Here is a 72,089-nt window from a genome sequence, read left to right as displayed (position 1 = left end):
GACTTCATCCACTTCAAATTTATGTTAAAAACCTATAACTCTGCCCTTCACCTCGCCGAACAGACCTACTACGCCACCCTGATCTCCTCACTATCCAACAACCCCAAGAAACTTTTTGACACCTTTCACTCCCTCCTCAGGCCAAAAGCACAAGCCCCTATCCCAGACATTTGTGCTGATGACCTGGCCTCCCACTTTATAGAGAAAATAGATAAATCCGTCAGGAAATCCGCTCCCAACCACCAAGTTCAGTGACTCCCATCCCTCCCTGCATTTCCTCTGGCTCACTCTCCACAATTGATCCCATCACAGAAGTCTGTAGGCTCTTCTCTTCACTACTGACCCCTTTCCCTCTCATCTCCTCTAGTCTCTCTCTCCAGTCGTCACAACTCACCGAACTACAATCTATAATCTCTCCCTCTCCACAGCCATTTTCCCATCCTCCATCAAACACTCTATCATTACTGCATTATTAAAGAAACACGTTCTCGACCCATCCTGCACAAATAACTACAGAGTAGTCTCCAATCTCCCCTTCATCTCTAAACTCTTGGAGCGCCTAGTCTACTCCCCCCCCCCCTTACCTGTAACCTCTCCACTCATTCCCTCCTAGACCCTTCACAGTCCAGCTTCCGCCTCCTACATTCGACAGAAACTGCACTAATCAAAGTGACCAATGACCTTCTGACAGCAAAATGTAACGGTGACCACTCTCTGCTCATTCTTCTCGACCTTTCTGCAGCTTTCAACACTGTTGACCACCATCTCCTACTTTCTAGGCTCCAGTCATTAGGCATTAAGGACACTGTCCTCTCCTGGTTCTCTTCCTATCTTTCTGACCGCTCCTTCAGTGTTCTGTTTGCTGGCTCCACTTCATCTCCTCTTTCTCTCGCTGTCGGGGTACCTCAGAGCTCAGTCCTTGGCCCCTTCTCCTCTCTCTACAAGGCCCCAAATGGACAGACCATCAGCAGATTTGGCTTTCAGTACCATCTTTACTCAGATGACACACAACTATACATGTCATCCCCTGACCTTACCCTAGCAGTACTACAGAAGGCCAGTGACTGTCTGTCCGCAGTCTCCAACATCATGTCCGTTCTCTATCTGAAACTCAACCTCTCCAAAACTGAACTACTTCTGCTCCCGCCATCTACTAACCTCCCTAAATCTGACATTTCCCTCTCCATGGGCGGCACCATAATAACACCCAGGCAGGAACCCTGATGAAGGAATCCACAGTAATTCCGAAACGCGTAGGTTATTGGTTCCCACTACGCCCTGTACCTTCCCAGAGAAGCATCACGTGACTGACGATCACGTGACCCGGATACTGAAGGTCCTCCTGAAGGTCCTTCTCAATTCTCAGTGAAGACTTCTAGCTACGCACATGCCTGTCACCGGCCGGGACAGCGCGTGCTGAAGACTCCGGAAGACCCAGTGCATACGGCCACCGTAAAGGAAAAAGCAGGAACCCGCCAGCTAAGTAGCTTTGCCTTGTACATTATCGTTTTGCTGACTGTCGTCTCAGCCCTGTCTGGGACTCCTGCATTCCACATCAACCTATGTGGCTGCAGCATATAGCTATCAAGCAGCGCATGATCTGAGGACTTTGTACCAGCGCATATTAGGAACAGGTATTCAGGAACCTTTTACTCTGTAATTGTGAGAGACTGTGACACTAATTAAGGAATATATATAGGTTTTTGTTTTTTTTTCTTTCAGATCGATATCCTGAGTGCATTAGTCTACATTACAGACACCTTAAGTACGAGCGATCCAGCTCTTGATTATAGATCAACGCCATCAATGTGTGTATATATTCATGCACTCAGACAGACCATTTTTACATATAACTAACTAAATACCCTTACTTTTCTTTTATAGTAAATACATTTATATTATCTTTGATTTGACCTGTGCCACTATCAAAACCGCTCATCTCACTCTATCAAGCAGGTAAATTTCACATTAGTAGTGATATTACTTAAATACAACATAGGAAGTAGCGCGGGTGTGTGTACACTTTGTGTGTACATATTTCTACCTTTTTGGTTTGAAGGGAACCCATAAGGGCTCAGTGTGGAAAGAAGGGCGAGCATGGGGGGCTAAGTATTGAGAAAAGGGCAGCGAGTGACATGGCCGTCTTAACATTAATATTTATTTTATTGGCACTTCAACAAAACTGGTGTTAAAACATTGAAAGCCTGCTGTACAGCAGCAACTAATCAGCATAATAAACATTTGAACAATACACATGGCTCGACAAACACAGTTGTGATGCCGCAGGGTCCTGGTCTTCACAGTGGCATTGCTTTCCTCACGGGGAGAGTGATGTCATGCTTGGAAGCGATGAAGGATAACACTCACCAGGTAACACAAATGTGCAACATGTTCACACTCCAGGCCACAAGAGGGAGCTTTTGATCCTATTTCTAGGTGACTCCCCTACATAGAGAGATATATTGTGCTTTGGAGGGAAAGTTATTCAGATAGGGCTGGAGAGCAGACTGGAGCAGTCTGAGGCAGGAAGAACGCATGATGAGCCGTGCAGCCACGAGAAAGTGCTGCAGCTCCTGGACAGAGATAATACCGGAAAGCTGAACAGATTGTAGTGAGCGTGTGGGAGAGCGAAGCACAGGAGAAGGAACACCAGTGGAGCAGAGCAGTGAATTAGCTACCTCCCTGGCAGGTGCAGATTACCGGTAGCCGGAACACAGAGGTTTTGAGGGACTCTAAGACTGACAGCAGAAACCATCAGGATTACACATCACCTGTCCGCCTTAATACCCAGGAGGCACAGTGACACATAGAGCCCAGGTCATGATAGAGATCCTGTAAAAAGGCTCGAGTCACCCGCCATACGGGTTTATGTCCCACTGTTATAAACTTAGTGCTAAGTGCAGTGGAGATCAGTATCATGGGTCAGAAAAGAGGCCGAGAGACAACAGGTTAAGAGTTAAAGAATATTTATGATGGTATGCAGGTAAACAGCTATGACACAGCAGGTTAGTAGCAGACAGAGCTGGATAAGCAGTAAGCACATGTACAGACCGTGGAAGTCCAGGTATGTCAGGTCCAGAGACCTGGAGACCAGGCCAGGCCTCCTAGCAGGGAACAGTCCAGCAGCAGAGACGAGTGCAGAGCAGATCCAGGGGAACAAGTCTTATGATGAAGAGACGTAGATCCGGAGACAGGTGGGGTATCCCAAGGTAACGAAGAAACCAGCAAGATAGCAGTTCTTCCAGCTTGATCACAAGTCCAGGAACAAGATACTCAAGCAATGAGTAATATACAGAGCTCCCTTATATACACCACAGACAGGAACAGGGAAAGTCTGACAGGAAACAAGATGGCCCCCGTGAGGCCAGTGACTCCATCTTAGGTAAGGGCAAAAGTAACCGAACTGAGGGCAAAAGCAGACAGGAAGAGATGTACAGTCCAAATCCTTACACCCACCTTTATGGAGGACAGAGAGAATTGTGAGGACCTTATCAGAAGCCATAGGCAGTAAGGGACTACAATTCCACCGCATTAAGAGGTATTCTTATTATAATAGGCATCTGTGGTGTTTCTTTTTGAAGAATTGCTTCATTATTGGTTTGAAGTCAATGGTCTTCAGTGTGTCATTTTCCATGCACATGAGTGCAAGCCAGTTCAAACGATGCTGCTCCATTGTGCTACGAAGCAGATTTTTTATAAGTTTCAGTTTTTAAAAAGATGTTTTCAGGTATAGTTGGTCGCCATCATGCACATGAACAATCTGAGTGCAATTTAAACATTTGAGAATACAGATTTCAAATTATCCGAAATTATTTTTCTTTACATTGTAGGGAGACTGTCAGAATTATCATCAAGAGCCACATAGTGCTTGGGATTAGTGATGAGCGAATTTGTTCATAAGACGATCGTCAAACATAAATTCAGCACAAATATGGCACATTCTGATTCGTGATTGGAAACATGAGAAAAATTTTATAAAATCAGAAAAAAAATCGGTAAAATTCGGTAAAAAGTGCAGGAAAATATTTTGCATTGCCAAAAAAGTATTTTCAGCACTTTAGCAACAATAATGGTCGTGTATCATGAGTGTTTGGCGTACAGCTCTGGCAAAAATTAAGAGACCACTGCAAAATGTTCAGTTTGTCTGATTTTTCTCTTTATAGCTATATTTTTGAGTAAAATGCAATTTTTCTTTTATTCTATAAACTATTGACAACATGTCTCCGAATTTCCAAGCGCTAAATTTTGTAGCTTTTCAGAAAAGGAGAAATGGTCAAAATTACAAAAAAAAACAGTGCTTTCAGGCCTCAAATAATGCAAAGAAAACAAGTTTATAATCATTTAGAAACAACAATACTAATGTTTTATCTCAGGAAGAGTTCAGAAATCAATATTTTGTGGAATAACCATGATTTTTAATCACTTTCATGCGTCTTGGCATGCTTTCCACCACTCTTTCACACTGCTCCTGGCGCAAAAATGTAAGCAGTTCTTCTTTGTTTGATGGCTTGTGACTATCCATCATCCTCTTGATTACATACCAGAGGTTTTCAATGGGGTTCAGGTCTGGAGATTGGGCTGCCCATGGGTTTTGATGTGGTGGACTCTTAATTTTTGCCAGATCTGTATGTTTGATGAGGTGAGGGGGTTTGCAGAGCTCAGAGGTGCGGCATTCTTGTAAACAGTAATATTTTTTTCCCTAACTTTATGTGTGCACATTGTGGCTAGCCAATATCAGGATCCTGTCAGCACCAGCGAACTGCGATGGCTGAGCAGGGTGACTTACCCACACTGCGGGAGAGCCCGGGGTCAGATGCCGCGGGGGAAACTCAGACAGACGGGACCTAAGCAGCGTGGTGAGAGGAGACACTGAGAAAAGGTGAGAGAATAGCAGAAAACACAAGGACCTGCGATCATGTGACCACAGGGGGCGGGGCTTAGCTTCCTGCTACTGGAGATGAGTGCAGGATGCTACAGAGACCCTGGAACAGAGGAAAGGGGAACTCAGGTCAGACAAGCGAGGGTCATACACGGAGAGGGCGGCGTGGTACAGAAGGGGCAAGCAGAGAATAGTCAGAACGTAGGCAAGGAGTAATACATGGAGACAGCAGCGCAGCACAGGAGGGACAGGCAGAACTCTAAACGGGGACAGAACCAGATTAGAACCAGACATGCATAAAGTAGCACAGGCACAAAGCACAGGCACAACAGGGTCACACACACTTAGCCAAGGGACAAAGTATAAGCGACAGGGAATGGAGCCACAATGAGGCTATAAGAATCCTCCCAGAATCCCAGAGCGAGGCCGTCCAGATTAACCTCTGAACTACCTAATTCCACAAACTAAGCAGATCATGACAGCTAATAAGGGTGCAGGAAACACCCACAATGTCCTGGCACAACGGCTTGTGTCATTGGCCACTGAAGTCACATGTTCCTCTCCATATAAAGACCAGACATCTTACTTTAGCGTCATTTTGACACTGTAACAGCGCAGAGAGGCTGCTCCTGATGCTGGCACTGTTATCAGCAAGATTTTAGTTAGTTAGCTAGGCAATTGTATATCAGTCAGATAGAGTAGCTAACTCATGTCCAGTGTGGCTGTTAAATTTACCTTCCAGCATTTTTTTTGCCACTACTGAGGTCTACAGACAAAGCCAGCAGGGCACATGTCATACAAGTGTGTTGTGCACTGCTTCTATTGTGCTCCATCACGAGTGTAGCATTCTAAATCTTATTTTTTCACTAGCTAAATGTGAAACAGCCTGGTGTACCCCACCTTGTCATTTAGTGCTGTTGTGATATGAACTTGTCTGCAGACCTAACCTGCATTAAAAAAATTTAAAAAATTTCTGTTGCTGAATATGATACAGCCCGTCGCATCCCACATTGTCATTTTGTGGCAGCACTATGAACATTTCTGCAGACCTAACGTGCATTAAAAAAATCATGATTTTTTTCTGTTACTTAATGTGATACAGCCCGCCGTATCCCACGTTGTCATTTTATAGCGGTGATATGATGCTGTCTGCAGACCTCAAGCACATTAAAATATTTTTGTTGTTGTTGATAAACATGATACAGCCTGCTATATCCAACCTTTTCATTTAGTGGTGTTGAAATAGTTCTGTGTGCAGAGCTGTTGTACATTAAATTTAATTTAATTTTTTTACAAACATGATACAGCAGCCGAGATCTGAGTTTAAAATTGTTTTGAGCCTATCTTCTAGATTATGTGCATATTTGGCATCCAATTTCTCGCGGCCATCTTTTATGCCTAGCTTGAGACACGCATCTGTTACACCTATCTTCTGATGAGCATCAATCACTCTCTGGTAATTGGTGTTGTGTAAATGAGTAATCGTTGTAGGTTGGATCCTGGATCTCGTACCTCCCATAGCCACCCTGTTATTGGTCCTGTTGTCCAATCCCATTCCCGCCGTCATCATGGCCCTTTTCCTGATCAGTTAATGTGACGACAGCTCGGCCATATTTCTGCTGGAAACCTGCACCTTACCAGCAGCAACTGTAGGAGAGAGGGCGTTCCAAGGCCTCGGATAATCTTGTAAATTATACAGGCCTCATGCACACTAAAAAAAAATTTTTTATGTTAATAACATGATACAGAAGGAGAGATCTGAGTTTGAAATTGTTTTGAACCTATCTTCTAGATTATGTGCATCTCTGGCATCCAATATCTCAAGGCCATCTTTTATGCCTAGCTTGAGACGTTTATCTGTTACGCGTATCTTCTAATGAGCATCAAGCACTCTCTGGTAATTGGTTTTGGGTAAATGAGTAATCAATCATTATAGGCTGGATCCTGGATCTCGTACCTTCCATAGCCACTCTGTTATTGATCCTGTTGCCCGATCCCATTCCCGCCACCGTCATGGCTCTTTTCCTGATCAGCTCATGTATCGACACGTCAGCCATATTTCTGCGGCAAACCTGCACCTTACCAGCAGCAACTGTTGGAAAGATGGCGTTCCAACGCCATAGACAATCTTCTAGATTAGATAGGCCTCATCCACACTAAAATTATATTTTTTTACGGTACTAACATGATTCAGAAGGGGAGATCTGATTGAAATAGTTTTGAGCATCTAGTCTATATTATACAGGCCTCATCGACAGGCCCAAAACAAATATTCTGTTACTAACGTAATGCAGTGAGTGACATCTCACGTACAAATTGTATGGAACATGTAGTCAAGGTTATACAGGCCTCATCCACACAAAAAAAAACCAAAAAGGAAATCTATTACTAATGTCGTAGAGTAGGGGACATCTCACTTTGAAATTTTTTGGAGCTGATCTTGTTTGTCTTCCCAGCCTCATCCACACTTTTGTGAGTAACGTGATTCATCACACCATACTTAAACTTCTAATTTTCTGCTGCTGAAATTCAGCTGTGTGCAGAGGTTGTGCAGAGTAAAAAAATCGAATTTTTAGTTGCTAATAGTGAGCTCCTAGCACACTATCTGAGCAACATGACTGGGAAAAAGCGAGGTCGTGGTGGAAGGGGGATTAGGCTTGGTGTTCGAGGTGTATGTGGAGTAGGTGTTAATGTTTTGAAAGCACAAGTAAACCACTAACTTGATGTCCTATCCAAAGCCAATTGACAACTTCTGTTACTGGATGTTGTAGTTTTTAATGTGCTGTATTGTTCTTGCATAATTGCAGTCTCTGATATCTTTAGTGGGGCTTATGTGCCTGATGTTGCTGCTGATGCTAACACTAATTTGTGGAAATGTGATCTTGGGTGTCCATCTGCTGGGTTGGTGTAGTGGAAGATCTGTGGGTCCCTATTATAATATTTCTACCGTGTTAAAATTGATGCCACTTTCTTGGTGTCTGCCACTAATTTATTTAAATGTGAACACTCCTGGTTGGGAGTCTATCTGCTTGGTTGGGTGTAGTGGAAGACCTGTCGGTCCCTATTATACTATTTCTACTGTGGTGAAATTGATGTCACTTTGTTGGTGTGTGCAAATGCATTTTTGTAAATGTGTAGATTGCGCATTGGGTTTCCTTCATGTGTGTTGCCTGTAGCAGTAGGACTCCGATACAATCCTCCACTGTCTTTGAGTCAACTACCAGTGTTACTATCTTTACATTTTTCTGACATTAGTAACCTACGAAACAGATATGTGTGCCACCTGAGTGTGGCTGTGCATCACTTATATAGAGCCAATAATTCAACATTCGCTTTACAGACATTTACGGACATTATTGGCACTGTCACCATTGAGACTCACAATCTAAATTTTACGTATGTCTTTGTAGCGTGGGTAGAAAAATAATTACTGGGAGTAAACCCTCGCAAACACGGGCAGAACATACAAACTCTGCAAGGCTGTTAAGGTTTTTGCGTTGACAACTGAATGTTTCTGTGGTTGGAAGGCTATCGCTGTGATGCAGACTGTGTGCCTCACTGCTGTCTTGGGGAAAATCACTGTCAAGATTATCTTCCAGCATGTTTTAATACTGCAGCATGGGCGCATCCCTTGTGAAATCGTCCGATTATCGCGCAAAGTCTGGGATCGACCGAAACACGAAACCCAATGTAAGTCAATGGGGAGCAAAGTCTATCTCTCTCTCCCTCCCTCTCTCCCTCTCTCTCTCTCCCTCTCTCTCTCTCTCTCCCCTCCGTCGTCCTTTCTCTCTCTCTCCCCTCCGTCGTCTGTTGTGAATTCTGTTCTTGAACTCCCCCCTGTGGTTGTGAATGGTACTTCGGCGAGTTCTGTCCATGGACTCCCTCTGGTGGCTGTGAGTGGAGCTGCTGGTTCTGAGGTTCCTTCCCCAGCTGACCTCGTTTAGGCCTTGGCTGGCTGCTCTATTTAACTCCACTCAGATCGTTACTTGATGCCAGCTGTCAATGTCCTAGTACTGGTTCAGTTCTCTTGGATCTTTCAGATGACCTGTCTACTTCAGCAAAAGCTAAGTCCTTGCTAGCTTATTTGTTACCTCTGTTTTTTGCCAGCTTTCTATCATGATTTTGTCCTGTTAGCTGGAAGCTCTGGGATGCAGAGTGGCACCACCGCGCCGTGAGTCTTCTTTTGCACACTCTGCGTGGTTTTTGTTAGTTTTTTATGCTGACCGCAAAGATACCTTTTCTATCCTCAGTCTGTCTAGTTAAGGCTGGCCTCCTTTGCTGAAACCTGTTTCATTCCTGTGTTTGTGACTTCCATCTTAACTCACAGTCAATATGTGTGGGGGGCTGCCTATTTCTTTGGGGAATTTCTCTGAGGCAAGGTAGGCTGTATTTTCTATCTTTAGGGGTAGTTAGCTCTTAGGCTGTGAAGAGGCGTCTAGGCAGAGTCAGGAACGCTCCACGGCTATTTCTAGTTGTTGTGATAGGATTAGGGGTTGCAGTCAGCAGAGCTCCCACTTCCCAGAGCTCGTCCTGTATTACTAGTTTGCTCATCTGGTCATTTCTAGTGCTCCTAACCACCAGCTCATCATAACAGTACAGCTGGCCAATAAAGTGTTAATGCATCTCAATAGAGGGATAAGAGAAGTTCTGAGACCATTTTTTTTTTCTGCAGTGTGTTTTGCTGTTCTTTTCCCCTAAATCTCTGGGTGGTTCAGGACACAGGTGTAGATATGGACATTCAAGGTCTGTCCTCTTGTGTGGATCAACTCACTGCAAGGGTACAAGGCATTCAAGATTATGTAGTTCAGAACCCGATGTTAGAACCCAGAATTCCAATTCCTGATTTGTTTTCTGGGGATAGATCTAAGTTCCTGAATTTCAAAAATAATTGTAGACTGTTTTTTGCTTTGAAACCCCGTTCCTCTGGTGACCCCATTCAGCAAGTAAAAATCATTATTTCTTTGCTACGTGGCGACCCTCAAGACTGGGCATTTTCCCTTGCGCCAGGAGATCCTGCATTGCGTAATGTAGATGCGTTTTTTCTGGCGCTTGGATTGCTTTATGATGAACCAGATTCAGTGGATCAGGCAGAGAAAATTTTGCTGGCTTTGTGTCAGGGTCAGGATGAAGCGGAGGTATATTGTCAGAAGTTTAGAAAGTGGTCTGTGCTTACTCAGTGGAATGAGTGTGCCCTGGCGGCAATTTTCAGAAAGGGTCTTTCTGAAGCCCTTAAGGATGTTATGGTGGGATTCCCCATGCCTGCTGGTCTGAATGAGTCGATGTCCTTGGCCATTCAGATCGATCAACGCTTACGTGAGCGCAAAAATGTGCACCATTTGGCGGTGTTTTCTGAGCAGAGGCCTGAGCCTATGCAATGTGACAGGACCTTGACCAGGGCTGAACGGCAAGAGTACAGACGTCAGAATGGGCTGTGTTTTTACTGTGGTGACTCCACTCATGCTATCTCTGATTGTCCTAAGCGCACTAAACGGTTCGCTAGGTCTGTCACCATTGGTACGGTACAGCCAAAATTTCTTTTGTCCGTTACTTTGATTTGCTCTTTGTTGTCCTATTCTGTTATGGCATTTGTGGATTCAGGCGCTGCCCTGAATTTGATGGACTTGGAGTTTGCCAGGCGCTGTGGTTTTTTCTTGGAGCCCTTACAGTATCCTATTCCATTGAAAGGAATTGATGCTACACCTTTGGCCAAGAATAAGCCTCAGTACTGGACTCAATTGACCATGTGCATGGCTCCTGCACATCAGGAGGATATTCGCTTTTTGGTGTTGCATAATCTGCATGATGTGGTCGTTTTGGGTTTGCCATGGCTACAGGTCCATAATCCAGTATTGGATTGGAAATCAATGTCTGTATCCAGTTGGGGTTGTCAAGGGGTACATGGGGATGTCCCATTGTTGTCTATTTCGTCTTCCTATCCTTCTGAAGTCCCTGAGTTCTTGTCAGATTACCGGGATGTATTTGATGAGCCCAAATCCAGTGCCCTACCTCCTCATAGGGATTGTGATTGTGCTATTAATTTGATTCCTGGTAGTAAGTTTCCGAAGGGCCGACTGTTCAATTTATCTGTGCCAGAACACGCTGCAATGCGGAGTTATATAAAGGAGTCCTTGGAGAAAGGGCATATTCGCCCGTCGTCGTCACCGTTGGGAGCAGGGTTCTTTTTTGTGGCCAAGAAGGATGGTTCTCTGAGACTTTGTATAGATTACCGCCTTCTCAATAAAATCACCGTCAAATTTCAGTACCCTTTGCCGCTACTGTCTGATTTGTTTGCTCGGATTAAGGGGGCTAGCTGGTTCACCAAGATAGATCTTCGTGGGGCGTATAATCTTGTGCGTATTAAACGGGGCGACGAATGGAAAACAGCATTTAATACGCCCGAGGGCCATTTTGAGTACTTGGTGATGCCATTCGGGCTTTCTAATGCTCCATCTGTGTTTCAGTCCTTAATGCATGACATCTTCCGAAAGTACCTGGATAGATTCATGATTGTATATTTGGATGATATTTTGGTCTTTTCGGACGATTGGGAGTCTCATGTGAAGCAGGTCAGAATGGTGTTCCAGGTCCTTCGTGCTAATTCCTTGTTTGTGAAGGGGTCTAAATGTCTCTTTGGAGTTCAGAAGGTTTCATTTTTGGGCTTCATTTTTTCCCCTTCTACTATCGAGATGGACCCTGTTAAAGTTCAGGCTATTTATGATTGGACTCAGCCTACTTCTGTGAAGAGCCTTCAGAAATTCCTGGGCTTTGCTAATTTTTACCGTCGCTTCATCGCTAATTTTTCTAGTGTTGTTAAACCATTGACTGATTTAACCAAGAAAGGTGCGGATGTGGTCAATTGGTCCTCTGCGGCCGTTGAGGCTTTTCAGGAGCTGAAGCGTCGTTTTTCTTATGCCCCTGTGTTGTGTCAGCCAGATGTTTCGCTCCTGTTTCAGGTCGAGGTGGATGCTTCTGAGATTGGAGCAGGGGCTGTTTTGTCTCAAAGAGGTTCTGATGGCTCTGTGATGAAGCCATGTGCTTTCTTTTCTAGAAAGTTTTCGCCTGCTGAGCGCAATTGTGATGTGGGCAATCGAGAGTTGTTGGCTATGAAGTGGGCGTTTGAGGAGTGGCGACATTGGCTTGAAGGAGCCAAGCATCGCGTGGTGGTCTTAACGGATCACAAGAATCTGACTTATCTCGAATCGGCCAAGCGATTGAATCCTAGACAGGCTCGATGGTCGCTGTTTTTCTCCCGTTTCAATTTTGTGGTTTCGTACCTTCCGGGTTCTAAGAATGTGAAGGCTGATGCCCTTTCAAGGAGTTTTGTGCCTGATTCTCCGGGAGTTCCTGAGCCGGCTGGTATTCTCAAAGAGGGGGTAATTTTGTCTGCCATCTCCCCTGATTTGCGGCGGGTGCTGCAGGAGTTTCAGGCTGATAGACCTGACCATTGCCCAGCGGAGAAGCTGTTTGTCCCTGATAGATGGACTAGTAGAGTTATCTCTGAGGTTCATTGTTCGGTGTTGGCTGGTCATCCTGGAATCTTTGGTACCAGAGATTTGGTGGCTAGATCCTTTTGGTGGCCTTCCTTGTCACGAGATGTGCGTTCTTTTGTGCAGTCCTGTGGGACGTGCTCGGGCCAAGCCCTGCTGTTCTCGTGCCAGTGGGTTACTTTTGCCCTTGCCAGTCCCAAAAAGGCCTTGGACGCATGTTTCCATGGATTTTATTTCAGATCTCCCTGTCTCTCAAAGGATGTCGGTCATCTGGGTGGTTTGTGATCGCTTCTCTAAGATGGTCCATTTGGTACCTTTGCCTAAATTGCCTTCTTCCTCTGATTTGGTTCCATTGTTTTTCCAGCATGTGGTTCATTTACATGGCATTCCGGAGAACATCGTGTCGGACAGAGGTTCCCAGTTTGTTTCAAGATTTTGGCGGTCCTTTTGTGCTAAGATGGGCATTGATTTGTCTTTTTCTTCAGCTTTCCATCCTCAGACAAATGGCCAAACCGAACAAACCAATCAGACTTTGGAAACATATCTGAGATGCTTTGTTTCTGCTGATCAGGATGATTGGGTGTCCTTCTTGCCTTTGGCTGAGTTCGCCCTTAATAATTGGGACAGCTCGGCCACGTTGGTTTCGCCTTTTTTCTGTAATTCTGGTTTCCACCCTCGTTTTTCTTCAGGGCAGGTTGAGCCTTCGGACTGTCCTGGTGTGGATTCTGTGGTGGACAGGTTGCAGCAAATTTGGACTCACGTAGTGGACAATTTGACATTGTCCCAGGAGAAGGCTCAACGTTTCGCTAACCGCCGTCGCTGTGTTGGTCCCCGACTTCGTGTTGGGGATTTGGTTTGGTTGTCGTCTCGTTATGTTCCTATGAAGGTTTCGTCTCCTAAGTTTAAGCCTCGTTTCATTGGTCCTTATAAGATTTCTGAAATTCTTAATCCTGTGTCATTTCGTTTGGACCTTCCAGCTTCTTTCGCCATCCATGATGTGTTCCATAGGTCGTTGTTGCGGAGATATGCGGCTCCTATGGTTCCCTCCGTTGATCCTCCTGCCCCGGTGTTGATTGAGGGGAAGTTGGAGTATGTGGTGGAGAAGATTTTGGATTCTCGTATTTCGAGACGGAAACTTCAGAACCTAGTCAAGTGGAAAGGTTATGGTCAGGAGGATAATTCCTGGGTGGTTGCCTCTGATGCTCATGCTGCCGATCTTGTTCGTGCCTTTCATTTGGCCCGTCCGGATCGGCCTGGAGGCTCTGGTGAGGGTTCGGTGACCCCTCCTCAAGGGGGGGGGTACTGTTGTGAATTCTGTTCTTGAACTCCCCCCTGTGGTTGTGAATGGTACTTCGGCGAGTTCTGTCCATGGACTCCCTCTGGTGGCTGTGAGTGGAGCTGCTGGTTCTGAGGTTCCTTCCCCAGCTGACCTCGTTTAGGCCTTGGCTGGCTGCTCTATTTAACTCTACTCAGATCGTTACTTGATGCCAGCTGTCAATGTCCTAGTACTGGTTCAGTTCTCTTGGATCTTTCAGATGACCTGTCTACTTCAGCAAAAGCTAAGTCCTTGCTAGCTTATTTGTTACCTCTGTTTTTTGTCCAGCTTTCTATCATGATTTTGTCCTGTTAGCTGGAAGCTCTGGGATGCAGAGTGGCACCACCGCGCCGTGAGTCGGTGCGGTGGTTTCTTTTGCACACTCTGCGTGGTTTTTGTTAGTTTTTTATGCTGACCGCAAAGATACCTTTTCTATCCTCAGTCTGTCTAGTTAAGGCTGGCCTCCTTTGCTGAAACCTGTTTCATTCCTGTGTTTGTGACTTCCATCTTAACTCACAGTCAATATGTGTGGGGGGCTGCCTATTTCTTTGGGGAATTTCTCTGAGGCAAGGTAGGCTGTATTTTCTATCTTTAGGGGTAGTTAGCTCTTAGGCTGTGAAGAGGCGTCTAGGCAAAGTCAGGAACACTCCACGGCTATTTCTAGTTGTTGTGATAGGATTAGGGGTTGCGGTCAGCAGAGCTCCCACTTCCCAGAGCTCGTCCTGTATTACTAGTTTGCTCATCTGGTCATTTCTAGTGCTCCTAACCACCAGCTCATCATAACAGTCGTCCCTGCAAAGCAAAGGTTGTGTTGGACTGTGGAAATCGCTACATCCCAAACGGTAATATGGCGGTTTTACCCCCTGTGACGCCGCAGAAAGCAAGCCGGAACCTATGTCATCACGCTGCCTGTTATGGTTCTCAATGGCAAGAGAACATAGCCCAGCAAACATAAGAACTAGCTCTTGGAAGGATGGAAACTAAACTGACCATGAACTAAACCTGCCGCACAACTAACAGTAGCCGGGTAGCGTAGCCTGCGTTTTATCCCTAGACGCCCAGCGCCGGCCGGAGGACTAACTAATCCTGGCAAAGGAAAATATAGTCCTGGCTCACCTCTAGAGAAATTTCCCCGAAAGGCAGACAGAGGCCCCCACAAATATTGGCGGTGATTTTAGATGAAATGACAAACGTAGTATGAAAATAGGTTTAGCAAAATTGAGGTCCGCTTACTAGATAGCAGGAAGACAGAAAGGGCACTTTCATGGTCAGCTGAAAACCCTATCAAAATACCATCCTGAAATTACTTTAAGACTCTAGTATTAACTCATAACATCAGAGTGGCAATTTCAGATCACAAGAGCTTTCCAGACACAGAAACGAAACTACAGCTGTGAACTGGAACAAAATGCAAAAACAAACAAGGACTAAGTCCAACTTAGCTGGGAGTTGTCTAGCAGCAGGAACATGCACAGAAAGGCTTCTGATTACAATGTTGACCGGCATGGAAGTGACAGAGGAGCAAGGCTAAATAGCGACTCCCACATCCTGATGGAAACAGGTGAACAGAGAGGATGATGCACACCAGTTCAATTCCACCAGTGGCCACCGGGGGAGCCCAAAATCCAATTTCACAACAGTACCCCCCCTCAAGGAGGGGGCACCGAACCCTCACCAGAACCACCAGGGCGATCAGGATGAGCCCTATAAAAGGCACGGACCAAATCGGAGGCATGAACATCAGAGGCAGTCACCCAAGAATTATCCTCCTGACCGTATCCCTTCCATTTGACCAGATACTGGAGTTTCCGTCTGGAAACACGGGAGTCCAAGATTTTTTCCACAACGTACTCCAACTCGCCCTCAACCAACACCGGAGCAGGAGGCTCAACGGAAGGCACAACCGGTACCTCATACCTGCGCAATAATGACCGATGAAAAACATTATGAATAGAAAAAGATGCAGGGAGGTCCAAACGGAAGGACACAGGGTTAAGAATCTCCAATATCTTGTACGGGCCGATGAACCGAGGCTTAAACTTGGGAGAAGAAACCCTCATAGGGACAAAATGAGAAGACAACCACACCAAGTCCCCAACACAAAGCCGAGGACCAACCCGACGCCGGCGGTTGGCAAAAAGCTGAGTCTTCTCCTGGGACAACTTCAAATTGTCCACTACCTGCCCCCAAATCTGATGCAACCTCTCCACCACAGCATCCACTCCAGGACAATCCGAAGATTCCACCTGACCAGAAGAAAATCGAGGATGAAACCCCGAATTACAGAAAAAGGGAGACACCAAGGTGGCAGAGCTGGCCCGATTATTGAGGGCAAACTCCGCTAAAGGCAAAAAAGCAACCCAATCATCCTGATCTGCAGACACAAAACACCTCAAATATGTCTCCAAGGTCTGATTCGTCCGCTCGGTCTGGCCATTAGTCTGAGGATGGAAAGCAGACGAGAAAGACAAATCTATGCCCATCCTAGCACAGAATGCTCGCCAAAATCTAGACACAAATTGGGTACCTCTGTCAGAAACGATATTCTCCAGAATACCATGCAAACGGACCACATTTTGAAAAAAACAGAGGAACCAACTCGGAAGAAGAAGGCAACTTAGGCAGGGGAACCAAATGGGCCATCTTAGAGAAACGATCACACACCACCCAGATGACAGACATCTTCTGAGAAACAGGAAGATCCGAAATAAAATCCATCGAGATGTGCGTCCAGGGCCTCTTCGGGATAGGCAAGGGCAACAATAATCCACTAGCCCGAGAACAACAAGGCTTGGCCCGAGCACAAACGTCACAAGACTGCACGAAGCCTCGCACATCTCGAGACAGGGAAGGCCACCAGAAGGACCTTGCCACCAAATCCCTGGTACCAAAGATTCCAGGATGACCTGCCAACGCAGAAGAATGAACCTCAGAAATGACTTTACTGGTCCAATCATCAGGAACAAACAGTCTACCAGGTGGGCAACGATCAGGTCTATCCGCCTGAAACTCCTGCAAGGCCCGCCGCAGGTCTGGAGAAACGGCAGACAATATCACTCCATCCTTAAGGATACCTGTATGTTCAGAATTACCAGGGGAGTCAGGCTCAAAACTCCTAGAAAGGGCATCCGCCTTAACATTCTTAGAACCCGGCAGGTAGGACACCACAAAATTAAACCGAGAGAAAAACAACGACCAGCGCGCCTGTCTAGGATTCAGGCGTCTGGCGGACTCAAGATAAATTAGATTTTTGTGGTCAGTCAATACCACCACCTGATGTCTAGCCCCCTCAAGCCAATGACGCCACTCCTCAAAAGCCCACTTCATGGCCAAAAGCTCCCGATTCCCAACATCATAATTCCGCTCGGCGGGCGAAAATTTACGCGAGAAAAAAGCACAAGGTCTCATCACGGAGCAATCGGAACTTCTCTGCGACAAAACCGCCCCAGCTCCGATTTCAGAAGCGTCGACCTCAACCTGAAAAGGAAGAGCAACATCAGGCTGACGCAACACAGGGGCGGAAGAAAAGCAGCGCTTAAGCTCCCGAAAGGCCTCCACAGCAGCAGGGGACCAATCAGCAACATCAGCACCCTTCTTAGTCAAATCAGTCAATGGTTTAACAACATCAGAAAAACCAGCAATAAATCGACGATAAAAGTTAGCAAAGCCCAAAAATTTCTGAAGACTCTTAAGAGAAGAGGGTTGCGTCCAATCACAAATAGCCTGAACCTTGACAGGATCCATCTCGATGGAAGAGGGGGAAAAAATATATCCCAAAAAGAAAATCTTTTGAACCCCAAAAACGCACTTAGAACCCTTCACACACAAGGAATTAGACCGCAAAACCTGAAAAACCCTCCTGACCTGCTGGACATGAGAGTCCCAGTCATCCGAAAAAATCAAAATATCATCCAGATACACAATCATAAATTTATCCAAATAATCACGGAAAATGTCATGCATAAAGGACTGAAAGACTGAAGGGGCATTTGAAAGACCAAAAGGCATCACCAAATACTCAAAGTGGCCCTCGGGCGTATTAAATGCGGTTTTCCACTCATCCCCCTGCTTAATTCGCACCAAATTATACGCCCCACGAAGATCTATCTTAGAGAACCACTTGGCCCCCTTTATGCGAGCAAACAAATCAGTCAGCAGTGGCAACGGATATTGATATTTAACCGTGATTTTATTCAAAAGCCGATAATCAATGCACGGCCTCAAAGAGCCATCTTTCTTAGCCACAAAGAAAAAACCGGCTCCTAAGGGAGATGACGAAGGACGAATATGTCCCTTTTCCAAGGACTCCTTTATATATTCTCGCATATAGTCCATGAGCCAAGAACCAAATTTGACGATATCGGTACCAAGCGGAGTGACTAATTCTCTTTGGTATTTTTAGGTAGATGCATGTCTGTAGTTTATTTTTTGATATGATAGCCCTTACATATACGTAGCTTATTAACCCCTTCAGCCCTAGGCCTATTTGTACCCAAGTGCCTAAGCCAATCTGACCTGTGCCACTTCATGGGCTAATAACTTTGGAACGCTTTCACCTATCCAAGCCATTCTGAGATTGTTTTCTCGTGACATATTGTACTTCACGTCAGTGCTAAATGGGAGTCAATATATTTTACCTTTCTATATAAAAAAATGCTAAATATTCGGAAATTTTGGAAAAATCGGCAATTTTTTAACTTTGAAATTCTCTGCTTTTTACAAAAATACTGATACCCCCCATAATAGTTATTAATTTACACTCCCCACATGTTTACTTCATATTGGCATCATTTTGAAAATGAAACCTTATTGTTTTACGACGTAATAGGGCTTATAGTTTTATGCGCAATTTTTCACATTTACAGCAAAACCCACTTTTCAAAGGACCAAGTCACTTCTGAAGTCACTTTAAGGGGCTTACATAACAGAAACCACCCATAAATTACCCCATTTTGCAAACTACACCCCTCAAGCTGTTCAAAACTCATTTTTAAAAACTGTTAACCCTTTAGGTGTTCCACAGGAATTTTAGCAGAATGAAGGCGAAATTTCAAAATTTCATTTTTTTTCCAGATATTACATTGTAATCCAATTTTACCTGCAACCTAGCAAGGGTTAACGGCAAACCCAAACTTGGTTACCCTAATTCTGCAGTTTATAGAAACACCCCACATGTACTCGTAAACTAAAGTATGGGCACACAGCATAGCTCAACACGGAAGGAGCGCTATGTGGTTTTTGGGTGGCGGATTCACTGGAAGAAATCTAGGGGGCCATGTCACATTTGAAGGCTGCCTGAGGTACACCCACAGTGGAAACCCCAAAAAGTGACCCTATTTTGGAAACTACACCCCCAAGGAATCTTTTAGGGGGTATAGTGACCACTTTGACCCAACCAGTGTTTCACAGTAGTTGGAAACACTTGGTTGAGAAAATGGAAAAAGTGCATTTTTTACATGAAGGTGTCATTTTAGGCTCATTTTTTTATTTTTAAGAGGTGTACCAGCAAAAAATGCACCCCACTATTTGTTCACCAATCTCTCCCGAACACAACAACACCCGATATGTTGTCGTACACTGCAGTATTGGGGAACGGCAGGCCTCGGAAGGGAAGGAGCGCCAAATGACTTTTGGAGTGCAAATTTTACTGGAAGAAATCTAGGGGGCTATGTCACATTTGAAGACACCCTGAGGTGCCCCAACACACGCACACACACTGACACATACACGTTCTGTGCTGAACAGGACTCTCCGGTCTTCTCTGCAGAGCTCCTATCTCCCTCTGCTTGCATGGAAAAACTTCCTTCCATGGCTAGAAGAAAACCATGCAAGGGACCTTCACCATCTGGATGAAACACTGAAGAACATCACAAACTTTCGCATCAGTGTGTCGCAGGGATCCTTCGAAAAGCTCTTGGATAATGAATCTTGCACACTTACCCTGAAGCTCTTTCAAGTTTATCTTGAGACCCTCAGAAATGAACAACTCTCAGCATTCTGGATGTCATACTTGGACATGGTCGAGACCATGCTGGCCCTGGTTCGAGCTTCAAGAGAAGGCAACTGGATGCTTCACCTAGGAGCAATCCGACAGATGATACCATGGTGTTTTGCCTATGACAAGGTCAACTATGCCCGATACCTAACCTATTACTATGCCACAATGTCTCGGCTGCCCATAGAACACCCAGAGGTCCATGAATACTTCATGCAAGGTGGCTTTTCGGTCCAGATCGGTAGCAAGAATCCTTTTGGACGAATTCCTGTGGACCAGACCATTGAAGAGACAATCAACAAAGACACCCAGACACCAGGGGGCACAAAAGGCTTCAGCCTCAAAGTTGGAGCTGTTTCCAGGTTCTACCTGACATCAGAGTACCGCAGTATGTACTTGAGGCAGCTGAGGGCCCTGGTAGGCCAACAATATACTGACTTCAGCCATTCAGACCTACAGGTGTCTAGGATTAGAAGAGATGAAGCCGATGTCCAATCTTTCGTTCAACTGCTGGAGACAGGTTGGGTGAACCCCTTCAACAAAGAGCATAATGGTGAACTTATCAGTTTGTCAACAGCGACTGTAGCACCACCAGATGTAGCCAAAGACCTTCAAGGGGCATACAGTATAGGAGAGGATGCATATCAAACATTCAAGGATGAGCGTTTGGGTACCGATAAGCCAACTACATTGTTTCATGACAAGATGACGAAGAACAAACTTAAAACGTTCTCTAACATCCAAATGAAGACACGCAGACAAGGTCTTGGCAAGGAGGTAATTTTGAAGGCTGACAGAAACCTATTTGGCCAGATGATACTTGTAGCTGAGAACAGAAAGCTACAAATGAGTGATGTCTTGACTCATCCCCTGGGTCCATTGCCATGGGCACTTGCCAATGGTGATGGGTCTATCCGCAAGACCAACAAGGCTGCCCTCGCAAGGGAGTTGGAGAGGAATGCTCGTCCTGCAGAAGTGATCCCCGAGCCCTCTGCAACCATCATTGATGGGATGAGCCTGGTTCAGAAACTGAAGGGAAACAATGCAACATTTGGCCAGCTAGCAGGCACAGCAATGAGTCGCGCTATCCATGAGGGTGCTAAGAGCAAGCGCATTGATATTGTCTTTGACGTCTACAAGGAGACATCCATCAAAGATACAGAAAGAGTCAACAGATATGAAGGCACAGGGATCCATTTCAAGAACATTCAACATGGGCACAACATCCAGCAGTGGAAAAAGCTTCTAAGTAGTTCCTCCAACAAGGCAAGTCTCATAAAGTTTCTGGTAGAAGAATGGAAGGCGAAACACCACAGGGAGAAGCTTGAGGAGAAGGAGCTGTATGTCACATGTGAGCAGCTCTGCTTTAAGATCACCAAAGAACAGTGGGAAGAGGCTGCTGACCTTAAGTCAAATCAAGAAGAAGCAGACACACGCCTCCTTCTCCATGCTCTTCATGCAGCAGAATCTGGTTACAAGTCGGTCATCATCACTTCGGAGGATACTGATGTCATGGTCCTGTGTCTGGGCATGTGCCACAAAATCCCATCCCACCTGTTCCAGAAATGCGGTACACAGAACCGGACAAGATTCCTGGATATCACCACTCTGAGCCGAACATTGGGAGGCAGCGTATGTGATTCATTGATTGGTATGCATGCATTTACAGGCTGTGACACCGTCAGTGCATTCGCTGGCCGTGGGAAGATGACGACACTCAAGCAGTTGAAGATGAACAAGACATACCAGGATGCCTTTCAGGAAGTTGGTCGTTCATGGGAAGTGTCTACCGAACTTTTTGAGAAGTTACAGGAAATCACCTGCCACATGTACCTGCCAACTACCCAAACAACTGAGGTAAACAGGCTCCGTTATCAGCTGTTCTGTGCCAGACGTGGAGTGGTAGAGTCAAGTCAACTCCCTCCTTGCCAGGACTGCCTTTTCATGCATGCACTGCGTGCAAACTACCAGGCTGCGATCTGGAGGAGAAGTCTGCAGAGCCAGCCATGGGTTGCAAACCCAACAGACTGCGGTTGGATGATAGATAACGACGGAAAGCTTGTTGTCAAGTGGATGCAAGGGGCACCAGCACCAGAAGCTATTATACAGCTACTGTCCTGCAAGTGTGTGCGGTCATGTGAACTTCCTCAGTGTACTTGCCTCAGCAATGGCCTGAAGTGCACAGACATGTGCAGATTACAGACATGCCAGAACAAGGGTACTGAAGACGAGCCAGTAGAACAACAGTCAGATTCAGAGTCCGATGTTGAAGATATTATGGAGTAACATATATATATATATATATATATATATATATATATATATATATATATATATATATATATATATATATATATGCACATGACATGTTCAGTGTGTATTTACATAACTTGGATTAAATTTTGTTACAAATACTACATCTAGTCACTCCGGGTGGTACCGATATCGTCATATTTGGTTCTTGGCTCATGCTAAAATTCCTGTGGAACACCTAAAGGGTTAACAGTTTTTAAAAATGAGTTTTGAACAGCTTGAGGGGTGTAGTTTGCAAAATGGGGTAATTTATGGGTGGTTTCTGTTATGTAAGCCCCTTAAAGTGACTTCAGAAGTGACTTGGTCCTTTGAAAAGTGGGTTTTGCTGTAAATGTGAAAAATTGCGCATAAAACTATAAGCCCTATTACGTCGTAAAACAATAAGGTTTCATTTTCAAAATGATGCCAATATGAAGTAAACATGTGGGGAGTGTAAATTAATAACTATTATGGGGGGTATCAGTATTTTTGTAAAAAGCAGAGAATTTCAAAGTTAAAAAATTGCCGATTTTTCCAAAATTTCCGAATATTTAGCATTTTTTTATATAGAAAGGTAAAATATATTGACTCCCATTTAGCACTGACGTGAAGTACAATATGTCACGAGAAAACAATCTCAGAATGGCTTGGATAGGTGAAAGCGTTCCAAAGTTATTAGCCCATGAAGTGGCACAGGTCAGATTGGCTTAGGCACTTGGGTACAAATAGGCCTAGGGCTGAAGGGGTTAATAAGCTACGTATATGTAAGGGCTATCATATCAAAAAATAAACTACAGACATGCATCTACCTAAAAATACCAAAGAAAATTAGTCACTCCGGGTGGTACCGATATCTGGCCCGGCTCATGGACTAATAGCAGCATGTTCAGGCACAGACAGATTAAATAAACGACCCTTAGGGTATTTACTACCCGGAATCAAATCTATGGCACAATCGCACTCCCGGTGCGGAGGTAATGAACCAAGCTTAGGTTCTTCAAAAACGTCACGATATTCAGTCAAGAATTCAGGAATCTCAGAGGGAATAGATGATGAAATGGAAACCACAGGTACGTCCCCATGCGTCCCCTTACATCCCCAGCTTAACACAGACATAGCTTTCCAGTCAAGGACTGGGTTATGAGATTGCAGCCATGGCAATCCAAGCACCAACACATCATGTAGGTTATACAGCACAAGAAAGCGAATAATCTCCTGGTGATCTGGATTAATCCGCATAGTTACTTGTGTCCAGTATTGTGGTTTATTGCTAGCCAATGGGGTGGAGTCAATCCCCTTCAGGGGTATAGGAGTTTCAAGAGGCTCCAAATCATACCCACAGCGTTTGGCAAAGGACCAATCCATAAGACTCAAAGCGGCGCCAGAGTCGACATAGGCATCCGCGGTAATAGATGATAAAGAACAAATCAGGGTCACAGATAGAATAAACTTAGACTGTAAAGTGCCAATTGAAACAGACTTATCAAGCTTCTTAGTACGCTTAGAGCATGCTGATATAACATGAGTTGAATCACCGCAATAGAAGCACAACCCATTTTTTCGTCTAAAATTCTGCCGTTCACTTCTGGACAGAATTCTATCACATTGCATATTCTCTGGCGTCTTCTCAGTAGACACCGCCAAATGGTGCACAGGTTTGCGCTCCCGCAGACGCCTATCGATCTGGATAGCCATTGTCATGGACTCATTCAGACCCGCAGGCACAGGGAACCCCACCATAACATCCTTAATGGCATCAGAGAGACCCTCTCTGAAATTCGCCGCCAGGGCGCACTCATTCCACTGAGTAAGCACAGCCCATTTACGGAATTTCTGGCAGTATATTTCAGCTTCGTCTTGCCCCTGAGATAGGGACATCAAGGCCTTTTCCGCCTGAAGTTCTAACTGAGGTTCCTCATAAAGCAACCCCAAGGCCAGAAAAAACGCATCCACATTGAGCAACGCAGGATCCCCTGGAGCCAATGCAAAAGCCCAATCCTGAGGGTCGCCCCGGAGCAAAGAAATCACAATCCTGACCTGCTGAGCAGGATCTCCAGCAGAGCGAGATTTCAGGGACAAAAACAACTTGCAATTATTTTTGAAATTTTGAAAGCAAGATCTATTCCCCGAGAAAAATTCAGGCAAAAGGAATTCTAGGTTCAGATATAGGAACATGAACAACAAAATCTTGTAAGTTTTGAACTTTCGTGGTGAGATTATTCAAACCTGCAGCTAAACTCTGAATATCCATTTTAAACAGGTGAACACAGAGCCATTCCAGGATTAGAAGGAGAGAGAGAGAAAGGCTGCAATATAGGCAGACTTGCAAGAGATTCAATTACAAGCACACTCAGAACTGAGAAAAAAAAAAAAAAAAATCTTCAGGAGACTTCTCTTTTCTCTCCTTTCTCTGTCAATTAATTTAACCCTTTTAGGCCGGTCAAACTGTTATGGTTCTCAATGGCAAGAGAACATAGCCCAGCAAACATAAGAACTAGCTCTTGGAAGGATGGAAACTAAACTGACCATGAACTAAACCTGCCGCACAACTAACAGTAGCCGGGTAGCGTAGCCTGCGTTTTATCCCTAGACGCCCAGCGCCGGCCGGAGGACTAACTAATCCTGGCAGAGGAAAATATAGTCCTGGCTCACCTCTAGAGAAATTTCCCCGAAAGGCAGACAGAGGCCCCCACAAATATTGGCGGTGATTTTAGATGAAATGACAAACGTAGTATGAAAATAGGTTTAGCAAAATTGAGGTCCGCTTACTAGATAGCAGGAAGACAGAAAGGGCACTTTCATGGTCAGCTGAAAACCCTATCAAAATACCATCCTGAAATTACTTTAAGACTCTAGTATTAACTCATAACATCAGAGTGGCAATTTCAGATCACAAGAGCTTTCCAGACACAGAAACGAAACTACAGCTGTGAACTGGAACAAAATGCAAAAACAAACAAGGACTAAGTCCAACTTAGCTGGGAGTTGTCTAGCAGCAGGAACATGCACAGAAAGGCTTCTGATTACAATGTTGACCGGCATGGAAGTGACAGAGGAGCAAGGCTAAATAGCGACTCCCACATCCTGATGGAAACAGGTGAACAGAGAGGATGATGCACACCAGTTCAATTCCACCAGTGGTCACCGGGGGAGCCCAAAATCCAATTTCACAACAGCTGCCCACACTCCTTCATTGGCTGAAAAATGGCGGGGAAAGCGTCATATGAAACGCGACTTTGGCGCGAAGATCGCCGACCGCATGGCCGATCCCACAGTGGAATCGGGTCGGGTTTCATGAAACCTGACTTTGCTGAAAGTCGGCGATTTTTGAAACTGTCCGATCCGTTTCGCTCAACCCTAGTCAGCACTATTATTATTTATTATTATTATTATTCATTTATATAGCACCATTAATTCCATGGTGCTGTACATGAGAAAAGGGGTTACATACACGGTTATAGATATTGTTAACAGAAAATAAATTTACAATGACAGACTGGTACAGAGGGGAGAGGACCCTGTTCTTGGGGACTTACTGTACATTCTACGGGATAATGGGGAAGAGACAGGAGGTCGGGGGTTCTGCAGCACTGGTGGCTGGTGAGGTGGCAGCTCGGGTGGTTGATGAGGCGGCAGCTCGGTGGTTGGAGGTGGCAGCTCGGGTGATTGGTGAGGCGGCAGCTCGGGTGGTTGATGAGGCGGCAGCTCGGTGGTTGGAGGTGGCAGCTCGGGTGATTGGTGAGGCGGCAGCTCGGGTGGTTGGTGAGGCGGCGGCTCGGGTGGTTGGTGAAGTGGCAGCTCTGTGGTTGGAGGCATCAGCTCGGGTGGTTGGTGAGGGGGCAGCTCGGGTGTTTGGTGAGGAGGTAGCTCGGGTGGTTGGTGAGATGGCAACTTGGGTGGTTGGTGAGGCGGCAGCTCAGGTGGTTGGTGAGGCAGCAGCTTGGGTGGTTGGAGGCGGCAGCTCGGGTGGTTGGTGAGGCGGCAACTCGGGTGGCTGGTGAGGTGGCAGCACTGGTGGTTGGTGAAGCGGCAGCTCAGTTGGTTGGTGAGGCGGCAGCTCGTGTGGTTGGTAAGGTGGCAGCTCGGGTGGTTGGTGAGGCGGCAGCTCGGGTGGTTGGTGAGGTGGCAGCTCGGGTGGTTGGTGAGGCGGTAGCTCAGGTGGTTGGTGAGGCGACAGCTTGGGTGGTTGGTGAGGCGGCAGCTCGTTTGGTTGGTGAGGCGGCAGAATGGCTATTGCAGGCTGTAGGCTTTAGCACCATTGATTCCATGGTGCTGTACATGAGAAGGGGTTACATACAAATTACAGATATCGCTTACAGTAAGCAAACTAACAATTACAGACTGATACAGAGGGGTGAGGACCCTGCCCTTGGGGGCTTACATTCTAGAGGATGGTGGGGATGTAGACAATAGGTTGAGGGTTGCAGGAGCTCCGATGTTGGTGAGGCAGTAGCTTCGGTAGTGGTGATGAGGCAGCAGGGTCAGTGCAGGCTGTAGGCTTTCCTGAAGAGGTGGATTTTCAGGTTCTGCCTGAAGGATCCGAATGTGGTTGATAGTCGGATGTGTTGGGGCAAAGAATTTCAGAGGATGGGGGATATTCGGGAGAAGTCTTGGAGGCGGTTGGGTGAGGAGCGAATAAGTGTGGAGGAGAAAAGGAGGTCTTGGGAGGACCGGAGATTACATGAGGGAATATATTGGGAGATTAGTTCAGAGCTATATGGAGGAGACAGGTTATGGATGGCTTTGTAGGTCAGTAATAGTAATTTGAACTGGATACGCTGAGGGAATGGGAATTATTTGGAATCATAACTATACGGGTAACAATTATGTTGCAGATAGTGCCACAAGAAGGCCCTCATGTGTCGGTCTTTTTCATGAGGTCCAACTCCACAGTGTGTTGGTGACGGGATAACACTCAAGCTTTCTTACTCCATCCCCTCCTGACAACCACAGACAACATAGAGTGAATCATTATTGTCTTCATCTCCTAACTGTTGCGCGTCCATCACCTCTTCCTTCTCGTCCTTTTCATGGTCCTTCTCCATTTCTTCCTCCCATGGCAAATGTCTGTGAGATGACAGACCTGAACTTATAGATATTGCTAACCCTAAAGGTATCATCCTCTGCTTCCTCCTCTTCCCCCAGGACCACCACCACCTCCTCACCCACACTATTTAAAGTGCGCTTCAGCATGTACACTACCATTCCAAAGTTTAGGGTCACTTAGAAATGTCCTTATTTTTGAAAGAAAAGCAAATTTTTTTCCAGTGAAGCTAACATTAAATGATTCAGAAATACACTGTATACATTGTTAATGTGGTAAATGACTATTCTAGCTGCAAACGTCTGGTTTGTAGAGCAATATCTTCATAGGTGTATAGAGGCCCATTTTCAACAACCATCACTCCAGTGTTCTTATGGTACTTTGTGTTTGCTAACTGTGTAAGAAGTCTAATGGATGGTTACAATACCTTTAAAAACCATTGTTCAAGTATGTTAGTACAACTGAAAACAGTTTGGCTGATTAGAGAACCTATAAGCCCGATCTTCCTTTGAGCTAGTTGAGAATCTGGAGCATTACATTTGCTGGTTCTATTAAACTCTCAAAATGGCCAGAAAAAAAGAACTTTCATGTGAAACTCAACAGTCTATTCTTGCTCTTAGAAATGAAGGCTATTCCATGCCAGAAATTGCCAAGAAACTGAAGATTTCCTACAACGGTGTGATACTCCCTTCAGAGGAGAGCACAAACAGGCTCTAACCAGAGTAGAAAGAGAAGTGGGAGTCCACACTGCACAAATGAGCAACAAGACTAGTACATTAGAGTCTGTAGTTTGAGAAATCGACGCCTCACAGGTCCTCAACTGGCAGTTTCATTAAATAGTACACGCAAAATGCCAGCTTCAACGTCTACAGAGAAGAGGCGATTCCGGGATGCTGGCCTTCAGGGCCAGAGTGTCAAAGTAAAAGCCATATCTGAGACTGGCTAATAAAAGTAAAAGATTAATATGGACAAAAGAACACAGACATTGGACAGAGGAAGATTGGAAAAAAGTGTTATGGACAGTCTCAGATGAATCCATGTTTGAGGTTTTTGGATCACACAAAAGAACATTTGTGAGAAGCAGAACAACTGAAAAAATGCTGAAAGAGTGCCTGACGTCATCTGTCAAGCATGGTGGAAGTAATGTGATGGTCTGGGGTTGCTTTGGTGCTGGTAAAGCGGGAGATTTGTACAAGGAAAAAGGGATTTTGAATAAGGGAGGCTATGACTTCATTTTGCAACGCCATGCCATAACCAGTGGACAGCATTTGAATGGAGCCAATTTCATCCTACAACAGGACAATGACCCAAAGCACACCTCCAAATTATATAAGAACTATTTAAGGAAGAAGCAGGCAGCTGGTATTCTACCTATAATGGAGTGGCCAGCGCAGTCACCAGATCTCAACCCCATTGAGCTGTTGTGGGAGCAGCTTGACCGTATGGTACGCAAAAAGTGCCCATCGAGCCAAACCAACTTGTGGGAGAGGCTTCTGGAAGCATGGGGTGAAATTTCTCCAGATCACCTCAGCAAAATAACTGATAGAATGCCAAAGGTCTGCAATGCTGTCATTGCTGAAAAGGGAGCATTCTTTGACGAAAGCAAAGTTTGAAGGAGAAAATTATTATTTCAAACAAAAATCTTTTTTTCAAAGCTTGTCAAAGTCTGGACTAGATTTTCAATTCATTTGGCAACTCATTTGATTAAAAAAAGTATGAGTTTTCATAGAAAACACAAAATTGTTTGGGTGACCCAAAACTTTGGAGCCGTAGTGTAGATGACAGTAATAGGGATGCTGATGATGGCATCATCACCGCTAACCATCTTAGTTACCATTAAGAAAACATGCACACAGGCAACATTGGTTGGCACGGTGCAGTGACGTCATTGCACTGTCCAGCATCCACTGCTGCACTTCACAGAAGAAGAGACGATGTATGGAAGCCGAGATTATTTGATTATGTCCTTTTTTTTCCCTCTCAATTTTTATCTGTGAAGCACTTGGGGGTTCAAAGTGCTCACCACACATCTAGATAAGTTCCTTAGGGGGTCTACTTTCCAAAATGGTGTCACTTGTGGGGAGTTTCCACTGTTTAGGAACATCAGGGGCTCTCCAAACGCGACATGGCGCCCTATCTCAATTCCAGACAATTTTCCATTGAAAAGTCAAACGGTGCTCCTTCCCTTCCGAGCTCTGCCATGCGCCCAAACAGTGGTTTACCCCCACATATGGGGTATCAGCGTACTCAGGACAAATTGTACAACAACTTTTGGGGTCCAATTTCTTCTTTTGCCCTTGGTAAAATATAACAAATTGGATCTGAAGTAATATTTTTGTGAAAAAAAGTTAAATGTTCATTTTTTTTAAACATTCCAAAAATTCCTGTGAAGCACCTGAAGGGTTAATAAACTTCTTAAATGTAGTTTTGAGCACCTTGAGGGATGCAGTTTTTAGAATGGTGTAACTTTTTGGTATTTTCTATCATATAGACCCCTCAAAGTGACTTCAAATGTGATGTGGTCCCTAAAAAAAATGGTGTTGTAAAAATGAGAAATCGCTGGTCAACTTTTAACTCTTATAACTCCCTAACAAAAAAAGATTTTGTTCCAAAATTGTGCTGATGCAAAGTAGACATGTGGGAAATGTTACTTATTAGGTATTTTGTGTAACATATCTCTGTGATTTAAGGGCATGAAAATTCAAAGTTGGAAAATTGCAAAATTTTCCAAATTTTCTCCAAATTCCCGTTTTTTTCACAAATAAACGCAAGTAATATCAAAGAATTGTTACCACTATCATGAAGTACAATATCTCACGAAAAAACAATGTCAGAATCATCGGGAACCGTTGAAGCGTTCCAGAGTTATAACCTCATAAATGGACAGTCGTCCGAATTGTAAAATTGGCCTGGTTATTAACGTGCATACCACCCTTGGGGGTAAAGGGTTAAATAAAAAAGAACCTAGACATATTTGGTGTCTGTGAACTTGTAATGACCTGGAGAATCATAATAGCAGGTCACTTTTAGCATTTTGTTAACATAGTAAAGAAAAAAAAAACTGTGGAATTGCACTTTTTTTTCAATTTCATCGGACTTGGAATTGTTTTCCTGTTTTCCAGTAAATGATATGTTAAAACCAATGGTGTCATTCAAAAGTACAACTTGTCCTGCAAAAACAGGCCCTCACATGGCCATGTTGACCTAAAAATAAAAAAGTTATGGCTCTGGGAAGAAGGAGAGCAAAAAACAGAAACGCAAGAACTGAAATACCCTTGGTCGTTAAGGAGTTAGGCATTAAAAATAAAGTTGGCTACCTTCTGCCACACTTTTCAGCTTATCACTTTCCCGACCTTCTAATGGTAAAATTCACACTCCTAAATGTTTCATTACAGTTTCAATTAACCCCTATCTAGCAACCACGAACTTTTTATGTTCTGCATCAGGGCCGGACTGGCAATTCTGGCAAATGCCAGACGGGCCTGTCTGGTCGTGGGCTGCCTTGTCTGCTACGTTGTTAACAGAATCGGTGTTTTCAAGATACCCATACTGTCAAGAGTTGTGATGGAGCACAAAGTTGCGGACTCCGTCACTTACCCCAGCAGGTCACCGGTATCATTAGAAATATTGGTCTTGTGGAAAATCTTCCTTTCCTCCATCCAGGGTAATGTTAGTAATATATCCCATCTGGTTCATGGGGACAGGGACAACATGGGCCTGTGTGATTTTAAATGCCAGGACTGAATTTAAGCCCCAGTCCATACCTGTTCTGCAGTTGTGCTGCTGAGAAATACATGGCTTAGGTAACAGAAAACCTCCTTCTTCCTTTAGTAGCTGCTGTTTTTCCAGTTGGATATTTGTCGCATCAACATTATTTTGATGAAATTAGTTCTTCCTAGTGCCCATAATGATAATTTAGACCATGCCTCCATCTTATCCTTGTTTGCATATGTAACACCCCAGGGGACCGGTTGTTACAGTGATGTTGTCATCCCTTCGGGGAGGGTGATATCACGCTTGGAGGCAAGGAGGATTCTCTTTACCAGGTAAGCACACACATGCACCACATTCTGAATCCAGGCCAGAAGGGGGAGCTCTGAACCCAGATTCAGGGGAGCGTCCCCCAGCTATATGTGTTCTGGCCAGGAGGAGGAGTTGGGCACTGAACAGGGAAGGAAGTCTGAGAGAACAGACAGCAGGGCTGGCAGCCAGGATTGAGCTGCAGCCTCTGGAAAGGAGAGAGAACCTGAAGGGTGGAATTACAGTGGAGCATTGAAGGAAGGAGCACAGGAGTGGAAAAGGGCTCAGAGGGGAACTGTGACCAGGCACCCTCAGAGCCGAACCACGAAGGCCGGGTACCGGGAGCTCGAGGCTTTTGTGGGACTTTAAGACACAGAGCAGAACTGGAGGGCGTTGAGCTGTATGCAATTTGCCCGCACCACACCTCAGGCGAAGCAGCATCTGGGGAGCACGGGTCGTGATAGAGACCCTGTAAAAAGGCTCAAGCTGCCCACCATGCAGGTACCTGTCTCAGGACAGGGGAAAAGAGGACTTTGTCAGTAAGCTTCAGGCAGCACGCACCTCATATGACAGCGCTAGTTGGAAACGCTTATGGAACTCACCTGGGGGAGAGATCCCCTATTGCCTCCAAGCCAGCCGAACCCCATCATCACCTGTGCCTGGTACCCTGGACTGTGGACTTCTACCACCAGTAAACCAGGTAAAGACTTTACCACTCTGTGCCCTCCACTTATTCGTCGGCTTATACCATCTGGCCCATACACCTTGGGAGCCCTAGGGACCCCGCTTCACCTGTGGGAAGCGTCACCATCTAGCCGCCATACCATCACCCCAGAGGACCCCTTTAAGTGGTGTTGGTCCCCACTGACCGAACACCACAGATGGTGTCACGAACAATAGACTTTATTCACAATTCCCCTTAAAAGACCGTTCCCCTTTAAAGGGAACCTGTCAACTGAATTTCGCGGGACCGGTTTTGGGTCATATGGGCGGGGTTTTCGGGTGTTTGATTCACCCTTTCCTTACCCGCTGGCTGCATGCTGGCTGCAATATTGGATTGAAGTTCATTCTCTGTCCTCCGGAGTACACGCCTGCGCAAGGCAATATATAAAAATAATACAGAACAGAGATACAAAATTAAAAACTGATAAAATAAAGCAGAGACCGCAGGAGATAGGAGATATATATATATATATATATATATATATATACTAGCTGTACTACCCGGCTTCGCCCGGGTTAATGACTGCTGTTAGCAAAATAGAATGTGTTAACAAAAATTTATTCTGCACACAAAAACCACAAAACAAATAGATAGAAATGTAATTATTAAAAGGCAAAAACTAAGCAAATAGAAGCATTTCACAACATATATTAGCTTTGTTATACTGAGAATGTCTTTGTTGCCTATATTAACCAATCAGAGCTCAGGTTAATTAACTGTAGCAAAATAGAAGCTGAGCTGTGATTGGTTGCTATTGGCAGCCTGATAAATCCCCAGCCAACAGGAAGCCCTCCCCCCTGGCAGTATATATTAGCTCACACATACACATAATAGACAGGTCATGTGACTGACAGCTGCCGTATTTCCTATATGGTACATTTGTTGCTCTTGTAGTTTGCTTATTAATCAGATTTTTATTTTTGAAGGACAATACCAGACTTGTGTGTGTTTTAGGGCGAGTTTTATGTGTCAAGTTGTGTGTGTTGAGTTGCGTGTGGCGACATGCATGTAGCGACTTTTGTGAGATGAGTTTTGTGTGGCGACATGCGTGTAGCAACATTTTGTGTGTTGAGTTGCATGTGACAGGTTAGTGTAGCAAGTTGTGTGCAGCAAGATTTGTGCATGGCGAGTTTTGCGCGTGGCGAGTTTTATGTGTGGTGCATTTTGAGTATGTGCAAGTTTTGTGTGAGGCAACTTTTGCATGTGGTGCAACTTTTGTACATGTGGCAATTTTTCTGTGTGTGCAAGTTTTGCATGAGGTGAGTTTTCCATGAGGTGAGTTTTGCACGTGTGGCGAGTTTTGCGTGAGCCTAGTTTTGCATATGGCGAGTTTTGCATGTAGCGAGTTTTGAGTGGTGACTTTTGTGTTTCGACTTTTATGTGGCGAGGTTGGTGTGTGTGTGTGGTGAAATGTGTGCTGAGGGTGGTATATGTGTTCAAGCACGTGGTAGTGTGTGGCGCATTTTGTGTTTGTGTTCATATCCCCGTGTGTGGTGAGTATCCCATGTCGGGGCCCCACCTTAGCAACTGTACGGTATATACTCTTTGTCGCCATCGCTCTCATTCTTTAAGTCCTCATTGTTCACATCTGGCAGCTGTCAATTTTCCTCCAACACTTTTCCCTTCACTTTTTCCCCATTATGTAGATAGGAGCAAAATTGTTTGGTGAATTGGAACGCGCGGGGTTAAAATTTCACCTCACAACATAGCCTATGACGCTCTCGGGGTCCAGACGTGTGACTGTGCAAAATTTTGTGGCTGTAGCTGCGACGGTACAGATGCCAATCCCGGACATACACACATACATACATACACACATTCAGCTTTATATATTAGATATACCTGTATGTAATCTCCTGTATATAGTATATACCTGTGTGTCATCTCACCTATATATAGTATATATCTGTGTGTCATCTCCTGTATATAGTATATACCTGTATGTCATCTCCTCCTATACATAGCATATACCTGTGTCATCTCCTCCTGTATATACTATATACCTGTAGGTAATCTGCTCCTGTATATAGTATATACCTGTGTGTCATCTCCTCCTGTATATAGTATATACCTGTATGTCATCTCCTCCTGTATGTAGTATGTACCTGTATGTCATCTCCTCCTCTATATAGTATATACCTGTGTGTCATCTCTCCTGTATATAGTATATATCTGTGTGTCATCTCCTCCTGTATATAGTATATACCTGTGTGTCATCTCCCCTGTAAATAGTATATACCTGTGTGTCATCTCCTGTATATAGTATATAGCTGTATGTCATCTCCTCCTGTATTAGCCCTCGTTCACACGTTATTTGGTCAGTATTTTTACCTCAGTATTTGTAAGCTAAAATGGCAGCCTGATAAATCCCCAGCCAACAGTAAGCCCACCCCCTGGCAGTATATATTAGCTCACACATACACATAATAGACTGGTCATGTGACTGACAGCTGCCGGATTCCTATATGGTACATTTGTTGCTCTTGTAGTTTGTCTGCTTATTAATCAGATTTTTATTTTTGAAGGATACCAGACTTGTGTGTGTTTTAGGGCGAGTTTCGTGTGTCAAGTTGTGTGTGTTGAGTTGCGTGTGGCGACATGCATGTAGGGACTTTTGTGAGATGAGTTTTGTGTGGCGACATGCGTGTAGCAACTTTTTGTGTGTCGAGTTGCATGTGACAGGTTAGTGTAGCAAGTTGTGTGCAGCAAGTTTTGCGCATGGCGAGTTTTGCGCGTGGCGAGTTTTATGTGTGGTGCCTTTTGAGTATGTGCAAGTTTTGTGTGAGGCAACTTTTGCATGTGTTGCAACTTTTGTGCATGTGGCAATTTTTCTGCGTGTGGCAATTTTTCTGCGTGTGCAAGTTTTGCGTGTGGCGAGTTTTGCACGTGTGGCGAGTTTTGCATGTGGAGAGTTTTGCGCGTGGCGAGTTTTGAGCGGCGACTTTTGTGTTTCTACTTTTATGTGGCGAGGTTGGTGTATGTGTGGTGAAATGTGCACTGAGGGTGGTATATGTGTTCGAGCACGTGGTAGTGTGTGGCGCATTTTGTGTGTGTGTTCATATCCCCGTGGTGGTGTGATTATCCCATGTTGGGGCCCCACCTTAGCAACTGTACAGTATATACTCTTTGGTGCCATCGCTGTCATTCTTTAAGTCCCCCTTGTTCACATCTGGCAGCTGTTAATTTGCCTCCAACACTTTTCCTTTCATTTTTTCCCCATTATGTAGATAGGGGCAAAATTGTTTGGTGAATTGGAAAGCGCGGGGTTAAAATTTCACCTCACAATATAGCTTTGACGCTCTCAGGGTCCAGACGTGTGACTGTGCAAAATTTTGTGCCTGTAGCTGCGACGCCTCCAACACTTTTCCTTTCACTTTTTCCCCATTATGTAGATAGGGGCAAAATTGTTTGGTGAATTGGAAAGCGCGGGGTTAAAATTTCACCTCACAACATAGCCTATGACGCTCTCGGGGTCCAGACGTGTGACTGTGCAAAATTTTGTGGCTGTAGCTGCTACGGTTCAGATGCCAATCCCGGACATACATACATACATACATACATACACACACACACACATTCAGCTTTATATATTAGATATATATATATATATATATATATATATATATCTCTACACAGATCATTATAAGAAAGAAGAAAATCCATGCACTTCATTAAGACCCATGGGCGTCATCGTGCCCAGTGTGGTTATCCAGCGGCACTCTCTCTGTGCCAGGATGCGCTTAACATCACCACCTCTAATGCCACACTGGACAAGGTCAATTCCACGTACCACAAAGGACTTAGGGTTACAACCATGAAACTGTCTAAAGTGACGTGGTATCGTTTTCAATTGTGTCATGTTAGTCTCATTTTTAGCAGCCATTATATCACGCACGTGTTCTCGTGTGCGTGTGCCCAAACGACGGGATGTTAACCCAATATAAATTTTTGGGCAGCTGCATACAGCATAATATACAACCTGGGTGGTATTACAGGTTATATGGTAGTTGATGGAAAAAGTTCTTCTACCATCAGCTGAATCAAACGTAGCACTGCGGCAGACATTTTGATATGAAACACAATAGCCACATGGAAAACAGCCATGGGGTGGCCCACCAGATCCAAAATTGTATTTACTCACTTTTGGGATATAGTGACTTGATACCAACAAGTCTTTAAGATTTTTACTTCGGCTAGGAGTCATTACGGGGCAGCTAGTGAGGCATTTAGAGAGCAATGGGTCACTTTGGAGAATGCTCCAATGCCTTTGGAGTCAATCTCTCATAGTGGACCATTCACCATTATAGGTGGATAAATCGTACCACATTCTGTTGTTCAGTAACTTTCATGCTTTTCTTACTAGAACACAACAGTTCATCACGTGGTACATATTTAGCTCTTAGATACCCCTTTTTTATGCTCCTATTGCTGTACCTCCTAGCTTGAAATCTAGTCCTAAGATCAGCTGCTTGAACTTCGAACTTGGTGGTGGAGGAACAGATCCGCTTCATCCTATGATGCTGACCAACTGGGATGGCTTTAATTGTACTATATGGATGACCTGAATCAGCATGAAGAAGCGAGTTGACCGATGTGGACTTTCTGAAGACATCAGTCTGAAAATAACGATCACCATCGACCTCAATCTTGATGTCCAAAAAATCCACCTCGGTCTTACTCATTTGATAAGTCAATTTGATGTTGTACGTATTCTCATTCAATAGATGCATAAATTCATGCAAAGCTTCATCAGGTCCCTGCCATATGATGAATAAATCATCAATGTAGCGCAGCCAGCACTGCACATGGTCCGCGGCCCGTGGCCCTCCCCCACCAAAAATCCCCCTCTCCCAATACCCCAGGAAGAGATTGGCGAAAGAGGGCACACAGGCCGCGCCCATGGCAGTGCCGCGCTGCTGCAAGTAGAAAACATCCTTGAAAACAAAAAAGTTTTTGGTTAAAATAAATGTCAGAAGTTCCATGGCCAAATACAAATAGCACCATCCCAGTTGCTGGCATCCAGGAAAAAGCGGACCGCCTCCAACCCATCCCTGTGACCAATACGGGTGTACAGAGATTGTATATCAGCGGTAACAAGACACATATTATCCTCCAATTGTATCCCATTGATCCGACGGAGGACATCCGACGTGTCCCTGGCATAGGAGGGGAGCGACTCTACCAATGGTTTTAAATAATAATCCACAAATTTGCATATGGGGTCACTCAACCCTCCCATACCAGAGACTATCGGTTGGCCCGGTGGGTCAATGGGATTTTCATGGATCTTGGGGATGAAGTAGAGTGTTGTCACCCTCGGAAATTTTGTAAGTAAGCCATCCAACACATGTTTAGGAATGATGCCCCTATCATGAGCATCAACCAAAATCCCCTCTAACTCATAAGAAAAGGCATTAGTTGGATTACAGTCAAGTTTTTTATATGTCTCCTTGTCCCTTAGATGTTTAAACGCTTCTTTCTTATAGAGAGCACTGTGCCAAAGAACTACATTTCCCCCCTTGTCTGCTGGCTTTATAACTATATCCTCATATTTTTTGAGTTGTTCAAGAGCCAATCTTTGTTTAGATGTTAAATTATCATTTCTACGTTTCGTTGATATTTTTTGGAAATCTTGTAACACCATTTTAGTGAAAATTTCCACTGCTGGACACACAGACAAGGGGGGAAATCTGATAGACTTAGGTTGACAGTCTCGTGGGAAAGTACCTACCACTTCAGATGTTTGTTCGTCTAAGAGATCCTCCAGTGCCATCAGTGCCTCCCTTTCTACATCATCACCTGTGGGCATTTGACCATCTTTTTCAAATAGATTCTTAAGGATCAATTTCCTTGAGAACAAGTATAAGTCCTTGGTAGCTGTAAAAAGATTGAACTTACTAGTTGGGGAGAAAGTCAAACCCCTTTGTAGCACATCCAATTGATCACTTGAAAGGATATGATGGGAAAGATTTATTACCTCTAGGCAATTTATCCTTAAGAAACTTTTTGAAAAAGATGGTTAAATGCCCAAACATCTGAAGTGGTAGGTACTTTCCCACGAGACTGTCGACCTAAGTCTACCAGATTTCCCCCCTTGTCTGTGTCCAGCAGTGGAAATTTTCACTAAAATGGTGTTACAAGATTTCCAAAAAATATCAACGAAACGTAGAAATGATAATTTAACATCTAAACAAAGATTGGCTCTTGAACAACTCAAAAAATATGAGGATATAGTTATAAAGCCAGCAGAAAAGGGGGGATATGTGGTTCTTTGGCCCAGTGCTCTCTATGAGAAAGAAGCGTTTAAACATCTAAGGGACAAGGAGACATATAAAAAACTTGACTATAATCCAACTAATGCCTTTTCTTATGAGTTAGAGGGGATTTTGGTTGATGCTCATGATAGGGGCATCATTCCTAAACATGTGTTGGATGGCTTACTTACAAAATTTCCGAGGGTCTCAACACTCTACTTCATCCCCAAGATCCATAAAAATCCCATTGACCCACCAGGCCATCCGATAGTCTCTGGTATGGGAGGGTTGAGTGACCCCATATGCAAATTTGTGGATTATTATTTAAAACCATTGGTAGAGTCGCTCCCCTCCTATGCCAGGGACACGTCGGATGTCCTCCGTCGGATCAATGGGATACAATTGGAGGATAATATGTGTCTTGTTACCCCTGATATACAATCTCTGTACACCTGTATTGGTCACAGGGATGGGTTGGAGGCGGTCCGCTTTTTCCTGGGTGCCAGCAACTGGGATGGTGCTATTTGTGATTTGGTCACGGAACTTCTGACATTTATTTTAACCAAAAACTTTATTGTTTTCAAGGATGTTTTCTACTTCCAGCAGCGCGGCACTGCCATGGGCACGGCCTGTGCGCCCTCTTTCGCCAATCTCTTCCTGGGGTATTGGGAGAGGTGGATTTTTGGCGGGGGAGGGCCATGGGCCGCAGACCATGTGCAGTGCTGGCTGCGCTACATTGATGATTTATTCATCATATGGCAGGGACCTGATGAAGCTTTGCATGAATTTATGCATCTATTGAATGAGAATACGTACAACATCAAATTGACGTATCAAATGAGTAAGACCGAGGTGGATTTTCTGGACATCAAGATTGAGGTCGATGGTGATCGTTATTTGCAGACTGATGTCTTCAGAAAGTCCACATCGGTCAACTCGCTTCTGCATGCTGATTCAGGTCATCCATATAGTACAATTAAAGCCATCCCAGTTGGTCAGCATCTTAGGATGAAGCGGATCTGTTCCTCCACCACCAAGTTCGAAGTTCAAGCAGCTGATCTTAGGACTAGATTTCAAGCTAGGGAGTACAGCAATAGGAGCATAAAAAAGGGGTATCTAAGAGCTAAATATGTACCACGTGATGAACTGTTGTGTTCTAGTAAGAAAAACATGAAAGTTACTGAACAACAGAATGTGGTACGATTTATCCACCTATAATGGTGAATGGTCCACTATGAGAGATTGTCTCCAAAGACATTGGAGCATTCTCCAAAGTGACTCATTGCTCTCTAAATGCCTCACTAGCTGCCCCGCAATGACTGCTAGACGAAGTAAAAATATTAGACTTGTTGGTGTCAAGTCACTATATCCCAAAAGTGAGTAAATACAATTTTGGATCTGGTGGGCCACCCCATGGCTGTTTTCCATGTGGCGATTGTGTTTCATGTCAAAATGTCTGCCGCAGTGCTACGTTTGATTCAGCTGATGGTAGAAGAACTTTTTCCATCAACTACCATATAACCTGTAATACCACCCAGGTTGTATATTATGCTGTATGCAGCTGCCCAAAAATTTATATTGGGTTAACATCCCGTCGTTTGGGCACACGCACACAAGAACACATGCGTGATATAATGGCTGCTAAAAATGAGACTGACATGACACAATTGAAAACAATACCACGTCACTTTAGACAGTTTCATGGTTGTAACCCTAAGTCCTTTGTGGTACGTGGAATTGACCTTGTCCAGTGTGGCATTAGAGGTGGTGATGTTAAGCGCATCCTGGCACAGAGAGAGTGCCGCTGGATAACCACACTGGGCACGATGACGCCCATGGGTCTTAATGAAGTGCATGGATTTTCTTCTTTCTTATAATGATCTGTGTAGATATATATATATATATATATATATATACATATCCTATATATATATATATATATATATATATATATATATATATATATATATATCTCCTGCGGTCTCTGCTTTATTTTATCAGTTTTTAATTTTGTATCTCTGTCCTGTATTATTTTTAGTGAGTTTATTATCCTGACCATGCTCATATGATTCCTGACATTGTGGACACCAATATGAAATTTGAATATGCGAAGCGTTTATAATATCACCCTCGAATGGAGGAATTATAGAGACTTGGAAGTGGACTATACAAGTTGTGGCAAATTTGGTATATACAGGCCAATTATGACATCTATTTTGATGATAACTAATAGAGCACTTGTTACTTTGGAACAGCATATATTCTGTTTTCTGTTTTTTCTCATTTACTCTGTATGTCTCTAATGCCTATTACTGTGTCACATTAAGCGTTCCTCATTGTTGGCTCTCTAATGTGTATCGCCGGGATATTTTATAATATTGTGTTCATTATTTTTGTCTTCTTAATAAGTTTGTGTACTATTATCATATATGATACATTATGCACTTTCACATTTCTTAAGTACACTTCATTAATAGTACTCCCCTGCCGGGCTCGCCACCTGATGATGGACCTCAGTTATGGGGTGTGGGTGTTGCTGGGATCCATAGCATGGTGGTAGAGGTTGGATATCGGGGACTTTTTGTCATCATCATTATGATTTACGCATGCACACTAATTTGTTTTATATGGTTGGCATATGTACGCCAATACACATTTATCTATGCACATTGTTGCACTTTATAGCACCTAGTCACTTTATATATATTATATGGCGTTTTCATGGACCGACATACAGGGCTCACTGCGCTCTTGGTTTCCTGTCTGACGGCGGTCCTGCGTTGTGTGTTGTGGGCGTGGCGCCGGCCCGCTCACATGACCGGGATCTGCTGGACGGGTGTGAGACCTGGAGCGCATAGATGAGGATCTGTCTACGGTCCATGTATGCGCACGTGTTATTTTCACTTAGTCACATGATCGGATGTGACCATTATTTAGACGGGACTGAGATCTTGTTTAAGCCACGCCCCCCGAGGAAGCGGTAACTACTGAACGCGAAACGCGCGTTGGGGTACGTGACCAGGATCCAGACGGGACCTCTATTCTGTATGGGTAATTAACTTCCCCCTATTGCACTTTTTGTACATGGATTCATGGCGATTACAGCAGCATTCATAATGCGCTTATACTAGTAAGGTGTGCCGCCTGATATCGGTAGAAACTAATGTACACATGTTGGCAGCACACTTGCTGCATGTTTACTAATTAGCAACTACTTTTGTTACTGTCCTGGTCTGTGTTTTCAGGTCACTATTTGTATCTATGGATTAAGTAACAATTTTTATAAATTTCTATATCATAATATTGTGTATGTGAAAATTATATGTTTTCAATAAACTTTATACTTTTGTTTTACTCTTTTGGCCATTTTTGACTTATGGTTCTCCTATTTTGGTCATTGTATATAGAGTTTGCACGGCTGTGTCCTAGATGTTATGTACCTAAAAGGCATATTGCAGGCTATTGTTCCCATCTGTAAGTCGGGAAGTTCTTATGCTGTCAGATGACCATTAAGAAAATGTATGTCTGACCACTGGGAACCCCCACTCAGTCTTATGATTGGTTGCTTCTATAATTCCTATAATAAAGGCTGGCCATATACGAGGGCACATGACATAGAATGCAATGTATGGATCTGTTAGAATCAAGGGCCAATCTGAGGCTTCTATTTGTTGGGGAAACCAAATTTGCTCTATAAAGCCCTGTGAAGATATGTACAGAAGCTCGGTATACTGCTATTTCATTATAGACTGACTATTAACTTCATTCAAGGTGTCAAATATTTATTTTAATTAATTTATTAGTCCCTATCAGTATGTCTTTGGAGTGTGGGAGGAAACCGGAGTACCCGGAGGAAACCCACTCAAACACGGGGAGAACATACAAACTCCATGCAGATGTTGTTATGGGTTAGATTTGGACCTCAGCACTGCAATGTAACAGTGCTAACAACTGTGCTACCGTGCTGCCATAAAGTCTTCAGTGTGGCCCCAAAGATGATAGGCCATGTGACGAAGACATAGGTTCATCCTTGAACACTTCTAACTGCATAAAGTCTTTAAGTGTAATGTCCAGTAATGAGAACAGAAACCGAGCCCGGAATCTGTCTCTGGATGCACTAGGAAACTCACTTGTTGAGTTAGTACATCTGATTGCAGAAAGTTCAGTAAATGTCATATCCAATAGTGAGAACAGAAACCGAGCCCGGAATCTGTCTCTTGCGGAAAGTCCAGTAAATGTCATATCCAATAGTAAGAACAGAAACCGAGCCCGGAATCTGTCTCTTGATGCACTAGGAAACTCACTTGTTGAGTTAGTACATCTGATTGCGGAAAGTTCAGTAAATGTCATATCCAATAGTGAGAACAGAAACCGAGCCCGGAATCTGTCTCTTGCGGAAAGTCCAGTAAATGTCATATCCAATAGTGAGAACAGAAACCGAGCCCGGAATCTGTCTCTTGCGGAAAGTCCAGTAAATGTCATATCCAATAGTGAGAACAGAAACCGAGCCCGGAATCTGTCTCTTGCGGAAAGTCCAGTAAATGTCATATCCAATAGTGAGAACAGAAACCGAGCCCGGAATCTGTCTGTTTTTTTCTTAAGCGCAGGTCATGTGATCATAACACAGAGGCCACTTTGATTTTGATTTGTAGAACAGTCTTCAATTCCCTGCAATGGTGGAGCTAGTCTGTGGTGATGAGAACTAAAGTAAGAAGAGGTAAAGTGTTATTTACAGCAGGAGTGAGAGGTGCAAAGCAAGCAAGGCATTTACTAATCTTCAGAACTATATGGCTACAAGAAGATATCACCAAATATTACACAGAACCTTATGTTAGTTTGCTTTTTTTTTCTTTTTAATACAATAATATACATAGTTAAACACAGTTTTCACAACCAATAAGGTAATATCGTATTTTGCGGATTATAAGATGCACCCCAAATTTTGGAGAGGAAAAGAGATTTTTTTTTATATAAAATGGTGGTGCACCTTATAATCCGCTTTTATTGGAGCTTACCTCGGGGTCAGTGGCAGTGGAGTCGGGTCCCAGGTGCAGGAAGCTAGTGGTGGCAGAGGCAGGAGTGGGGCAATTGCGAGCCTTAGGATGGTAGGAAGTAGTGTTCGGCAGTTAGGGGGCCCCACCAACATCTTGTGAAAGCGCGGAGCCCCCATACTTTCCATGCTTTTCAATGCAGTGAACTACTGGAAAATGGCCGCTGGGGGCAGCGAATGCGCAATTGAGATCTTGGGTGCAGAGATTTCGAGAGCTGAGATCTCAATCCCCGCACTGCTAAACATCACCTCCTACTAGCCTTGGACCAGCAGCAGCGTCCCACTCCTACCACCACCACCAGAAGCTTTCTGCAGCAGTGACCCTGGGACCCCGCTCTACAGCAGCCGTTAAGCTACATTTGGGTTATAAGATGCACCCCCATTTTTAGACCAAATTTGGGAGAAAAAAGTACGACTTATAATCCGAAAAATTTGGTATGTTAATCTTGGATAAAAGTAGGTATAGTATTGTCCTAATGATGTCCTAATAGTGTCTGTTGCATTTATCAGTTTCTAGCTAGCAACAGGTTATGTAGATGTGAAGATGCTGGGTACTACATTTACAGATAATAGAACATATTCTAATCCAATGAGGGGCTTTATTTTAATTCTGGGAAAAAAGAAAACAGAGGCAATCACACTATTTACTACTGTCCTTGACTCCCGGACCGCTCACTTGAACCATCCGACACGCGGGAACCAAGGGTGCTACGCCATATGAAAAAATCCAATAGTAGCAGATAGAAAGGTGGCACTCACTGTCCGTAATAAAAGTTTTATTCAAACTTAAGTGAAACCATGCATGCAGGAGGATCTCAGCCACATGGACGACGATAGCCGTTTCGTGTCAAACTACGCTTCAATGCGTCCTAGTACGGTTGAATTTAGTTAGAATAAAACTCTTTTTTTACACGGGACGGTGAGTGCCACCTTTCAATCTCTATTATTTAGTTTAATTCTGCAAGAGACATGAGAGTATAATGAACATATTTCTACACGCACCTTCAGACTCCATCTCTGCACACTTGCGGTCATTTTCAAGAAAGACGGAAGTTGCCAAAAATAAACCTCCTCCAATCGCCAACAGAAATGGACAACTCGCAAGGGCGTACTGCAGACTGTGGAACCTCGATAGATCAGAATCATCCTTTCCTGCTTTGATAAGATCAGATATCTGTAGATATGAAGAGAATAATTGTTATGTAAGGGATGGATAATAACTTTCATACATATAAATACATTAGGAAGATTGCACCAAATTTTTACCAAAAGATTTTACCCGGACAGCAGCCACTGTATACTTGTAGAAGGTCTGGTGACTAAAAGGTCATGGAAGGACAAGGTGCCTCACTACAGATAGTGGAGGAGCTCCCATCCACCAGAGCACGAACAACACTGGTTCCAATACACTCAGCCTCAGATCATGTGGCATCCTTCTTCAGCAGATAATCTGGCATAGCACCAGGTCATCTTGTCTTTGGGGTTTTGTCATGACCACAAGATTAGAATAGTTTTCTTGTATATACGTTCTATTTGTTTTCTGTCGGGGTAATAGATTTGTACTGGATGTGTACTGATTCTGCATGTTTGTACTGAATGTATGCAGCCTACAGATGTAGCATTAGTCAAATTACCATTTATTACACCATAAACATTCATGTATAGGAAACAAAGTTTATTTTGTTTAAAGGGAACCTGAGAGCAGGATTGTGCACAGTAACCTACAGACAGTGTCAGGTTGGTGCCGTTATACTGATTAAAATGATACCTCGGTGGTGCTCTTTTTTTAAGATAAATATATAATATTCATTAGGTAAAATAGGGGGCAGGTCACTAAGGGATAAGTGACCTGTCAGAAGCCATACTGGTAAGATAAATATATAATATTCATTATCATTATGTAAAAAAGGGGGCAGGTCACTGAGGGATCAGTGACCTGTCAGAAGCCATACTGGTAAATACCTATAATCAGAGCACCACATGAAGACCCCCCACAGGCAGCCCTGGGGCACGGGCATATCATTAACTCACACCTGAAAATAAAGAATAAACAACAACCACAAGATGGATTTCACCAACCAAGGTATAATTTTAATCAGTATAATGGCGCTAACCTGACAATGGCTGTAGGTTACTGAGAACAATTCTACTGACAGGTTCCCTTTAATGTGGAAACCCCAATACAAAGAAAATGAGAGTCTCTTTTACAGTAACTACAGACGCATGCTATCTGTATATTCTGGATTCTGTATGCAGAAATGGAGGCTACCACAAAAATACAGCTTCACACAAGGCACTGTATGAATAAGACCTCATGCTAAAACAGATGTTCATATTTCATTCTGGAAGCAATAACATCTACTTACCTTTCCGATGACATTGCTGCCCTCAGCTGTCACCAGCAGGCCAGACACCATAATAACTATGGCCTGTCCTGTAGAACGTCTTCTGGGAGATACCACGTACTGAAACAATAGGAATCGGATAATACGAGTAAGTAGAGGAAAGACACAAAACCCAACAAAACAAGAGATCTTGGACAAAGTGATCATCACATAGAAAAATGAAAATCTTTGAGACATAAGTAAACAGCTCAGTCGCGAGGAGAGGACTTTACAAATATAGTTTAGAATTTGCATTTACTCACCAGTCTGATGTCAGCTGCAATGGCGAAGTTCAGGGAAAGTAATATCTCTACGATGATTATAAAGACCTGCAAAGAGTGAAGAATATGATATATATATATATCTTTATGTATTGAATGCTTCTCCATATTGGGGTATGAGATATTCCATGTGCACATTACTATAATAACATTAATTGTTTTGCTTTTTAATCTATTCATTCACTCCAAATCCAAACATTCCTAGACCGCCCCACCATGTACCGTAACAATGATAGCTAGTGCTCAATACATCGGTTTTAATATAGATTCAATAAAATATTACAGCAATCTGTAAATCAGGACTTACATAAGAGGCCATGAAGCTGATATTTGCAAGAAACAGTGCCAAATACAAGAAAATGGAGCCGATCAGCAAGCTAACTGCGCAAACTTTTGGATCTCCACGAGGGTCATATTTCTTGTATATCTCAGCAATTTTCACTCCTGCTACAATTCCAAAGGCGCTGGAGGAGACAGCAAATATGCCGAAAATCAAGCTGCAAGGAAATGTGTTACAGAGATTAGTAAAGGAACTCCAAGTAATGGATTATAAATGATGTATTAATTCAACTAATGTAGCTTCTTCAGAGAATTGATGATTGAGCATTCTTCATGGGTACAGTGCCATATCTCTACTAATTATGTCTAGATCCTAACGTTAGCAGAAGTCATTGTGATAATCTGTAGAACATACAGGAAACTAACTTTACCTTAACGTTTTAATGGCATGAGATATGTTGAATGTTTAGTTCAGATATATTATGCCAACTTTAGTAGAGACTTTATGAAAAAGGTAAGTTCTCTTGAATTAGTTGACAGATCTCCAGGGCATAGTGTAAGTCATTCAAAACCTACCAGCCAAATGCAGATTCAACGAGGGTGAGGAAGGTGTCAATGGATGGAGAGAAGTGGTCTAAAATGGAGGCATGACTACATGAGAAATATTTCTGTGGGAAACTCTGTGACCTGTGAATGCCCCTCTGTACTGGCAATTCTGAGAAGATGGCAAGTATGAATTGAACTTTGTTATAACATGGTATGTAACAAATTGGAGAAAATTTACTAGGACAATAATTTTTTTCACCTGTCTTTATAAGTAACCTGTTTAAAAAATAAGTTATGACTAATATATTAAGAAGCAAACCTTTTAAAAAGTTTGGCATATCTACGGCAGTCAGTGTGTCAGAAAATTAAATATACGCCTGCCAAGTTATGGTGTACATTACAGTAAATTTGTTATGCCATGGGTGTCAATGATCCCTTGCTATGTGTATATTTTTGGAAAATAAACTGATCATGGCAGAGAAGAGAAAAAATGGAAAATTATTGAGCAAATATGACATTATCCATGAAATACAATTTTTTGTTAATACCATTAAGTTGGTCTGGCATAGAGGAAATATGATATCACCAACACCCCGGTCTGGCATAGAGGAAATATTATATCACCAACACAACCCGGTCTGGCATAGAGGAAATATTATATCACCAACACCCTGGTCTGGCATAGAGGAAATATTATATCACCAACACCCCGGTGTGGCATAGAGGAAATATTATATCACCAACACCCTGGTCTGGCATAGAGGAAATATTATATCACCAACACCCCGGTCTGGCATAGAGGAAATATATCACCAACACCCCTGCTCCAGTGAAAGTCAAATTAAGGTTTTATAAACTTGTACCTGTCGTGATGGTCGCACACGTCAGGCTGACATGGCTCCTTTTGTTTGGTGACAACCCCGGTAAGCATCAGGAAAGAAGGAGCCCAGGAGGTAATGGCACCAGTCACAAATTTTACATTTGCAATCCCGAATGTAGAAAGCATAAAACTTTTGCTGCAGAGAATGAAAAAGGAAGAAACATGTCAATAAGGCTACTTTCACACTAGCGTCGTGTACTGCACGTCGCTATTCGACGTAAAAGCGCCGCACAACGGGGGCAGCGGATGCAGTTTTCCAACGCATCCGCTGCCCCATTGTGAGGTGTTGGGAGGCAGGGGCGGAGTTCCGGCCGCGCATGTGCGGTTGGAAATGCTGCGGACGACGCACCAAAAAACGTTACAAGCAACGTTTTTTGGTGGCGACGGTCCGACGCAACCGTCTTGCGACGTGTGACAATGCGTCGCTAATAAAAGTCTATGGAGAAAAAACGCATCCTGCAAGCACTTTTGCAGGATGCATTTTTTCTGCAAAACGACGCATAGCGACGTGCAGTGCACGACACTAGTGTGAAAGTAGCCTAACACAGCAGTCACAAGGTAAATCAGCGAAAACAGTCACTGCACAGAAAACACTCACTTTTTTATCAGGTGTTTCATATCCATCATCCAAGTCTTGCAGCTTGGTAGTTTGTTGCTGTTCCTGTCAAAGATTTCTCTTTGAGGTTCCTTCACAAAGCTAATAAATAGCAGGACTGCTATAAGGCCCAGACCAGGGGTAACCTGTGTCAAAGAAGAGGGAGATATAAGAGACATTGCATAGTTAATCTACAGTGGCATCACCATATAAAGAAAGTGTCCACAGTCTAGTTTAAAAGGAATTTATAATGTTGAAAATGGAACCTGATCTCCATGCAGAATGCTCTAGAGCAGGAGGAGCTGAGCAGATTGATATATATATAATTGTTAAAAACGTTTCAGGAAAACGCGCATTATATTTATTGAAATCCTTAGTGTTAGTATGTATAAATCCAGTGGGTGGTCCTACTCAGTGATTAATAATCTTCCCATGCAGAGGTAGCGGTCAGCCACAGAGTAGGACCACCCAATGGACTCCTATACATACAAACACCAGGGATTTCAAAGAATAATTACAAGTTATGCTGAATCTTTCCCAGAAACCAAGATCATTCTTCTCAGCTTCCCCTCTACACCGTGCTGTCCACTGATTGGACAATGTAACAGGTTACCTTTAGTAAACTGGATATGGAAGTCGTTCTATTAAGAGATTATCTTTCAGATTTAGAGATTATCTACCAGAATCCCCCAGGCTTAGTACTTACCCGAAAGGCCCAGCGCCAGTCTCCGCCTGCCGCTCTTGTCACTGTCGATGCAATAATGTATCCGAGGCCACTGTTATACAAACAAGAAGCAAAATGGTCATCATTTCTGAACATTATATATATATATATATATATATATATATATATATATATATATATATATATATTAGGGTGCCAAGGAAATGCAAGTTTTTGAAGGTCTTACCTCCTAATTTTGTTCCTTTTTGGTCAAAGATATTTTATTATTTTCTTTTTTTAAGATTAGTTATCATTTACTGGTTGCTCAATGGCACATCATATTGCAGTTTTAAATGTTGGTTTAGCATTTATCGTCATGCATATCCCACGTTATGTATGGTATGTTGTGCCGTTTACCGATCAGATTAATTGATTTTATATTTTGATAGATCGGGCGTTTCTGAACGTGTCAATACCAAATGTGTGTGTGTGTGTGTGTGTGTGTGTGTGTGTGTGCGTGTGTGTGTATATATATATATATATATATATATATATATATATACATATACATACCTTGAGCAAGTGGTAAATCTAAATTTAATGTCAACATATTTTACCTGGTCAATCCTTATGCCAAAAGGAACAAATTTGAGGGGTAAGACTTACCACCTTGCAAAGTTCATTTTTCACCCTAATATATATATATATATATATATATATATATATATATATATATATATATATATATATATATACACATACAAACATACATTCACAGTACTGTGATAAAGATTCGGGCAGGTGTGGTAAAAAGCAGCTGTGACTTTAGCTATGAACTTATCAGCAGCCTCAAACTTAACAGCCCTCTCTCCGCTCAGCAACTCTCCCTTTGAGTGTCTGGAACTTGTAGTCCACTCAGCAGCACAGGTGTCCCTGCTGGAAAGTGGGGGGCATCATACTATAAGTGAGTGGCATCATATTGTTGGTGGAGGGCATTACACGGGGAGGAAGATATTATGAGGATAACATTGTGTCACACTGTTTAGAGACAAATTAATTGTGGAGGATGCATACCGTGTGTGGTGGAATGTAATGGGGAGGCCATTATATTGTGTAGGGGACCACTGTGGGCACCTCACTGTATGTATGTGTGGGACACTGTGAGGCCCATGAGAATAGTGTTGTACTATGTGGGAACACTAAAAGGGTTCAGTGGGAGCAGTACTCAGACTGACCTACAAAGCCATCCATAATCTTTCTCCTCCGTATATTTCCACACTAATCTCTCAATATCTTCCCTCACGTAATCTCCGGTCCTCCCAAGACCTCCTCCTTTCCTCCACGCTTATTCGCTCCTCACCCAATTGCATCCAAGACTTCTCCCGAATATCACCCATCCTCTGGAATTCAGTGCCCCAACACATCCGGTTATCCACTACTTTTGGATCCTTCAAAAGAAACCTGAAAACCCATCTCTTCAAAGAAGCTTACAGCCTGTAAAGACTACACGGCCACCTCAACACCACTGGAGCTACTGCAACCCTTGACCTACTGTCTCCTTCCCCACAATCCTGTAGATTGTAAGCCCGCAAGGGCAGGGTCCTCTTCCCGCTGTACCAGTCTGTCATTGTTAGTTTTGTTTACTGTAAGTGATATTTGTATTTTGATGTAACCCCTTCTCATGTACAGCACCATGGAATTAATGGTGCTATATAAATAAACAATAATAATAATAAAGTGTGTGTGAAAAATAAAAACAATGTGCACACTACAATAAGTGTAGGTCTCAGGAGGAATGAGCCTGAAAAAGAGCTGTTTGCACATGAATTCACTCTTCAAGTAACATACTTACCAGCCAAGAGGTTCAGTGAAGTAATAGATGGAAAGCATGCAGCCGCGCTGTCTTCCCACAAAGAGGTCGGCAATGATAGTGGGGGCCATTGTGGAACAGCATACCTTCGCGATTCCAATCAGTCTTCTCATTTCCAGAAAAAGTTGAAAATACTGTGAAAACAAAATAAAAATTCAGTTAATCTTTTAGGAACTTTTCTTAGACAACTGCCAACTTGGTTCTGCAGAGGTATGAGAGTTGGTGTTTGAGGAATGTATTGAAAAAGACATTAAATCCACAACACATCATTTAAAAAGTAACAATCACTTTAATTTTTGTTTCATAAAATAAAATGATAAGACCAGCTAAATGTGGCCACCAATAGTAGTAGTCACAGTTCTCTCTGGTAGAATTAATGTATATAACAAGCAATGAGAGGACCAATAAAAATTAAAGGGAATCTGTCACCCCAAAATTCGCCTATACGCTAAAGCCACCGGCAAATGGCCATCGCGATCTCCATCTGCACACGCGCGGCCTCCTACGGCCATTTTCCTGAAGCCCTGGGAAGTAGAAAACTCAATCTGCGCACGTGCGGCCTCAGGAAGATGGCCGCCGCCATCGGGAAAACCATAACTCACCCAGCTCTGCTGCTCTCCTTCAATACCGGGCCGCGGATTCACCTCAAATGTGGACGGGACCCTGCTCATGCCATACCGGTCACCGCACCACATCATCCCCGCACCTCTGTCGCCGCCACAATGCCGGTAAGCCCGCCGCCACCGGGAAAACCATGACTCACCCAGCTCTGCTGCTCTCCTTCAATACCGGGCCGGGGATTCACCTCAAATGTGGACGGGACCCTGCTCACGCCATACCGGTCACCGCGCCACATCATCCCCGCACCTCTGTCGCCGCTACAATGCCGGTAAGCCCGCCGCCACCGGGAAAACCGTGACTCACCCAGCTCTGCTGCTCTCCTTCAATAATGCCGTGGCGTCACCTCAAATGTGGAAGGGACCCTGGCCGCCGCCACCTGAGGAAGTGACCGCACATCTGCCGCCGCCACAGCACTGCCGCAACCTCCCCATGGACACCAGGCCATGGCGTCGCCCACCTAAGCAGGATGGGACCCTGCTCAGGTGCAACCCGTTCCGCCCACCGCACCTCAGCATCACCTCACCTCTGCCACCACCATGACTCCTGTGACCCTGCTCTGCCACTGCCTGCCCTCAGGTAAGAGATCTTAAATTCAAACAATAAGACGGACCCCCATCTTATAAAAAATCTTTTTTTCTGCAATTTTCACCCCAAATTTGGGGTGCGTCTTATAGCCCGAAAAATACGGTAGTTAATTTGGGACCTCATCTTTCGTAATCGGAGAGTGATAACTGTGATGTAAGACCCAAAAGTGATCCATAGTGATGAATAGCAGATAAGGGGGAATAACCCCTTTAAGGCAACTTTTACACATCAGTATTTTGCATCAGTACTTGTAAAAAAAAAAATCAGGATTAGCCCACTCCTCTTTTTTTCTTACAAAATGCTGATCTAAATACTGACAAGTGAGAGGCCTACAGCAGATTTCCCATTCAGTGGTGTCAGTGCGCTGTGTCCACCCTTACGAGTAAGCCTCCCTTAACTGTGGCCATATACCAATCCAATTTTGTTCGCATCAGTGCCAAAGTTTCATTGTAAACAGAAACGTGTCTCATGATGGACTAGGTGAGGTCTACCACATTACTTATGATACATATTATTGAGTTGGCTGTAAGAAACACCATTTTTCCCTCCAAAGAAACACTGAATCCGCTAAAAAAGGCTCTAAAAGGATGTGACCTCAGCCTTAAAATATTATATTTACTATGTTAATATTGCATCTGTAGAAGAAAGATCTACGAAGAGTATAAGCTTCTACCAAAACAGTTTATGTTCTACTTACCTCGTTGGGAATGAAGGTAATGCAGAGGTTCATGATTGCCCAGAAGGACATCCCTGCACACATTATGTATTTTCTGTTAAAGCGGTCACCCAGGTATCCAAAGACTTGATGAGCCAGGACTTGGCTGCATATGGAAACTGAAGTGGCAAGGGGAGAAAAAAAAGAATTATCACTTAACCCCATATCGACATGGACAACTTTCATGTTTTTGCTTTTACCTCCCCCCTTTCCAAGCGCCATAACTTTTTTTTCTGTATTCATAGACCTATCGGGCCTTGTTTTTTTCTGGACAAGTTGTCTTTTTGAATAACACCATTAAATTTACCACATAATGTACTGAAAAAAGGCAAATAAATTCCAAGTGCGGTAAAATTGTGAAAAATTTTTTTGCGAGACCTGTAACATCTTCATTTTTCAGTTGATAGAACAGTGCAGGGTTTATTTTTTATGGGGGGACAACATTTTCATTGATATCATATTGAGATAGATATGACCTTCTAATCGCTTCTTACAGCATTTTTGCAATTTATTTTAATTAACAGTATTTACTGATCGGGTTAATTATTTTATATTTTGATAGATCGAACCTTTATGGATGTGTGATACCACATATGTGTATTTTATAAAAAATAGTTAATATTATTTTTAATGGGGGAAAAGAGGGTGTGGGAGTGATTTAAACTTTTGTTTCTTTTTTCATATGGTTTAAAACTTTTTATTTTTACTATATTTGTAAGTCCCCTTAGATAACTAGAACCTGCAATCATCACTTGTACTATATACAACAATAACAGAATAAAAAAGTCCAGCTCTGTAATGACATCGAGGTCTCCAGCAGATCCCCACCTCCTGACTGTCTGTCACGAGAGCGTCACATCCTCATGGGAGATCTGGGGATAGAAAGTAGCTACGTATTGTAAATCATAGATCTTCCATTTAGCCGATGTGTTTGTGTTTCATAGTAAATGGATTTAGTTTTCATTGGTGCTGAATAGGTTAATAACCCTTGCTATGCCAGTCAGAAACTTGCAGCTCCATCTCACAGCTGTTCTCTCCCTATAAAATCTGACCAGACCTTCCCTTCCTTGCCAGTGAAAGCTTTGCTTCCTAGCTCGTTGGAGATGCTGTGCTGAATTGGAGATCGTTGTTGCTACTGGAGATTGCTGCATGCTGTTTTTGGGTGTATGCTTTCCTCATTGTCCTATTCCCATTTGGTGGTACATTCCTATCCCTCTCTAAACACTTCTCTACTGTTGGTGAGTGTTTTTGCATGTTTGCTGCTTTCTGATATCCCTGTCTGTCTTATGTGTTAATACACTAATATTTCTATTCTAGGCCTCCTGGGGGAGAGGACAATTTAGGGAATAGCAGGAGAACAGTAAGGCTGGTGGCCCAAACCTCCTCACCTTTAGAGGTACCATTGGGAGCAGAAATAGTTAGGTCCCCAGTCCTAGAGACAGTTCAAGGCCCTTTTCCCTTATCAAGTACAGTCACTGCGTGAAACTTTTAGCAACCCATAGGCTTGTTCCCACGATGGCTGATGGACATATACAATGACACGTCACCATGACATTGTGTTGTTAATGCCGCTGTCAAAAAATGCCAGAGGTATTTAACAGGTTCCCAGTTGCTGGTGGACCCCTCTCCAATTGCAGGTGTTAGAGGCACAATCTGGCTGTGTGTCACAGCTATTATCTGCTGGGAATAGCCCACTACATACACCTGTTCTCACTCACTGAGATGTTATCAAATTTGAGTCAGGGATTTCAGACTAGTCCTCCCGATGCCAGCTTTCATGGTGACTTGCAGAATATGATTTGAAGTTGATAATTACCTATGTTCTTTAATCCAAGTCCACTGCTCTCCAGATGAAAGTCGCTTTGCAGATTTGGCATCACGCCTACATGAACAAGAGAAGAGCACAAATGATCATTTGTAATTAGGGAACTGTAGTACTTTTCAATAGGATTCTCATATGCCATGAAGAGTCAGACAGTCGTGGTGCTATTATAGACACCTTCACAGCTACGGGATTACAAAATCTTGCCACCAGAACCTTTTACTCCTCTTTCACCTACCGTTTTCAGTAAAGAAATCCATATAGATGACTAGATTTATGTAGGACAGAATTAGTACAATAATGATGGAGCGTACGTGAGAAATTACACTCCGGTCATCAATGTTCTGCCTTTCAAGCATAGCTTTTTCTTCTTCCTCAGCATCAAACATCTGAATGGTAGTATGCGTACAACTCTGGACAGAGGCCATGATTACAGAGCCCTGTAAACACTGGAGATAGACACAGAAAACGGAAAAAACATTGAATTACTCTCATCATCAGACTGGTCTACATAACAATGTTATACTGCGCTATTTTCCTAATTATTTATTATTTATCTCATAAATCAATAGTGCAAATGAAAATAATAAAATGTGTAATATATCTTAGAGAAATCAGTCTCTTTCTCCTAATGAGAACTCAAGAGTGCCCTGCAAAGTAACACGGAGGGCCGTGACACAAGAGACAACCTATGTAAAGAAGTAGCCCCCCAATAATAATTTGTATGAAAAGTAAATCATTTTATTAGAACACATGATGAAAAGATTAAAAAATGGAGATGTAAATACACAGAACAGGAATGGAAAACAAGCCAACACTGAGCAAGAAAGTAAGTTATGTCCAAAGTTATATATAAATTACAGCAACTTGCAAAAATCCACTCTGAATTAGTATATAAAGACAGGTGTATTCAAAGAAAGAGGAATATAGTGCAAGGTGCAAATGACTAGATGTAGACAAGGACCTAAATAAATAAGGTGGAAACTACTGGGTTTTCTCTCTGGTAACTCCTATAAAGTGTTATACAAAGGGTATGAGCTAGGTAAAAAAAAATAATTTGTAGGAGAGTCCAGAAACAAAAGAAGTCTTTTTGCACACCATAGCTCAAAGCAATGCCAATTGCATAGTGTCACATAAAGGCATATATAAATCCAGGCTAGAAGGTGTGGAAGGATACCCAGGGTCCAGACAGCTCCAGTGTACCCCTGGACACACGTTTCGATAATCTCTTCCTCAGAAGGGGTTTGCTGAACCATGAGGATTCACCGTGTTCAATACTTTTCAATTGGTGAAATTTCTCTTGCAGAGACTAGTGTTTCCGCAAGAGAAATTGACATACTGCTGTCTGGAGAGACGCACCGCATGTAAGTCTCCACAGGTGATCTGCGGGCGTCTGTGGTTACATAGTGGACATGGGATTTCTTGAAATCCCACCCACTATGCTGTAACATCTGGAAGTTTGAATTCACAATTTGTTTTCTCTTTGTCATCCTTAAAATGAAATCATGGATATTCCCTTCAAATTGTCAGCGCTGGGCCCACTTCCAGAGGACACAATACTAGCCACCATGGATGTGGAGTCTCTATATTCCAACATTCATCATGAGGATGGAATTGCGGCATGCAAATATTTCCTTAAAAAAAACTATGTAGCCACAGAACCAACACTACAATTTTTCAGGATTGTGCTCCATCAGAACTATTTCTCCTTTGGGAACAATTTATACCAACAGTGTATGGGCAGCGCCATGGGAAGCAAAATGTCCCCACAATATGCTAACCTATTTACGGCTGATCTGGAGGAAGAATTTTTGTCATCTTGCTCTAATAATAATAATAATAATAATCTTTATTTTTATATAGCGCTAACATATTACGCAGCGCTTTACAGCCCCCAATGAGGCTCACAATCTAAATTCCCTATCAGTATGTCTTTGGAATGTGGGAGGAAACCGGAGTGCCCGGAGGAAACCCACGCAAACACGGAGAGAACATACAAACTCTTTGCAGATGTTGTCCTAGGTGGGATTTGAACCCAGGACTCCAGCGCTGCAAGGCTGCAGTGCTAACCACTGCGCCACCGTGCTGCTATTAAACCTCTTGCACACTTCTGCCACATTGATGATCTGCTAATAATCTGGGCAGGCTCAAAAGATGATCTGCTTACCTTCCACATTAACTTCAACAAGTCCCACCCAACCATAAAGATCACCCTCAACTTCTCAAAGCCCCAAATACATTTTCTGGACACGACCATATACATCAAGGACAACACCATACGAACATCAATCTATTTATATCATTGCCTTGTAATGCTTTAATTTCCTGTTCTGTCCAGATGTCACCGTATCCAAGAATTCCAAGCGGAGGAAGTTCCCGGACCGCAATATTGGGACACCCAAGTGATGGCTGTCTCAATATGGAAACTGCTGCTGGTACCAACCTATTGCACGGTACCACCAGCGGAGCACCGTCGCACCACACACACATGCACTCTATACGCCGTACGTGCCACACACACACACTCACATACACTCACACACTCGCTCAGCCTCTTGCGCAGTACGACCAGCAGTTCAGTGAACACATGCGGAATCACTTGTGCTCAATGGTCGTCAGCGCTGTGGATGCAGCGAACATGTGCTACGTCCAAGGTGCTGCTACTTCCAGATCGTGTGCACCCGGCCTTAAATGTTCTGTCTTTTTCTAATTAACTCATTTGTAATCCTGCCTGAAGAAGGAGCCTCTGTGCTCTGAAAGCTGCAAACAGATATTATTTCCTGGAAGGCCAATAAAGGTATCACTCCGAGAATACTTTTGTCATCATTGGGCATAAAGGTATTCACATCGATTTTTCATGATACCACAATATATTTTGTTATTATACACTCTGATTGCTGGGAAACACAGTGCCAACATTACAGGAACGGCATCCATCCAAAAGGTGTTGAGTGTTTTACTTGTGTATAATACACTCAAATTAATGAGAGGGGTTATCCAGTGGTAGACCACCGTTTAGTAACTAAAATAAGGTTAAACTTACCTGTTCTCTCCACCAGAGGGCGCTGATAATTCCTATCACGTTTTAAAACTCTCTAGCAAATGTTGCAACACAAGTTGTGACTGCAACACACAAGAGAATCTGATCGTTTCCAAACCCTCCTTGTGTAATAAGCGGTGGATGATTGTGACATCATCACCTGTCAGTCAGCGTTCTAAGCCATTGTGATGTCATGAATAATTAATATTGGGATGCTATTCAATATAAACTACTGTATATTCTCGTGTATAAGCCCAGATTTTCAGCACATTTTTTTGTGCTGAGAACGCCCCCCTCGGCTTATACACGAGTCATTGTCCCAGAGGGTTGGAGGGGAGCGGCAGGAGCTGGCCGCTGTCACATCATAGTCACCCACTCCTTGTGCGATCACTGCAAGTCCTCCCTGCATCTCTCTGTTGTCCTGGCGAAGCAGCTCTTCCTGTGTTCAGCGGTCACATGGTACAGCTCATTAAAGTAATGAATATGGATGCGTCTCCACTCCCATAGGCATGGAGCGCATATTCATTACTTTAGTGAGCGGTTCCACATGATCGCTGAACACAGGAAGAGCTGCCTCGCCGGGACAATAGAGACATGCAGGGACGTGCAACGGCAGTGCAGCAGGGTGAGGAGGACGGGGAGGACAGAAAAGGAAGGAGAAGGATGGGGGTAGCCGAGCGGAGTCATGCAAACAACAGGGGGAGGACGGGGGAGCCATGCACACAACAAGGGGAGGTCGGGAGAGCCATGCACACAACAGGGGGAGGATGGAGGAGCCAAGCATACAACAGGAGGAGCCACACATACCAGGACAGGGATGAGGGGACAATGCATACCCGGCTGGGTATACCCGGGGGAGGATGGAGGAGCCATGCACACAACAGGGGGAGGATGGATGAGCCATGCATACAACAGGGGGAGGACGGAGGAGCCATGCACACAACAGGGAGAGCAGGGAGGAGCCATACACAAAACGGGGAGGACGGAGGAGCAATGCACACAACAGGGGGAGGACGGAGGAGCCATGCACAAAACGGGGAGGACAGAGGAGCCATGCACACAACAGGGGGAGAACGGATGAGCCATGCATAAAACAGGAAGAGGACGAAGGCGCCATGCACACAACAGGGGGAGGACGGAGGAGCCATGCACACAACAGGGGGAGGACGGAGGAGCCATGCACACAACAGGGGGAGGATGGAGGAGCCAAGCATACAACAGGAGGAGCCACACATACCAGGACAGGGATGAGGGGACAATGCATACCCGGCTTATACTCGAGTCAATAAGCTTATCCAGTTTTCCGTGGCAAAATTAAGTGCCTCGACCTATACTCGGGTTGGCTTATACTCGAGTATATACGGTAACTGGTAATGATGACAGTACATAGGGGCTGGCAAATTTTAGATAGGGGCAAGCACACAGCAGTGGCCCATGAGTTGCGACTCATCAGTATCATTATCTCTGGCTGTGAGGGTATGTGCATATGTTGTGGATTTGGCTGTGGATTTTTCCACACAGATTTTGTAAAAATCCGCAGGTAAAACGCCCTGCGTTTCACCTGCAGATTTACCTCTGTTTTTCTGCGGATTTCAACTTCGTTTTTACACCTGCGGCTTCCAATTATGGAACAGGTGTAAAACGCTGTGGAATCCGAACAAAGAATTGACATGCTGCAGAAAATAAACCGCAGCGTTTCCACGCGGTATTTTCCGCAGCATGTGCACTGCGATTTGGTTTTCCATAGGTTCACATGGTACTGTACAACGCATGGAAAACTGCTGAGAATTCGCAGCGTCAAATCCGCTGTGGATCCGCAGCCAAATCCGCAACGTGTGCACATAGCCTTAAAAGACGGAAATTAGTGTGTAATTGGGATCATACCACACCTATGCAATGAATAAAACACTTTTTTGTAGATATACAGAGGCAGTACCCAGGGGCTGGCAAATTTTAGATAGGGGCAAGCACACAGCAGTGGCCCATGAGTTGCGGCTCATCAGTATCATATTTATCTCTGGCTGCTTCATAAATTAGAGGTAACATGGCTGTAAGAAGGCAGAAATTGGTGTGTAATTGGGATCACACAACTCCTATGCAATGAATAAAACTCTTTTTTGTAGGTATGCAGAAGCGCCCATGAGGGTATAAAGGGGCTGTAGGAACCCCATTCACATGCTTTTAAAGGTGATATGCTGGGTTTATAAGGTATACAACTGGTGACAGATAATCAACAACTCTGAACTCTTGGCCAGACTGGGACAAAAAAGCAGCCCAGCCACACAAACCCCAGCAGCTCACATACAGTGCCTTGCAAAAGTATTCGGCCCCCTGGAACTTTTCAACCTTTTCCCACATATCATGCTTCACACACAAAGATACCAAATGTAAATTTTTGGTGAAGAATCAACAACAAGTGGAACACAATTGTGAAGTTGAATGAAATGTATTGGTTATTTAAAATTTTTGTGGAAATTCAAAAACTGAAAAGTGGGTCGTGTAATATTATTTGGCCACTTTAACTTAATACTTTGTTGCGCCACCTTTTGCTGCGATTACAGCTGCAAGTTGCTTGGGGTATGTCTCTATCAGTTTTGTACATCGAGAGACTTAAATTCTTGCCCATTCTTCCGTGGCAAACAGCTTGAGCTCAGTGAGGTTTGATGGAAATCGTTTGTGAACAGCAGTTTTCTGCTCTTTCCACAAATTCTCGATTGGATTGAGGTCTGGACATTGTCTGGATACGTTTATTTGTGAACCATTCCATTGTAGATTTTGCTTTATGTTTGGGATCATTGTCTTGTTGGAAGACAAATCTCCATCCCATTCTAAGGTCTTTTGCAAACTCCAAGAGGTTTTCTTCAAGAATGGTCCTGTATTTGGCTCCATCCATCTTAACCATCTTCCCTGTCCCTGCTGAAGAAAAGCAGGCCCAAACCATGATGCTGCCACCACCATGTTTGACAGTGGGGATGGTGTGTTCAGGGTGATGAGCTGTGTTGCCTTTACGCCAAGCATATCTTTTGGCATTATTGCCAAAAAGTTCGATTTTGGTTTCATCTGACCAGAGCACCTTCTTCCACATGTTTGGTGTGTCTCCCAGGTGGCTTGTTGCAAACTTTAAACAACACTTTTTATGGATATCTTTGAGAAATGGCTTTCTTCTTGCCACTCTTCCATAAAGGCCAGATTTGTGCAGTGTACGACTGATTGTTGTCCTATGGACAGACTGTCCCACCTCAGCTGTAGATCTCTGCAGTTCAGAGTGATCATGGGCCTCTTGGCTGCATCTCTGATCAGTCTTCTCCTTGTTTGAAATGAAAGTTTAGAGGGACGGCTGGGTCTTTGTAGATTTGCAGTGGTATGATACTCCTTTCATTTCAATATGATCGCTTGCACAGTGCTCCTTCAGATGTTTAAAGTTTTGGAAATCATTTTGTATCCAAATCCGGCTTTAAACTTCTCCACAACCGTATCACGGACCTGCCTGTTATGTTCCTTGGTCTTCATGATGCACTCTGTGCTTCTAACAGAACCCTGAGACTATCACAGAGCAGGTGCATTTATACGGAGAATTGATTACACACAGGTGGATTATATTTATCATCATTAGGCATTTAGGACAACATTGGATCATTCAGAGATCCACAATGAACTTCTGGAGTGAGTTTGCTGCACTGAAAGTAAAGGGGCCGAATAATATTGCACGCCCCACTTTTCAGTTTTCGAATTTCCACAAAAATTTAAAATAACCAATAAATTTAATTCAACTTCACAACTGTGTTCCACTTGCTGTTGATTCTTAAAAAAAAAAATTACATTTGGTATCTTTATGTTTGAAGCATCATATGTGGGAAAAGGTTGAAAAGTTCCAGGGAGTCGAATGCTTTCGCAAGGCACTTTACTCAAACACTCCCCACCCCCGATAAGTAGATTTTTGCTATATTTTGTCTTGCCCCTCAACATTCCTCTTACAGGAGTTATTTAAAGAGCCACATGTGAATGGCGCCACAGTGCGCATTACACTGGTCAACAGCATTTTTGGTGCCAAAGATATTTCATCGAATTTAGGGTATTTTTGGGGTGCTGATTCTGAATATGTCATCAGTTTTGCCAGATTGGCTCAAGTTTTTGAGATCTTTGGTATCTTATTTATAGCACTTGTTGGTAAATGCGACGCATCATCTCATTAATTTCTTTGGATTAGTACTTGAACTGAGCAGTTCTCAATATAGTTTTGTGTTAATTAGTGTTCTAAAAGTTTGTTCATAGCTTGATTTTTGCACTAACTTTATGTTGTTGTCTGTTTTCCAGTGAAAAGCATGAACTCATCAAGAAGAAGTTGTCTTAACGATCCAGACTCATTCTGTTACATTTGTGGTGAATACACACTGCCAAAACATAGAAGAAACATAACAGACTTCGTCAAAAAAGTGTATTTTGCCTATTTTGGGGTTATGCTTGGGGACCAAGACAAGTTTTGGGCACCACACATAGTGTGCAAAGCATGTATCGAATTATTACGAAAATGGAGCAAAGGACAAAGAAAAAGCTTCAAATTTGGTGTTCCAATGGTGTGGAGAGAGCCAAAAAATCATCATGATGACTGTTATTTATGGTAAACACAGGTACAGGCACATCTTCACAATGAGGGACAGGCCTTCTTGCAGATTCCATGTTACTCCCATTTTCATTTCTTATGCTTATTGAATCCTTGCACTTGCACTGCACAGAAATAACAGTCATCATGATGATTTTTTGGCTCTCTCCACACCATTGGAACACCAAATTTGAAGCTTTTTCTTTGTCCTTTGCTCCATTTTCGTAATAATTCGATACATGCTTTGCACACTATGTGTGGTGCCCAAAACTTGTCTTGGTCCCCAAGCATAACCCCAAAATAGGCAAAATACACTTTTTTGACGAAGTCTGTTATGTTTCTTCTATGTTTTGGCAGTGTGTATTCACCACAAATGTAACAGAATGAGTCTGGATCGTTAAGACAACTTCTTCTTGATGAGTTCATGCTTTTCACTGGAAAACAGACAACAACATAAAGTTAGTGCAAAAATCAAGCTATGAACAAACTTTTAGAACACTAATTAACACAAAACTATATTGAGAACTGCTCAGTTCAAGTACTAATCCAAAGAAATTAATGAGATGATGCGTCGCATTTACCAACAAGTGCTATAAATAAGATACCAACAATCTCAAAAACTTGAGCCAATCTGGCAAAACTGATAGCATATTCAGAATCAGCACCCCAAAAATACCCCAAATTCATTAAAATATTTTGGACACCAGAAAAATTTTTTTTTTTTGATGACCTGTGTTATCGACCACAGCTCCATTTGCACAAATGAGGGTATAAAGGGGCTGTAGGAACCCCATTTACATGCTTTTAAAGGTGATGCGCAGGGTGTATAAGGTATAAAACTGGTGACAGGTACATTTTGTTCCTAGGAACCCACTTTCAAGAAAATCAACCGCTCTGAATGGACCTTGGCCGGACTGGGACAAAAAAGCAGCCCAGCCACACAAACCCCTGCAGCCCACATACTCAAGTACTCCCCACCCCCAATAAATAGATTTTTGCTATACTTTGTCATACCCCTCAACACTCCACTTACAGGAGTTATTTAAAGAGCCACATGTGAATGGCGCCACAGTGCGCATTATCGACCACAGCTCCATTTACACAGCACTCCTCAGATCGCCGGTTCTTGGGATCATGGGGGTCCAAAAAGTCAGACCCACAGTGACTGGAAAGTTCTTGGGGTAGGAGTTTACTTGGAATAATCAATTTAAATGGGTTTTCCAATATTTATTTCCATTTTCACATAGGAATATTGAAAATAATAAACCAATATTGAACCTCCCCAAATGTTGCCTCTCCTACAAAAGGACATGAAAAGTGCTGCTGTGCATATATACAGGACAGGAGGAGTGGTACTGTGCAGTGTATATGTACAGGGCAGGAGAAGTGGTACTGTGCAGTGTATATATACAGGACAGGAGACGTGGTACTGTGCAGTGTGTATATACAGGACAGGAGAAGTGGTACTGTGCAGTGTATATATACAGGACAGAAGGAGTGGTACTGTGCAGTGTATATATACAAGGCAGGAGAAGTGATACTGTGCAGTGTATATATACAGGACAGGAGAAGTGGTACTGTGCAGTGTATATATACAGGACAGAAGGAGTGGTACTGTGCAGTGTATATATACAGGACAGGAGGAGTGGTGCTGTGCAGTGTATATATACAGGACAGGAGGAGTGGTATTGTGCAGTGTATATATACAGGACAGGAGGAGTGGTACTGTGCAGTGTATATATACAAGGCAGGAGAAGTGATACTGTGCAGTGTATATATACAGGACAGGAGGAGTGGTACTGTGCAGTGTATATATACAGGACAGGAGGAGTGGTACTGTGCAGTGTGTATATACAAGGCAGGAGAAGTGGTACTGTGCAGCGGGTATATACAGGACAGGAGGAGTGGTACTGTGCAGTGTGTATATACAAGGCAGGAGAAGTGATACTGTGCAGTGTATATATACAGGACAGGAGGAGTGGTATTGTGCAGTGTATATATACAGGACAGGAGGAGTGGTGCTGTGCAGTGTATATATACAGGACAGGAGGAGTGGTATTGTGCAGTGTATATATACAGGACAGGAGAAGTGGTACTGTGCAGTGTATATGTACAGGACAGGAGAAGTGGTACTGTGCAGTGTATATATACAGGACAGGAGGAGTGGTACTGTGCAGTGTATATATACAGGACAGGAGGAGTGATACTGTGCAGTGTATATATACAGGACAGGAGGAGTGGTACTGTGCAGTGTATATATACAGGACAGGAGGAGTGGTACTGTGCAGTGTATATATACAGGACAGGAGGAGTGGTATTGTGCAGTGTATATATACAGGACAGGAGAAGTGGTACTGTGCAGTGTATATGTACAGGACAGGAGAAGTGGTACTGTGCAGTGTATATATACAGGACAGGAGGAGTGGTACTGTGCAGTGTATATATACAGGACAGGAGGAGTGATACTGTGCAGTGTATATATACAGGACAGGAGGAGTGGTACTGTGCAGTGTATATATACAGGACAGGAGGAGTGGTACTGTGCAGTGTATATATACAGGACAGGAGGAGTGGTACTGTGCAGTGTATATATACAGGACAGGAGGAGTGGTACTGTACAGTGTATATATACAGGACAGGAGGAGTGGTATTGCGCTGTGTATATATACAGGACAGGAGATATATATAATTTCCTGTAGGACATGTCTCACTGTTGGAAGTCCACTCTGACAAAATAGTGAAAGTGTGCACCCAGTCAGCAGCGGTTACATGACATAACAATGTCCTCGGACTGCTGGTGTAAATACTTTTATGCCCAATAATGACAAAAGTTTTCTCGGAGTGATACCTTTATTGGCTAACCAGAAAATAATATATGTGTCACTCTGGGTGAGGGAGAAGCAAGGTGCACTACAACAGGGAGAGGGATGGGAAGCCCAAACATTAGGGAAGGGGGAAGTGGAGACCGCTAGGCATATTTAACAACACCCTGTCTGCCCTAAACGTTCCTAAATAGTTTCCGCATCAATCACTACAATATATTTTGTTATTATACACTCTGACTGCTGGGAAACACAGTGCCAACATTACAGGTATATAATACACTCACATTAATGAGAGGGGTTATCCAGTGGTAGACCACCATTTATTAATTAAAATAAGGTTAAACTTACCTGGTTCTCTCCACCAGAGGGCGCTGATAATTCCTATCGCTCTTCAGTTGGCCTTTAAAAGGTATCAACCGATGAGGACTCTCAATTCTAAATATTCTTCTATCCACTGGCTAACACAGTACCAAGATATATATATCTTTCCTGTATCGCTTTTTAAAACTCTCTAGCAAATTTTGCAACACAAGTTGTGACTGCAACACACAAGAGAATCTGATCGTTTCCAAACCCTTCCACGTGTCATAAGCGGGGGATGATTGTGACATCATCACCTGTCAGTCAGCGTTCTAAGCCATTGTGATGTCATGAATAATTAATATTGGGATGCTATTCAATATAAACCAATTGGTAATGATGACAATTCCCAGGGGTTGACATATTTTAGATAGGGGCAAGCACACAGCAGTGGCCCATGAGTTGCCGCTCATCTAATATATAAAGCTGAATGTGTGAATGTGTATGTATGTGTGTATGTATGTATGTATGTATGTATGTCCGGGATTGGCATCTGAACCGTCGCAGCTACAGGCACAAAATTTTGCACAGTCACACGTCTGGACCCCGAGAGCGTCAAAGCTATGTTGTGAGGTGAAATTTTAACCCCGCGCTTTCCAATTCACCAAACAGTTTTGCCCCTATCTACATAATGGGGAAAAAGTGAAAGGAAAAGTGTTGGAGGCGTCGCAGCTACAGGCACAAAATTTTGCACAGTCACACGTCTGGACCCCGAGAGCGTCAAAGCTATGTTGTGAGGTGAAATTTTAACCCCGTGCGTTCCAATTCACCAAACAATTTTGCCCCTATCTACATAATGGGGAAAAAATGAAAGGAAAAGTGTTGGAGGCAAATTAACAGCTGCCAGATGTGAACAAGGGGGACTTAAAGAATGAGAGCGATGGCGCCAAAGGGTATATACTGTACAGTTGCTAAGGTGGGGCCCCGACATGGGATAATCACCACACCACCACGGGGATATGAACACACACACAAAATGCGCCACACACTACCACGTGCTCGAACACATATACCACCCTCAGCGCACATTTCACCACACATACACCAACCTCGCCACATAAAAGTTGAAACACAAAAGTCGCCGCTCAAAACTCGCCACGCGCAAAACTCTCCACTTGCAAAACTCGCCACACGTGCAAAACTCACCTCATGGAAAACTCGCCACACGCAAAACTTGCACACGCGGAAAAATTGCCACATGCACAAAAGTTGCAACACATGCAAAAGTTGCCTCACACAAAACTTGCACATACTCAAAAGGCACCACACATAAAACTCGCCACGTGCAAAACTCGCCATGCGCAAAACTTGCTGCACACAACTTGCTACACTAACCTGTCACATGCAACTCGACACACAAAAAGTTGCTACACGCATGTCGCCACACGCAACTCAACACACACAACTTGACACACGAAACTCGCCCTAAAACACACACAAGTCTGGTATTATCCTTCAAAAATAAAAATCTGATTAATAAGCTGACAAACTACAAGAGCAACAAATGTACCATATAGGAATCCGGCAGCTGTCAGTCACATGACCAGTCTATTATGTGTATGTGTGAGCTAATATATACTGCCAGGGGGTGGGCTTACTGTTGGCTGGGGATTTATCAGGCTGCCAATTTAGCTTACAAATACTGAGGTAAAAATACTGACCAAATAATGTGTGAACGAGGTCTAATACAGGAGGACATGACATACAGATATATACTATATACAGGAGGAGATGACACACAGGTATATACTATTTACAGGGGAGATGACACACAGGTATATACTATATGCAGGAGGAGATGACACACAGATATATACTATATACAGGAGAGATGACACACAGGTATATACTATATAGAGGAGGAGATAACATACAGGTACATACTACATACAGCAGGAGATGACATACAGGTATATACTATATACAGAAGGAGATGACACACATGTATATACTATATACAGGAGCAGATTACCTACAGGTATATAGTATATACAGGAGGAGATGACATACAGGTATGTGCTATGTATAGGAGGAGATGACATACAGGTATATACTATATACAGGAGGAGATGACACACAGATATATACTATATATAGGTGAGATGACACACAGGTATATACTATATACAGGAGGAGATTACATACAGGTATATACTATATATAGGAGGAGATGACATACAGGTATATACTATATACAGGGGAGATGACACACAGCAGGTATATACTATATACAGGGGAGATGACATACAGGTATATACTATATACAGGAGATGACATACAGGTGTATACTATATATAAGGGAGATGACAAACATGTATATACTGAGGTGAAAATGAGAGGTGTGAGGTGAAAATGAAAAGGTGTGAGTGCAAAATGAGAGGAGTGAGGGAAAATAGTGGAGTGAGCGGAAAATGACAGATGTGAGGTCGAAATGACAAGTGTTGTGAAATTGGATTTTGGGCTCCCCCGGTGGCCACTGGTGGAATTGAACTTGTGTGCATCATCCCCTCTGTTCACCTGTTCCCATCAGGATGTGGGAGTCGCTATTTAACCTTGCTCCTCTGTCACTTCCATGCCGGTCAACATTGTAATCAGAAGCCTTTCTGTGCATGTTCCTGCTACCAGACAACTTCCAGCTAAGTCGGACTTTTGTCCTTGTTTGTTTTTTGCATTTTGTTCCAGTTCACAGCTGCAGTTTCGTTTCTGTGTCTGGAAAGCTCTTGTGACCTGAAATTGCCACTCTGATGTTATGAGTTAATACTAGAGTCTTAAAGTAATTTCAGGATGGAGTTTTGATAGGGTTTTCAGCTGACCATGAAAGTACCCTTTCTGTCTTCCTGCTATCTAGTAAGCGGACCTCGATTTTGCTAAACCTATTTTCATACTACGTTTGTCATTTTCATCTAAAATCACCGCCAATATATGTGGGGGCCTCTGTCTGCCTTTCGGGGAAATTTCTCTAGAGGTGAGCCAGGACTGTATTTTCCTCTGCCAGGATTAGTTAGTCCTCCGGCTGGCGCTGAGCGTCTAGGGATAAAACGCAGGCACGCTACCCGGCTACTGTTAGTTGTGCGGCAGGTTTAGTTCATGGTCAGTTTAAGTTTCCATCCTTCCAAGAGCTAGTTCTTATGTATGCTGGGCTATGTTCTCTTGCCATTGAGAACCATAACAGTTTGACCGGCCCACAAAGGGTTAAATTAATTGGCAGAGAAAGGAGAGAAAAAAGAAGTCTGCTGAAATTTTTTTTTTTTTTTTTTTTTTTTCCTTCAGTTCTGAGTGTGCTTTCAATTGAATCACTTGCAAGTCTGCCTATATTGCAGCCTTCCTCTCTCTCTCTCCTTCTAATCCTGGAATGGCTCTGTGTTCACCTGTTTAAAATGGATATTCAGAGTTTAGCTGCAGGTTTGAATAATCTCACCACGAAAGTTCAAAATTTACAAGATTTTGTTGTTCATGTTCCTATATCTGAACCTAGAATTCCTTTGCCTGAATTTTTCTCGGGGAATAGATCTTGCTTTCAAAATTTCAAAAATAATTGCAAGTTGTTTTTGTCCCTGAAATCTCGCTCTGCTGGAGATCCTGCACAGCAGGTCAGGATTGTGATTTCCTTGCTCCGGGGCGACCCTCAAGATTGGGCTTTTGCATTGGCTCCAGGGGATCCTGCGTTGCTCAATGTGGATGCGTTTTTTCTGGCCTTGGGGTTGCTTTATGAGGAACCTCATTTAGAGCTTCAGGCGGAAAAAGCCTTGATGTCCCTATCTCAGGGGCAAGACGAAGTTGAAATATACTGCCAAAAATTCCGTAAATGGTCTGTGCTTACTCAGTGGAATGAGTGCGCCCTGGCGGCGAATTTCAGAGAGGGTCTCTCTGATGCCATTAAGGATGTTATGGTGGGGTTCCCTGTGCCTGCGGGTCTGAATGAGTCCATGACAATGGCTATCCAGATCGATAGACGTCTGCGGGAGCGCAAACCTGTGCACCATTTGGCGGTGTCTACTGAGAAGACGCCAGAGAATATGCAATGTGATAGAATTCTGTCCAGAAGCGAACGGCAGAATTTTAGACGAAAAAATGGGTTGTGCTTTTATTGTGGTGATTCAACTCATGTTATATCAGCATGCTCTAAGCGTACTAAGAAGCTTGATAAGTCAGTTTCAATTGGCACCTTTCAGTCTAAGTTTATTCTATCTGTGACCCTGATTTGTTCTTTATCATCTATTACCGCGGATGCCTATGTCGACTCTGGCGCCGCTTTGAGTCTTATGGATTGGTCCTTTGCCAAAAGCTGTGGGTATGATTTAGAGCCTCTTGAAACTCCTATACCTCTGAAGGGGATTGACTCCACCCCATTGGCTAGTAATAAACCACAATACTGGACACAAGTAACTATGCGAATTAATCCGGATCATCAGGAGATTATTCGCTTTCTTGTGCTGTATAATCTACATGATGTGTTGGTGCTTGGATTGCCATGGCTGCAATCTCATAACCCAGTCCTCGACTGGAAAGCTATGTCTGTGTTAAGCTGGGGATGTAAGGGGATGCATGGGGACGTACCTTTGGTTTCCATTTCGTCATCTATTCCCTCTGAGATTCCTGAATTCTTGTCTGACTATCGTGACGTTTTTGAAGAACCTAAGCTTGGTTCATTACCTCCGCACCGGGAGTGCGATTGTGCCATAGATTTGATTCCGGGTAGTAAATACCCTAAGGGTCGTTTATTTAATCTGTCTGTGCCTGAACATGCTGCTATGCGAGAATATATAAAGGAGTCCTTGGAAAAGGGACATATTCGTCCTTCGTCATCTCCCTTAGGAGCCGGTTTTTTCTTTGTGTCTAAGAAAGATGGCTCTTTGAGGCCGTGTATTGATTATCGGCTTTTGAATAAAATCACGGTTAAATATCAATATCCGTTGCCACTGCTGACTGATTTGTTTGCTCCCATAAAGGGGGCCAAGTGGTTCTCTAAGATAGATCTCCGTGGGGCGTATAATTTGGTGCGAATTAAGCAGGGGGATGAGTGGAAGACCGCATTTAATACGCCCGAGGGCCACTTTGAGTATTTGGTGATGCCTTTTGGCCTTTCAAATGCCCCTTCAGTCTTTCAGTCCTTTATGCATGACATTTTCCGTGATTATTTGGATAAATTTATGATCGTGTATCTGGATGATATTCTGATTTTTTCGGATGACTGGGACTCTCATGTCCAGCAGGTCAGGAGGGTTTTTCAGGTTTTGCGGTCTAATTCCTTGTGTGTGAAGGGTTCTAAGTGCGTTTTTGGGGTTCAAAAGATTTCCTTCTTGGGATACATTTTTTCCCCCTCTTCCATCGAGATGGATCCTGTCAAGGTTCAGGCTATTTGTGATTGGACGCAACCCTCTTCTCTTAAGAGTCTTCAGAAATTTTTGGGCTTTGCTAACTTTTATCGTCGATTTATTGCTGGTTTTTCTGATGTTGTTAAACCATTGACTGATTTGACTAAGAAGGGTGCTGATGTTGCTGATTGGTCCCCTGCTGCTGTGGAGGCCTTTCGGGAGCTTAAGCGCCGCTTTTCTTCCGCCCCTGTGTTGCGTCAGCCTGATGTTGCTCTTCCTTTTCAGGTTGAGGTCGACGCTTCTGAAATCGGAGCTGGGGCGGTTTTGTCGCAAAGAAGTTCCGACTGCTCCGTGATGAAACCTTGTGCTTTTTTTTCTCGTAAATTTTCGCCCGCCGAGCGGAATTATGATATTGGGAATCGGGAGCTTTTGGCCATGAAGTGGGCTTTTGAGGAGTGGCGTCATTGGCTTGAGGGGGCTAGACATCAGGTGGTGGTATTGACCGACCACAAAAATTTAATTTATCTTGAGTCCGCCAGACGCCTGAATCCTAGACAGGCGCGCTGGTCGTTGTTTTTCTCTCGGTTTAATTTTGTGGTGTCATACCTACCGGGTTCTAAGAATGTTAAGGCGGATGCCCTTTCTAGGAGTTTTGAGCCTGACTCCCCTGGTAATTCTGAACCTACAGGTATCCTTAAGGATGGAGTGATATTGTCTGCCGTTTCTCCAGACCTGCGGCGGGCCTTGCAGGAGTTTCAGGCGGATAGACCTGATCGTTGCCCACCTGGTAGACTGTTTGTTCCTGATGATTGGACCAGTAAAGTCATTTCTGAGGTTCATTCTTCTGCGTTGGCAGGTCATCCTGGAATCTTTGGTACCAGGGATTTGGTGGCAAGGTCCTTCTGGTGGCCTTCCCTGTCACGAGATGTACGAGGCTTTGTGCAGTCTTGTGACGTTTGTGCTCGGGCCAAGCCTTGTTGTTCTCGGGCTAGTGGATTGTTGTTGCCCTTGCCTATCCCGAAGAGGCCTTGGATGCACATCTCGATGGATTTTATTTCGGATCTTCCTGTTTCTCAGAAGATGTCTGTCATCTGGGTGGTGTGTGACCGTTTCTCTAAGATGGTCCATTTGGTTCCCCTGCCTAAGTTGCCTTCTTCTTCCGAGTTGGTTCCTCTGTTTTTTCAAAATGTGGTTCGTTTGCATGGTATTCCGGAGAATATCGTTTCTGACAGAGGAACCCAATTCGTGTCTAGATTTTGGCGGGCATTCTGTGCTAGGATGGGCATAGATTTGTCTTTCTCGTCTGCTTTCCATCCTCAGACTAATGGCCAGACCGAGCGGACGAATCAGACTTTGGAGACATATTTGAGGTGTTTTGTTTCTGCAGATCAGGATGATTGGGTTGCTTTTTTGCCTTTAGCGGAGTTTGCCCTCAATAATCGGGCCAGCTCTGCCACCTTGGTGTCTCCTTTTTTCTGTAATTCGGGGTTTCATCCTCGATTTTCCTCCGGTCAGGTGGAATCTTCGGATTGTCCTGGAGTGGATGCTGTGGTGGAGAGGTTGCATCAGATTTGGGGGCAGGTGGTGGACAATTTGAAGTTGTCCCAGGAGAAGACTCAGCTTTTTGCCAACCGCCGGCGTCGGGTT

The 72,089-nt window shown here is 43.6% G+C and overlaps 2 protein-coding genes across 2 annotated transcripts; both read right to left on the bottom strand.

The window, feature by feature from the left end:
* Positions 1 to 41,789: 41,789 nt before the first annotated feature.
* On the bottom strand, positions 41,790 to 46,213 carry LOC143818073 (protein spinster homolog 1-like). Its single transcript, XM_077299498.1, has 5 exons — positions 46,033 to 46,213; positions 45,708 to 45,773; positions 45,427 to 45,525; positions 44,063 to 44,234; positions 41,790 to 42,712 (listed from the first exon to the last, which is right to left on the bottom strand). The coding sequence occupies exons 1-5, from the start codon at positions 46,042 to 46,044 to the stop codon at positions 42,693 to 42,695; spliced, it is 369 nt and encodes a 122-aa protein (XP_077155613.1). The 5' UTR covers positions 46,045 to 46,213; the 3' UTR covers positions 41,790 to 42,692.
* A 1,111-nt stretch (positions 46,214 to 47,324) lies between these two features.
* Positions 47,325 to 65,324, bottom strand: LOC143818072 (protein spinster homolog 1-like). The gene is made up of 8 exons (XM_077299497.1): positions 65,116 to 65,324; positions 54,541 to 54,751; positions 54,297 to 54,362; positions 52,463 to 52,599; positions 50,542 to 50,693; positions 48,732 to 48,801; positions 48,029 to 48,171; positions 47,325 to 47,566 (listed from the first exon to the last, which is right to left on the bottom strand). The coding sequence occupies exons 2-8, from the start codon at positions 54,728 to 54,730 to the stop codon at positions 47,392 to 47,394; spliced, it is 933 nt and encodes a 310-aa protein (XP_077155612.1). The 5' UTR covers positions 54,731 to 54,751; positions 65,116 to 65,324; the 3' UTR covers positions 47,325 to 47,391.
* Positions 65,325 to 72,089: the final 6,765 nt, after the last annotated feature.

The sequence above is a fragment of the Ranitomeya variabilis genome, chromosome 3 (assembly GCF_051348905.1).
Source record: "Ranitomeya variabilis isolate aRanVar5 chromosome 3, aRanVar5.hap1, whole genome shotgun sequence".
In the NCBI taxonomy this organism is placed as follows: domain Eukaryota; kingdom Metazoa; phylum Chordata; class Amphibia; order Anura; family Dendrobatidae; genus Ranitomeya; species Ranitomeya variabilis.
This window is presented reverse-complemented; position numbering and strand designations above follow the sequence as displayed.

What these genes read in the sequence shown, in the direction of transcription:
- LOC143818073 (XM_077299498.1), bottom strand. An exon ending in GCAGCAATGTCATCGGAAAG is followed by an intron (nt 44,235 to 45,426) that starts GTAAGTAGATGT and finishes TCATATCTACAG; the next exon opens with ATATCTGATCTTATCAAAGC. An exon ending in TGCAGAGATGGAGTCTGAAG is followed by an intron (nt 42,713 to 44,062) that starts GTGCGTGTAGAA and finishes TTCTTACTTTAG; the next exon opens with TTCTCATCACCACAGACTAG.
- LOC143818072 (XM_077299497.1), bottom strand. Translation starts at nt 54,730, where the DNA reads ATGGCCTCTGTCCAGAGTTGTACGCATACTACCATTCAGATGTTTGAT. An exon ending in GGATTTCTTTACTGAAAACG is followed by an intron (nt 54,363 to 54,540) that starts GTAGGTGAAAGA and finishes TTGTTCATGTAG; the next exon opens with GCGTGATGCCAAATCTGCAA. An exon ending in TTCACTGAACCTCTTGGCTG is followed by an intron (nt 48,802 to 50,541) that starts GTAAGTATGTTA and finishes TTTGTATAACAG; the next exon opens with TGGCCTCGGATACATTATTG.